General features: G+C 35.3%; 2 protein-coding genes across 2 annotated transcripts in view; one reads left to right on the plus strand and one right to left on the minus strand.

The window, feature by feature from the left end:
- The window catches only part of LOC145239887 (transmembrane protein 50A-like), a 42,901-nt gene extending 36,481 nt beyond the window's left edge, over positions 1 to 6,420 (minus strand). Inside the window, exon 1 of the mRNA XM_080103504.1 lies at positions 6,101 to 6,420. Coding sequence (XP_079959630.1) covers positions 6,101 to 6,202 — 102 coding nt within the window. The 5' untranslated portion in view covers positions 6,203 to 6,420. The remainder of the gene's footprint in view (positions 1 to 6,100) is intronic.
- Positions 6,421 to 14,827: 8,407 nt separating this feature from the next.
- Positions 14,828 to 43,152, plus strand: LOC145239888 (uncharacterized). Its single transcript, XM_080103505.1, has 2 exons — positions 14,828 to 15,425; positions 41,091 to 43,152. Exons 1-2 carry the CDS (start codon positions 15,240 to 15,242, stop codon positions 42,072 to 42,074), a joined length of 1,170 nt encoding a protein of 389 aa, XP_079959631.1. The 5' UTR covers positions 14,828 to 15,239; the 3' UTR covers positions 42,075 to 43,152.
- The last annotated feature ends 28,937 nt before the right edge of the window (positions 43,153 to 72,089 follow it).

Raw genomic sequence — 72,089 nt, forward strand, 5'->3', positions numbered from 1 at the left:
GCACTTAGGTTGGAACTACCATCACAGAGGAAGAGTGAATTTGGCCTTACAAGAAATTACTTTGACAGGCGCATACATCACATTAAGATACTTTGCCTGTCGATTACATGACAGTACTTTTAATAGGTAGTTTTGAGATGAGAGTCATCGACACTGAAATTGGATGGTTAAAATGGTTAATGTCAATTGTGACAAGTCTGTTATGCACTCGTGCTTGGAAGAGGAGATTTGTATTTCTACTGACGCAGACAGACGGACCTTGCAAGATAAAAAGTGCCTGGTTTGGTCCTGATCTCCAGGTAAAGAAAAATTGGTCAAAAGAAGTAGTAAAAACAATCATGGCCACAATGGGATTGGGGTCGCAAAGGAATCTCGTTAAAGAGGAGGGCAAAGGTTTGTATTTCACATGTCAATTCGTTCATCCTAGATTGCCTTTTGATGCTAAAACTCCCATCTGTCACTCTACTTATGTTAGAATGGGTCCTTTTCCAGCTCTTGTAACTTGGCAAGGAATCAAAGATACATTGCAAGGTGGTCTGGGAATACCAAGCACTGAGATTTATCAATATGTGTTGCACTTATATTACTGTGGCCAAATGAGCACACCTTTTGAGAGACATGGTGAATTTAGGAAAAAAGACACTAAGAATTACCTTTTGTTAAAAAAAATTAAAAAAAAAAAGTATTCAAATGAAGGGAAGGCATGTTGAATGCTCCTTTTACTGTGAGAGTAGATGAGCTTTGAATTTCTTTTCATGCAGTTGAAGGAAAACGTGACATCCAACTGAAGGGCATTATCAATAATATAAATCTCACCTGTCTGTTTAAATGTATGTATGTATGTATGTATGCATGCATGTATGTCTGCCTAAAACTTTCGATAGAGGCGACGGATTTTCACGAGATCGGTATCATTTTGAAGCTCGACTCTTCGAACGACAAATATTGAAAAATTAGCATTAATTCCTTCACCCCCAGCTGGGCACTTTTCTACAGGGAGGGGTCACTTTTATTCAATGATATTTTCGAAAGTTACTCCCTCTTTTCGATTGTCTAGCCTTAAATTAAACCTACATCACTTTCGGTTTGGCAATGGACACAACAGCAAAGACGTCACAATTTTTTTCAGGTTCTTTTCCTCTTTCGCAATACAGGTTCCAGGCTGCCTGCCTGCTACCACTTTTTTTTTGCTCAACAACACACGCCTTCAAAACGACGAGCACCCAGACTAGTATCAGGTAAATGGTAAATGTAAACCAATCAAGATGATAAAGATCAACAAGTGCAGTTTAAAGAAAGAGGGGAGAGGGTGCTATGCTTAATTTGATTTTGAACGTCAAGGTTGAAATGTTTTGATAACAATGAAGTATCAATCACATAGATGATATGACCCTACCCTCGCCCTAGGTCAGCATCAACCTCTACGCAGCTAAAAATGTTATGACATCTAATTGTGTTCAGTGTGATAAATGAGAACAGACTATTGACCACAACTTCTTTCACTGCAATATTATTCAATCATTGTGAAAGCTAGTTGAAGGATACATGGAAAGTTTTATCTTGGAAACAGTATTCATTTGTAAGCAATTAGGCTCTGGCATTGGATAATCATAGTCATAGTAGTTGTGGCATGGTTTGCTGGAGCCAGCTCTTTCCAACAAGTTCACCACGTCCTGAATACTGGCTGACCAAATACAGTGACCAAAGTCGTTTCTGTTATGAGTGCAAGTCATTTGCGGTTCTAGCAATGGGCCCTGTAAAGGTGAGGGTCCAGAATCAGTTCAACACCGTTTCACCGTCCCAAGCCAGATTTGGAGTTTTTGTGGTGGTGTGGAGTTGATGATAGATGAAGTCACCTGGGTGTCATCAAAGAGCGTGACCAAACCAACAAAGGAGATATTTTCGGAGGGAGCAGATCTTGTAGAGAGCCTGTTAGAGAGAAACTGTTGCCAGCAGACATGGAGGATGCAGTGCAAACAGTGATGGTCGAATACCTCCAGTTCGCAGAGAACACTTGCCTGCATATGCCAAATCTCTCAGCCATAAAGTAGAATGGTGCAGATCTGTTGCCTACAGATTATTTCATGGTTCTTGCTCCACCGCAATGCTTAAATATCGGCCTGTGCTATGGCTGAACCGATCAAACCTGAGAGAATATACATTCACGTTAGACCCTCTACATAATCACATTAGTGTTTTCTGAGCGATGTACTGTCAATCTCTTTTTTTTTATTGTGTTACTTCAGAATTATGTTAATGGACATGCATCAGTGTCAAATTTTCAAAGTTCTGTATTGTCTATTGTTATGTTCCTAAGTTTTATGCATTCCCTAATTAGTTAAGTAGCCTCTATCTATTGATAAGCGTTTTTTTGTTTTTGTTTTTTTTTTACATGGGAGTCACCACTTATCAAGGCCCGAAGGCCACTCGGGGATAAGGGTTATTGTGTGTACAGTAATCAATGATATTGTGTGTACAGTAATCAATGAGATAGTATTGTAGTAATCATTAGTATTGGGAGTTTTGATAGAGTGTCTTACTTAAGGGGGCGGTTTGTTAGGAGTTTGTTTATGTTGGACTTGAAGACGTCCAAGTTGTAGTCAGGTGGGAAACAGGCAAGCGGCAGAGAGTTCCACTGGCGTGCAGTTCTAAGAAAGAAGCTTTGCTCATGGAATCTACATTTGGATTTAGGCTCAGATAAAGAGTGGGGAAAATTATTGACAGTAGTTTCAGCCAGACGGGTGTTTCTCGTGAAAGATTGGCCAGGGGGGGACGAGGGATTGGAGCTCAGACTAGCACCTGCCATGGAAATAGCGATAAAACAAAGACAGGCTTGCAACGTCTCTTCTGTGGGAGAGAGGTTGCAGGGAAGAGAAAAGGGCATCCCCCACTAAACCACAAAGTCTATTTTGTATTCTGTCAAGGCAGGATAGGCTGTTTTTAGCAGCTCCTGCCCAGATGTGGCAGCAGTTTTATGACCATGGCTTAATAAAGGAAAAAAAAACAAAAATTCTAGTAGATCCTGATTTTGTGGTATTCAGACTTATTTCTTCTTAGTCTATTTCTTATATGTTGGATAAGGAGAAACACCCTTCTTACTAGTGATTGAGAGTCATATGATCAACATAATAGGAGTTTTAAAGAGATGAAACTTTTTCTTCAGTTTCCGACATTGAAAAATAAAAATTATATCATTTTTATAAAGGAAAGCATTTTTAAGCAAATTCGAGTTTTTCTAATGCCTCACTCATTAAGAATGACTTTCTAAAATTTTGAAAGTTTGAATTATTTGGATTTATCTCCCTTGTTCCTTCAAATTGTTTTCAAGATGGCGTTGTGAAATCGCTCATAGTTCAGCCATAAAATTTAATTTTTTATTTAAAACTAAAATTACTTGATAAATATGTGATTTTTGATGTACAATATTTTCTTTTGGTGTTTGTGCATCTATGTTACCACGCTATTTTAAAAAAAAAATAGTATTTTCAAGTTAAATTCAATTTTTACAATATTTTTGTTTTATAAGATTGTTAGGTGAAAGTACAGAATAGTTACAAAGCACCCTCCCTTACCCATTTTAAGAATGGATGGCAGACCTGTATGAGAGTGCTCTCTCAAAAAATGCGCTTCCCCCCCCTACCTTTTTTCCAACGATTATCATAGATTACAGACTTAATAATCATATTAACAGAAAATAATTTTGATAAAATATAAGTTTAATGACTTTTAAGAAGGGGGTTCACTTTTCCATTATAACGTTCTATGTACTTGCTCCCTGACTTACTGTACATCGCTTTGCTGACGTGTCACGTGACCGGTGAGATTTTCTATGTGTACATAGTTCTCGTGTCTATATAACTTTGATAATTAATAAAAAATAAAAAAATAAATTTAAAAAAAGACGAACTACTGGTCCCATGTTAAAAGACGCTTAGGTAGTTTAATCAAGATATTAAAAAATGAAAATATTGAAAAAAAAAAAAAAAAAAAAGTTATATTATATGTACCCGTTATGGAATGAAGCTCTCTGAAAAAAATTTCACATAATTTGATTAAGTAGTTTTTTTTTTGGTTTTGGTTTTTAGGTTTTTTTACAGCGTAAAAACGATTTTTTATGACACCAAGCTGAAGGTAGACAGGTTTAAATTTTTAGACCACGAGGAAAGGAGACCATGGGGAGATAACTCATTCTAAAATGCCGACAAACCCTCCCCATGTTAAATAATGGCTTCTCTTCCTTCCTTGTGGTCTAAAAATCGAAACATGGTCTTTTGCTCGGTGGCATAAGTTGTTTTTCTGCTGTAAAAAAAACAAAAAACAAAAAAACAAACTATTTGATCAAATTAAGTGAATTTTTTTTTTTCAATATTTTCATTTTTTAATGTCTTGATTTAACTACAAGTACCGGCACTTAAATATATTTCGGGATCAGTTGGGGACATTTTTCTTTTGATAAATGCTACCTTAATGCTACAACAGCAACAGCACTCCAACCACTCTAATTTGGCTTTTTAGGTCGCTGATAACGAATCTGATAATCAAACTCGCCACAAATTTACCGTTTGCATGGTATGAACCCCTGAACCTTGGGACTATTTTTTGCCATTTCACCGCCTTCGGTAGTGTTTTTCTTACATGACACGTTCGCGTGCGAACGGGAATAGTGGGGTGTCCTATCACATCGCGTAGGAATCTTGGCATGCCGGAATCTTTAAGCGGTCATTTCAAAGAAAGTTAAAAAAAAAAAAAGAAAAAAAAAAAAGTGGTTTGTTTATTTATTTTTTTTTTTGACTTATGGAGTTTTAATGCTTTTTAATTGATCTAAAAAAAAGTTTTCACGAGTGGTTTATAAAATTATAATCACCAAACACATTTTTATGCTTTTTGTTCTTTTTTTGGGGAGGGGAGTATTCCATTAACAGGTGCTTCTGCAGTTTAATTAACCGTTTTTCCGTGGACATTTACCATTTCACAAAAATTCTGTTTACATTGGGGCGGGGCGGCGGCGGCGGTGGTGGTGCCGGGGAACCATCATCTGATCTTTCCATCATATAAGAGGGGAGATTCCCTTGTCTTTATGCCTTTCTCTTTCTTTCACCACAAGTTGATTCGGTTGCCGGCGATTGAACGTAAATCTTTCACTTTCGTCTGACGAAGATACTACAAGACGGTTAGGTCGCGGAAGGGGGCAATTCTTTCGCAACCAATTCATTGCTCCTTCTCGATCTGAGAGCGGTCATTGATTCTTTTCTGGAAATTAATTTTTTCACACATCGTAACTAATCACGTCAGGAGCAAGCGTGAACCCGAACCCCCTTTCTTAAAAGTCATTAAATTTATCATTTTTTTTTTCCTGCTGATGATAGTTAAGTCTGCAATCTATGATAATTGTCGGAAATAAATAAATAAATAAAATAAAATAAAATAAATAGGGGTGTGGGGGGTGGGGTCAATCTCATACAGGTCCGCTGAATGGCTTCTTAAATAATAACGTTATTATTTCAGCGCGGTAACACTGATGCAGACGTACCTTTCTTTCCGTCACCGGTACGTATCTCAGACAGATTTTTGTTTTTGTCTTTTTTTATGAAGGGGAGGGAGAGATTCTGGATAAGCGCCGTCAGTTTTTACTAAGTTTAAAAGTAACGTCGAAAACCATTTCCTTCCAAATAATTTACGCGACTAATATAGGAATTAAGTATACATTTATTTACACTCTCTTCAGCGGATTAGATACCGACTTGAAAAACCAGCGCACTAAATGAAGTACATTCTGGCCTTCAAGAATGCCCGAGCAGCCCCGGTGGCATTCGCTGACAGAGTCATCAACTAATCCCTTCTCAGAAAATAAAAATCTGGGAGGGTAGATCTCATAAGACTCAACAGAATCATATTACAGCTCCAAAACCACGTTTGTTTGTTTTTTTGAGAACTTTTTCGAATATATGTGTAGTAATACAAACCCAAGATTTATAAGGAAAATAATAAAAAACTGAAAATTACGGTTGATTATTTTCCCGTAAACTAGTACTTTTGTATCATGTCAATATACACTATTGGAGTTTTCATGGTATACAAGAAAAAAAAAAAATACACTTACCAATATTCCTGCTACGATAGAAGCAACTACGTTTCTTCTTTCTCCGAGTTCACAGGACTCACAGCATCTTGGCCATTGACAATTATCCAAAATGCCCGACATGTTGAAAAAAAAGTATCTTATCTATTCGTAACTTCTACGTTCAAACTTTAAGATATATGGCTGTCACTTGTTGACTGTCGACGCAGTTTGAATTTCGTTAGGTTAGCCTAGAAACGTGAAATTATATGTCAAAAGTGCACGAAACTATTAACACGGAAAAAAAACACACTGAGTTAGTAGTATGTTATGACGTCACTTCCTGCTTTTTTTTTTTTTTTTGTTCAATTAAGAATACAGGGGAGATAACTCTAAAAGCGAATGTTGTGTTCCTTGACTACAAAAAACGAATTACTCGTATTTTTTCTGTCCGTCACATAAATTAGAAAATATGTTCTCTTTTTGCTCTTATGGCATTTCATGACTTAACAATCGAAACAAGATAATTTAAATAAGATTCTAATTTTATATCAAGTATCATTCCACGTTTCCGTGAAAATTTAATTTGTTTTTTTGTTTTTTATTTAAGACTAACATGGATACCTGGCGTTGCCTGGGTGGACATGAAGTTTGGTTTGAAAACAGCTGCTGTACTAAGGATATTGAGCCCCCCCCCCCAAACAAAAAAAACGGAAGAATTTGTTGGCAGCCCGTATGCTGGAACCCTCCCTAAAAAAAAAAAAAAAAAAATGTATCAAAAAAACTTTTATTTCAATCAAAATAGCAGCGATGATGCGGCGCATCATCGCTGCTATTTTGATTGAATCATCATTGATGCGGTGCATCGCTGCTATTTTGCATTGCATCTCCGGTGCGGCATGCGCACTAGCTGTCGCGGCTACGACGACTTATGACTTCATGATGTGGCAAAATAACATCTTTTAAACATACATTCAGTTTGCTAGGCATGCGTGATTTGTGAAAATCTCGACTCAAAAAGTGATCCCTCCTTGCAAGAGAGATGGTCCAGTTGACCACCACAAAATTAATCTTTTTTTTTTTTTTTCTAATTTTCAGATATTATGCATCTATGGCCTCGGTTGGTTATAAAAGGGTTAGGGGTAGGAAGGATGCCATAGAGGTCACAACAAAGAATACATGAAATGAACAACGTTGGAAGTGTGTAGATTCTGACTCCATATAATTAAAGACAGACGAATATTGAAGGTTGAGAACCGATTTTATTTACTACCAACAATTTGTATTAGGAGAGGCAAAGTGTTCGTAGAATGGAATGTGATTTAATGAAGAATGGATTGTCTGATGGAGATATTTGACAGTTTGCGTTACGGTGAAATGTTCGTAGAATGTTTGCGGGTATGTATGATTTAACAAGGAATGAATGTTCATAAAATGTTTGTAGGTATGTATGAATTGACAAGGAATGAAGGTTCATAAAATGTTTGTAGGTATGTATGAATTGACAAGGAATGAATGTTCGTAAACGTAATTTATCTTTTGGACGATGGATGTGGTAGGGGTTGGCCGGTCATCCTGCTGTTGGTGATGCGTGTCCTGGCTTGTAACTGGAAAGCGAGTGACTTCTTTCATCAGCAGCTAGCAGCCCGGCGTCTTCGTCTTCTTTTTCCTCCTCTCTCCTCTCTCTCCCTAAAATCTCTCGTTTTATAGTGGCAAACTGCCTCCCAGTGACTGTGATATTTGAGGTGTTTATTTTAGGCGCGGAGCTCTGCCATTAGTCAATAACTATTTTGTGGTTATCTTATTTTTTTCTTCCCAAGCGGAAGCGATGCGTGGAGCCATGTGCAAAAGACGATTTTTCATTTTGTCTCTCATGGTGGATACGTTAACATTCGGTTTGCTGCTAATTCTCATTATGCTCCCACACATCCGAGGTGGTATCAGTCGATACACGGTCTGATGCGTCTGACGAAAGTTTTAGTGAGACATACAAACATACATACATTCACATACACTAGCAGACAGGTGAGATTTATATTATAGATTTTCAAATTTGATCATGTTGTGAAAACTAGTTATTAAAATGAAAATGGCTATCATTTTAATATTATTATGATCTTAACGTGAATTTAGTGTCTTGACCGATATCTGAAATATGTGGAAAGGCTGAATTTAGACTCTCGCTTGACATCCACAACTTAGTGTGAGGTTGATGTGAAAAACATGTTTTCGGAAATTAATTCTAGTGTAATTGTTGTTCCTATTTACTTACTTCTCCACGAGGGCAGAGTTAGACACAAGGTCGATTTTTAATTCAGGGAAAATCCAGCTCCCCAAAAAGGGCGCTCTGGATAGGAACAAAAATAAAAATTGCCTCAGTCTAGAAGGATTTCTCCTCCACTGATCGAGGGCAGGCACAAGTTATCTCCCCTTATCAATTAATCATATTATTTCTTATTTATTTGCTTTTCCACAAGGGCAGAGTTAGACACATTATCTGTTTCAAATGTGGGTAAAATCAAGCTTTCCAAAATGGGACACTTCGGTCTGGAATAAAAATGAAAATTGTTTCAGTCTCGAGGGATTTCTTCTTCACTAACAAAGGACAGAAAAGATTAAGTGTATTATAAAAACAGATACTACACTTTTCTTCTAGTAAAAATATCAAGAAACAGTAAAATTGATGAAAGTTTAAAAAAAATATGTTCATATTAAAAGAATTAAAAAATTTGAAACAAAAAGATAAACTATGTTTTCACTAAAACTTTAAATGGTCATTGTGCATTATAGTTAACTAGAAAAGAAAAAAAGGGCCGTAAATAAAAAAAATCACAACAAATAACAAACGCCAGAAAATTTAATTCTTTATTGACTTACAGTTTTGAAACTTATTTTTTTTTTTTTTTTTTTTCAGATTTTGTACCATTGTTTTGAGGCTCATAAGAACGGAACTAAGATGGCTATTTTACTTGATGTGAAGGTTGGATGTTGTATATTTTAACAACAGAAAAAGTGAAAATCAAACAAAAATCAAAGTAACAACTTTCACTAATCGTCGAAAATACAAAATCTAAAAAAAAAAAAAAAACAGACCTGAAAGAATATGCGAGAGACTAGAAAATTAAATTTTCTTGCATTTGTTACAAGTTATCTTTTTTCATTTTCTTACACTAAACCATTCCATTTAGGGTTATGTGGCAGTGCCTTATATGGTTTACATCCTATTTTTCTAACCGTAAACTATAATCTTGATCACAAAACTCTTATGCAATGTGAGGTACAAGGGTTTCAGTATGCCATTTCTGGAAAATATGACCTTCAAAATTTGTTTTATCATAGATAAAACTTCTTTCCTTTGGCACCCGGATTATTTCAAGCCAGTCTTAAAAAAAGCCAATTTTCATTCTTTTTTTTTTGGGGGGGGGGGGGGTATTTTGTTTGGGATGAATGGGGCAATTTTTTTTTTTTTTTTAGATTGGATGTGGTTTTCTGATCTTAACACCTGGATTTAGATTTAGTGGTTAAAAAATTTGGTTAATTGTTCTAAAAAAATAGCATGACTTGAAATGGGATCATTTTAATGTTGAATTTATATATGAAACTAATCCTCTACTTTATAGTGATCCTTACTATGGCCAAAACAAACCCCTGGCTGGAACATTATCACCGCAATCATCGTTCTCAATGCCCATGCGTTTGAGGAATATGCAAACATACAATGACATGATGCAACCACCGCACACATAAAACAAAGGAACTATGTTACGTTTCCTCATGTAGAGATACAGCAAACTGGCTGGAACATTCAAGAACATCTCTATATAAAGATTTGCCATGAAAAATCAAATCAGTTTTTTTCTTGTTTTACTAACAACTGGATGTCCAGATTAACTCTGTCACAAGGGAGACGTTAAAATCCCCCATCTTGAATTTACGTGCCAAACATTATGTGTCAAATTGCTCCAGGAAATAGCATTTCAACAAGGCCTGCAGTAACACAATGGAATAGCAGAGATGCTGCTCAAGCTGTCCCCCATGACAGCAAGTCTCCATCCCCAGATCTTTCAGGGGTCCAAATAGTGCCAATTACCAATTCTCTAGCAGCAGATCCAATATCCGAGATGTTTGCTTCCTCTTCAGATGCTGACACAGATACTGTTAACAGTCATACAGAGTCAAGCGAAGACGAATAGACACCATCCAAACATGCTAAACCAAAACACAAAGAGAACATTTTCGAACTTTTAGAGTGAAAAATGGCTGGTACCGTATCAGCATATGCCACATGTCAAATTTGTGCAGATTCAATAAAGCTTGTGGTTTATAAATAAATATCAAGTAATGGAGTGTTCGGTCACTTCAAAATCTATACTAAAATCAATGTGTACATTCTTGTTTTAATGTTGGATAGGCCATGCCGGGGTGACTTTGGTCACCTAGAATATCTGCTAACAATGTTACTAAGCATGTAATATTTTACAAAATGTCCTTTGTTCTATGTGTTCCTGTCTACTTCATTTATAATTCAATACCAGCAAAAATTTTGTGTGTACCTTATTTAAAAAGATTATAAGCATATTGTGCCTAATTTGGATCAAAGTCACCCCAGATTGTGGTATCTATATATCTATATCTATATCTATCTATCTATCTATCTATCTATCTATCTATCTATATATATATATATATATATATATATATATATATAGATATAGATATATATATCTATATCTATATATCTATCTATATATATATATGTAGATATATATATATATATATATATATATATATATATATATATATATATATATATATATATATATATATATATATATATAAAATAAAAATCTTGTTATTGAAAATTTATTCAAATTTAAAAAACAAACATTATAAACCTGTAAGGAAGGTATACAAAATTTTAATTATCCGACAAGAAGTACAAATAATGAAGAAAAACCTTATTCCATGGAGTTTCGAAAAATGCAATTCTTCTCATCAGAGGAAAGAGGTTTGCAAAATATGCAATAAATTTTGCTGGTTAATGCATTAAAGGAAACTACAAATATGGAATTAATCATTCTTGCATCAAAAAAGTTATTTAACAGTTAGTGGCAGTTTATAAGGATTCAATGAGATTAAGAAAGCAAAAAAAGGAAAAAGGGGGAAAAAGGAAGAATAAATAAGGATAAATTCGAAATGAATCCATTGAAAACCCCATTGGGAATCCATAAGAAAACAGAATTGTAAATGTCCAGGGTAAATTACAGCTGCCAGAAAAACACATCAGATTATGAAGAAGTTCCAGTTTTTTTTTATATAAGACAAATGGAAGTGTTAAAGTGGAGAGTCAAATTAAAATTGAAAAATGGCGTGGTAAGAAAAGAGAGGAAGAATGAAAAAGAAAGATAAGAAAACAGAAGAGGAAGAAAGAATATTAAGAAATCGAAAAAAGAGGGGAGAAAGAGAGATAGTTGAGAGAGGAGGAAAGTAAGAAAGGGGGAAAAGAGGCAGATAAATTTAATTAACCACAGACAAATGTTTTATCATTTACTACTGATCAGTATGGCTGGTCATAGCGAGATTGAAAACCATGATCCAAAGTCAATAACTTGAAGCTCTACCTCTGATTCCTGTTAGTGCTGAAACATCACATTTTATAGATGTCAGTTATTGGTTTATTTTTGTTTAGGATACTTTTGAGTGCATCCAACAATTTTTACAAAAGAGCATTTTTACCTTAAAAGTGATTTGGGAATAGATGGGGAGCGACATATCTTGTTTTCTTAATCTTCCATGGGCATGTGTTTACGACTCATCTGTATGGTTGAACCATGTGAGATTCAAAACCAGGATCCTAGAATCTGAAGTGTGAAGCTCTACCATTGAGTCAATTCCCACTAATGCTGTAATATATATATATATATATATATATATATATATATATATATATATATATATATATGCTTGACAACTTGTAATGCATTGGATCGGTATTTGTTATGCATATATATTATTAAAAAGATTTAAAAAATTATCATTAAATACAGTATAAGAAATGTGCTATCGTCCGAATTATCTGGTTGCTGTACGTAAAATGCTAGAAGGTGTCGAATTAAAATGTTCTTTTTGTTTTTTGTTTTTTTTTTGCATAAATGCTGCATAAATATTTCAACAAAAAACATTTCTATCAGTACGAAATCAATTCAATGAAAAATTGAAAAATAAAAACAATAATCTTGAATAATTATTGGAAAGTTTTTATGAAACTTTTAGAAAATTAAAATTTAAATAAAAAAATAAATTCATTGTAAGGTAAGTTTGATGGATAGATATCTATATTTTTTTTTTTAATAAAACAAACAACTGATAGCAAACAAAAAATTTAACGCTCCTACACTATCAGAACAGAATTTTGTAGACAATAAATGGAGTTATCAGATAAAAAACAATGGTTTCTACTGATTTTTTTTGTTAATTCTAATAAATTACAATGTTTGCTTCCAAATAATGTAATCGAAATTACCTGAATATTGCTGAATTATTAAAAACAACAATCTTAATCGTGTTAGCAGGTGAAAAACGGAAGATTATCTCCCTTTTGAATTCTCCTATGTCTTACATAAGTAAATACGGTCGTTTTCTTCAAATTCGATTTTCTATTTTCTTAAATAATTTTCTACCTGCTCGATTTTCGTAATTTTTTGATATAATCATCTTAAAAATATGAGGGATATGTAGATACCATTGTTTTCATGTAAAATTCAGTTTTACGATTTGTGAAATTTCGTTCTGATAGTGTAGAAGCGCCAAAAATTCTTTTTTTTGATTTTTTATATGATTACTTCTTCTTTTTTATGATTTTTTAATGATGTTTTGTTTAAATTAAAATAAATATTTAGTTGTTTTTTATATAATAAACCAATCATAGTAAACAAACGTTTTCTTGATGATTTCGATACCAGTTGTTGTGAACACGAATGACACCAGTTATTATATTTGTGTTATAAGATATTGTATCTTAACACCTGATAACGACTGTCACAATAACAAAAATAGCAAGAAAAACAGATTAAATATTTATTGAAGAAATGTAACAAATGAAATTTTCTTTTGTTGATAAGAAAATTCCAAGAAAAAAAAAATAGCAAAGTCCTGGAACACAAAGGTTAGTTAGATTGAAATTAATTAGAACTAGCAGTTCAGCCCGGCTTTGCTTGGGCCTTATGTACTGTTCATAACTTTATGTGCATATGCATATATATATCAGAAAGTTTGACTTATGTCCAGGTAACCTACATCTAAAATTTCAAGTGTTTAGACCCAGAATTGGCGGATGAGTTTGGTAGAGTCTGCAAAGGTCAACTCTTTCAACTTTGACCTCTTGCCAGACAAATTTTCGCCCCCAAACTAATTAAAATGCTTGTTGCATGTCTGAATACCCTTTATGTAAAATTTCAAATGTTTAGACCAAAAATTGGCTGAATAGTTTGCTAGAGACCGCAAACATCAAATCTTCAGAACTTTGACTACTTGGCAGCCAAATTTTCGGCCAAAAACGATTAAAAATCTTGCCCTATGTCTGAATACACTTTATGTAGAATTTCAAATGTTTAGACTAAAAATTGGCTGAGTAATTTGGCAGAGACCGTAGAGGTCAAATTCTTTTTAACTTTGACCCCAGTTTTAACTCTTTTATTGTTTTGGGCGCAAATCAAATTAAAAAGTTTGATCCATGTCCAAGTAACCTACATCTAAAATTTCAAGTGTCTTGATCCAAAATTGGCGGAGGAGTTTGGTAGAGTTTTCAAAGGTCAAATCGTTGAACTTTGACCCCTTGACAGCCAAATTTCTGTCCAAAAACCGATTAAAAAGATTTTTCCATATTTCCATACCCCTTATGTGAAATATCGAGTCTGTAGACTAAAAATGAGTTATTTGGTAGGGAAATGTACACACACAGACACACAGAGACAAGTTCACGTTTAGATATATAGATTATCTCTTGTTGATAAAAAGTTCTGAGAAGAGAAATAGTCTTGTGGTTGAAATGTTGAGCAAATGGCTTCTACTGCTATGAGAAAGAAAGGGTGAAGACTTTTGTGTTAGTTGTTGGTGCCACTGCCAGAGAAGGAAAGGTTTAAGATGTTCATGTAAGCTGCTGCTGTTGCTAGGAAAGAAAGAAATCCATGCAAAACGTTTGGACGACCTCCACTAATAACTGCTGGTGAAAAACTGATGACACAAACCTTTAAATATCACACACATGGATATAGTTTGGAGCTGAGGCATTTTGGAGGAGGCATTTTGTTTGTCATTATGTTTTAATGTCTTCATTATCTTTCATTGTTAGAGGATGCTCGCTCCCCGGAATCCGTGTTTGTTTGTTTGTTTCCATTTAACTTAGTGTGACTGTAAATGAAGTTTAGTTAAAGTGTGTCACTTTTAGACCTTTCGTAGATATTTTATCACACATTTTCATATCTGATGTGTCGTATTTGTTTTTACCTCCTCTCTCTTAGTGTAGATATTTCCTTGGGCAATGTGCTTTGCCCAATAATTCTTTGCTATAATGAACTGTGTATCGTAGTGGAAGGATGGGTACAAAAAGCGTAGTTTCTGACAACTTAATGTGTTTGTAGCAGTCGATTGAATGTCGAAATAAAACACAGGTTGGCGCCATTTTCACCTTGGTGTTTGGGTGCCTTCGCTCCTGCTGATGCAAATTGTGTTTTGTTTACATGTTGTTATAGGTTTGATGAAGATCTTGTATTTCATGACATTACAGGGTTAAGGCGCTCATTTGGTACTTTCCAGCCTTTTCCGTAAACTGTCCGGACGATACCAACGATAGCACAGTTCTTACACTGCATAAGTATTATTAAATATTTTGAAATTTCTAAATTTTTTCATAAATACCAAGTTACGACTGCTGCTACTGCTGCTGCTGCTGCTTTCAGAAACTATACACGTTAGTAATATATAGATCAGCAGCAGACAGCAGTTATAAACAAACATTGTGGCTGCTGCTGCTGGTTTTCAAAGAAACAAACAGATTTTTGCGACTACCGTTCATCCTTTATGATGTCATCCAATTTTCAAGCACATTCTCACACAGTTTTTTGTAGCATACACAGTTGCAACTTTTAGTTGACGTCCACATTTATAGTAAAAAAAGAAAAAGATGTTAACACGCTCACGTGCGGCTCAGCTAAGAAGAGAGGCACTCGCGGAGACCCCTGTCGTGAGTACCAGTAATCCAAAAAGAAGAGAGAGACTCACAGTGACACCTGCTCCAAGTACCAGAAATCGAAAAAGAAGAGAAAAACTCGCAGAGGTTCCTGCTCAAAGCACCAGTAATGGAGTAACGGTAAATTTATCATTGCTATCATTTTATACATTTTTTTTTTTGACACAGTTTGATTTGTTTCAACACATTAAGAGAACAACTTTTAAGTTAATATTTTCGTGAGAACTGCCAAATTTAGGTGACCTTTTAGTCTCCACTTGACACATTCGATCAGGTGTTGGTTCTTTATAAAATATGGAGACCAAACTGTATTGTAGAACCCCAAGAGGCGTCTAAGATGGTTTTCCATAGAACCTAAATAACAGCATGCCTCTTCAAAGTTTTAATACTTTATTTCATCATTATGGTAACCTTGTGTTCTCACATCAGCTGTTTACTAGTGATTTTTATCCCTCTCATGGAGTGAACTATTCCTAAGCTGTAATCATCAAGTTACAGTCTATGTAAAAAAGAAAAAAAAAACATTAAAGAGATCCGGGTTTGTGCAGATTTCTTTACAGGACTGAATCATGCACTAATGAATTACTAGTACTTTGTGGCTAGTCTAGAGGAAATTTTTGCCAAATTCAACAGAGGAAATTTCTTTTCAAAATTTGATTTAAATGATGCTTATCTACAAATACATGTGGATGATAATTGCTGAAAGCTACTTTGTATAAATATCCAGAGGAGTTTGTACAAATTTAAACGATTACCATTTGGGGATAACGTCGCACCACCTATTTTTCACACATTGCTTAGTAGACTCTAATTTGCAATATCCTACCGAGATACCTTTCTAATGATCAATAAAAACATCAAGCAACAACAAATCACATGTGCACAAAGTATTTAAGTGAATCCAAGACTATAGGTTTAAATCGAAAGAGGGAAAGTGTGATTTTTTCATAGGAAAAATAAAACATCATAGTCAACTTATAGACATTATTGATGGTAGAAACCAGCCCAGTTTTTTGGGGGGTTTCACAAATTGTTATAATGTTTTTATTCCAAACATGTATAATTTTGCAAGTTCCTCTGAATAAGCTATTAAAAAAAGATTGCATCTGGATGATAGAATGCCAGGAGTCATTTGAAAAAAAAAAAATGTCCTCACATATGATTGTATTGATATCCAGCCATCTAAAAAAATAACCAGGGACACAGCCTAGTCTGAAAAAGAATGGATAACTTTGCAATGTTTTGTCATGCCTTTTAAAGACAATTTTTTATTTAAAGTAGCTAGGCTAATTTGTTAGCTCTGAACTTCTAAATTAGGCAAATTTAGCTCCTCCTTAAAGCTATCTTCCTTTAGGTCACGTGAAACTATGAGAAGGAGATATCTAAAGTTTTCTTTAAAATAATGTGAACTTATACTAAATAAAATAATACTTAGTTGTCGTTTTTCTTTTTAAAGGAAAGTAAAAAAGGTATTATAGATGCATCTCACATCCGCTGTTTTGTCTCTCAGTTCTAGTCCTCAAGAAATGAATGGTGAGTGTTGTATACTCAGTCGATAATTTTTTGCAAGCATTAGCAAGAAATGACTAAATTCTCTTTTCATTCTCTTTCTATCCTTGTTGCAATGTCACTAATAAGGATGCTGGAGATAAATGTCTCTTGGACGGATATCCACCTGAAAGTCAGGGACCCGAACTTTGGAGTAACTCCCAAGGAGGCCGATCTATCAGCAGGTGCAAAATACTGGGGCTGTTGTATAGCCATTTAGTGAATGGAGTCTGGACCATGCAGCAGTTTCTGGTGGGTCTCTCAATGCCATATGAGTGGGAACTGCTACATCTTTTCCTTTTCTTTCTTCCAATATAGGTCTCCTTCTCTAACATCAAGGGTTACATTCCAACCTTACAGAGGTTGATATTCAATTACCGGAGACCAAACCTGACCTGTTGTTTTTATGTGAAACTGGCATTAACTCCACTGCTTCCTAAGCTGATTTCTCCACCAAAGGCTCTCCTCATTCAAACCTAACCCTCAAGATCAGCATAGACATGAAATTGTGTCTACATTAGAGATAGCTTCCCCATGTGGCAGGGAAATTTTCATAGAAGACCCCAAACATCTCTACATGTGCTTTAGAATAGCACTTACTCACAGCACAGCATTTATATTTGCCCTCTACACTCCCCACAATGATGGAGTAACTATCATTGAAAGTAATGTAAAGCCCTGTCTGCTCACCCCTCAGTCAGCATTCACATCTGTGGAGATTTCAGTGTTCACAATTAGTCCACTCAAACAAAACATGACAGAAGAAGATTTTGTTATGATTTGTCCCTTATGACCTAGCACAGATTGTTAACAACCCACTCAGGTACTCGAAGTTGATGAACAATTTGCAAGTCTTCCTGACCTTTTTCTAACAACATGCTCTGAACTCTGCTCATCCTCAGTTCTGTTTCTGCTAGGATCTTCTGATCGCTTGGTTGTTGCAATAAAGATAAAATCAAAGTAAAGCACCCCCCCCATCCCTTTCCATCGAATCATGTATCGATACTCGATGGCTGACTGGAAAAGTTTCTGAACATTCATATGTTTAAAAAGAATGCGTCCTGTATAGCATCTGATTTAATAGATAGTTATATACCGTTCAAGAAATTCCAACAGAACCTAAACTATTCTGACCAAATTCATATCAGAGCTACCCCTACGCTGTTTAAAAAGAATGCGTCGGGTATAGCATCTGATTTAACCGATTTAACATCAGCATCGATACCTATATACTCTTCAAGAAACAGAACCCAAACAGCCAGCCATAATACACCCCTGAATGTGCTGCCGCCATTGCACATAGAAACCACTACTTCAGTTGCTTTAAACGTAATAAATGTTGATACTTATATATTTTTGGTGCCGCACTGAAATAATACTATTTCGAAAGCCATTTATAACATGAGGAAGGGGAGGGGGAAGGTGTTTTGTAACTATTTTTGTGCTTCCACCTAGCAATTTGATAAAAACAAAAACGATATGGTGAAACTTGAATTTAACCCACCCCCAAAAAAAACTATTTAAAAATAGCGTTGTACCAAAAATACATAAGCACCTAAATGTTTTGAAACTAAAGTCGTCTTTAGAACTGCTATTAATTAATGCAAAAGGGTTATAGCAAACACGAGAGAATCATATGCCTAATTCACAAAGTCGAAAGGAGAAGAACAGAGGCTTGATTCTCATGAGTTTTGACGAATAACAAACAAGGTCCTGAACAGATGTGTGTGCTCTATCCTGACCAGCATGAACTGGTAGTGAAAAGGTTGTTCAAAAAATAAAAACAATGGCAAACTACTTGAAAAAAAAAAGAATTTTTGATTATTATTGAAACAGTTACATTTTTTTATTCTGGTAGAGTCAACTTCTTTCAGAAATTGAACATAATCATAAGTGGATTTTTCTTTTCTTAACTTTTTAAATTAAAGAAATGTAAAATGTGTTTTAAAAAAACAAATGAAAGATTAAATACTGGAACTAGACGTCCTTTTTGCAAATAGCAAAACTTTGTTTTTTTTATTGAACTGTTTATTTGAATTTTGAATGAGAATCTTTGATCACATATCCATGTGTACATTCCACATTGCTGTTTGAAACCCTATTTGCCACCTCATGCCCCGTTCGTGCATACACCTTTTTTGGACACACCCTGTTCTTTTTTCACCTAGAGATTGGAATTCACTATGCCTTTAATAAGTTGAATCACTACTTGCATAGTGCAAAGTTCACCATCTATACCAATCACAGACCCCTGGAATATTTATTAAACCCGCCTATACAGAATAGGAAAATACAGACGTAGGCTTTGAGTATGGCTGGCTATAACTGCACCAGTGCACCATTTAGTACCTGAAGGGGAAGGACAATGTTTGTGCAGATCTCTTGTCACATACGGTGGATTCAAGCCGAGTCAATGATAATCCCCTGGTAGAAATAGATGGTAAGAATTACTTGGTAAATGCAATAAATTGAAATCATTTTGAGCTGAAAGAGTTTGTGTCATATAAGAAGGTTGAGGGCTCACAGGTATCACATGAACATTCTACATTAGGTTTTGTTAAGTTTTGAGACATTGTGTTGAACAAAGATGGCGGCGTAGTTCAGATCAGTAACCAAGATGGCGGCCAAGAATCAAATGCGGCCCATGGCGTAGTTAACGGCGAACTGATTGAATCCAAAATTCAACAATTTTTATAATAATTTTGAAACGATTTCATTGGTTGTTTAGCACAGCCGGTGCTTATAAAAATGATTGGCGAATCCATTCGTCTCATGCCCTCATTAGGAGTCAAAAACATTTTACAGGTTTAGATTTAATTAGGAAACAAGAGGTAGATAAGGAAATTTCAGATTTAAAGATGAAGAACAGTAAATCGTCCAAAATGAAACAAAAATGTTCATAGAGATAGAGGAGATAGTGTATTACCTGTTGCCATCCAATGACAAACCATTGATTAGGTTATATGTACTTAGAAAAAGAGTGTTAGTGCAGTATCATGGCGATAATGATGACATGGGCACGGAAAAGACGTTTCATGGCATTAAGCAAAAATTTTTCTGGTCGTTTTTATTTAAGGACGTGAATGAATATGCAGGTAAATGTATTCCATGCCAAGCCAGAAATCTGAGAAAATATCAGCCTCAGATGCAGGAGTGCGATTTGACTCTTTTTCCTTTTGCGAAACTGACGTTGGATATTTCCAGGCCATACCAAGAGACAATTTCCGATAACATAGTGACGTTCATCGATATGTATAGTGGTTATCCGGAGACTTTTGTGGTCTCTAATAAGAAGGCCGAAACGGTGGTGTGTCTGTTCTTGGATTAAATTATCCCTAGATTTGGAGCACCACTCCGGCTGCTAACGGACAATGAGCCTGAAAATGTAAAAAAAGTGATGAAGAAGGCATCAGAAGACCTCAACATACATCATGTCACCACATCATTTTATCACCCGCAAAGTAATGGCAAAGTAGAAAGATTTCATAGGATGATGCATGATGTTTTAGTGAAAAAGATCGGGAACAATGAACGGTCGTTATACATTAACCAAATGTTGGTGGCTGTCAGGTTCCATGTGAACGAAATGATGGAATTCTCACCATACTATTTACTTTACATCAGAGACATGATCCTGCCATTAGATAATATATTAATGCCTCATAGAATATACTATGATGATGAGCAACACAAGATCACTCTACAAGAGATGCAGCGATCTTTTACTTTAATTAGGGAGAACATTTGGAAAGCTAGGAAAAAAAAAATGATAAAAGACTTGGATAGGAAAACAAAGTCCGTAAATTTTAAGATTGGAGATCTGGTTTATTATAAGAACCACCAGAGGTGGGGGAAGCTAGATGTACATTAGAAACCATATTATGTGGTTATAGATAAAACAGGCCCCGTTCCATATAGAATTAAGGATCAGTTGATGGGCTCTATGATGAAAGTGCACATGGAACATCTTCAGGCAGCATCGAGCAAGTAATGGAAAATTCCCAGCACTGGAAGACCATTAAGAAAGACTGCATTGGCTGCTTCGGGAGAGTCCGATGAGTCAGATAGTGATTCAGCCATGGAAGAAGCTAATATCCCAATACGGAAGAATCTACATCAATGACAAAGGCCAAAAGAGCAGTCTAATGTACTATTGATGGAGAGTAGAGTCATGACACGTAGCATGACGTTGAAACATGCAAATTGCTTGGATGCGAGTTATCTCCCATTTGTATCACTTGTAGATATCGAAGACGATAATAGGATCCATTCGGAAAGGCCAAGAGTAGGTTCGGAGTTTGGAAGTGGGGAAGAGGAACAAGTGAGAGAGAATTGTTTAGGTTGGATAAGATCTATGTTCTGTTTTTAGCCATTCAGTAAAATACCTTAGAAAAGAATATTTTTTCTTGGAGTTTGTTAAATGCGTGAAACTTTGGAAGATAAAAAACCATTTCAGCAGAGTATGTGGGCATTGAGAATGAGTAATGAAAAAAAAATATGAGAAAGACAAAAGAGATTATTGTTTTTTTTTATTAACTTGAGCAATAAGCACAGACGGGGATCATCAAATGTCATCTACCGATGTTAATTTTTTAATTACGACTTGGTTACCGTCGAATGGTTTTCACCATTCGTTGGGTGTTCCCTATATTCAGATATTTAACAAAATAAAACAAAAACTTATTCTTGTAGTGAAAAAAAAAAAAAAGATAATGAAACTGTAATGAATTAATAAGACGGTTACAAGGTAAAGATGTGTAAATACGATTGAAATTCGTACAGGGGAAAAAAAAGAGAGAAATTTTTTAAGCAAAAATGTACGAATATAATGATATGTTTATATATCCATGAAAAAAAAAGTAAATGAAAACATTAATAATATGCACATATCATACTGAAAGGGGTAATGACCCATGGAATGCATTCAGCGTTGATTTTAAATGTTGTACAATGTTCGTTGTTGATTATTTTGTGTTATAGTTGTGTTTTGTCGATTTGTGAAAACAAATAATTAACAAAGGAACTATGGATTCGTAAAATGCATTTTATACTGAGTTAGTGAGTTGATTGTTGGAGAGTTTCATTATTGCACTTATTCTTATATCATAATTGTTTTTCTGTTTGGATTGCGAAAATGGAGAGGGGAGGGATGTCGCATGGTGAGACTGTGTGCACACATGCACACACATGCATGAGAGTCGATAGCCAAAATGCAGTGAGCAATGGCGGTGAAGCTGTCAAAACTGATGTTGCTGGAGGTGAATAGGTCAAGTAATTGACCCCTACAGCTGTCGGGTCAAAACATGTGCTAGGAAATAGGCCATACAGGTAAGGAAGCACAAGCCAACAGTCAGAAAGAAACATTAGCATGCGCCGGCTGTTTAATCCGCCCTCTCCTGCTTCCTCTCTCCGACTACAGCCTGGGAGTGTACACATGAGGCAAAAACTCGAATATTTTCGGCACTTCTACACTATCAGAACGAAATTTTATAGTCAATAAATGGAGTTTTCAGATAAAAACACTGGTTTCTACTGATTGTTTTTTTGTCAATTCTAATAAATTACAATGTTAGCTTCCAAATTAGGCAGTCGAAATTACCTGAATATTACTGAATTATTAAAAAAAAAAAAAAACTTTATTTGTGTTATCTGGTGAAAAATTACGACCATCCTGCTTTTTATTAAACAAATCGAAATGAAAACATAAGCAAGGGAAGTAACTCTAAATGTTTAATGTGACTAATGCAAAACAAATAACAAACATAACATATACAGTGTTTCCGAGTCTGGTTTACATTTAAGATTTTTTCACAATTGTTTAATATAAAAATGACTGTTTGCCTAAAAATTTAATAACATAAAAATAACATATATACAAGTTTTTGCCTGAGTTTTCCAAGAATTATCAAGAGGAAATACCCCTCCCCTTTTTGAGCTCTTCTGTGTCTTAAAAAATACGATCGTTTTTTTTTTTTTTTTTCAAATTCTATTTTCTTTAATAAATAACTTTCTACCTTATCAATTTTCGTACTTTTTGGATATAATCATCTTAAAAATAAGAGGAACACGTAGATACCATTATTTTCATGTGAAATTCAGTATTACGATTTCCGAAATTTCGTTCTGATAGTCTAGAAGCGTCATATTTTTATATTTTCTAACAAACGAATTTGCGTTGTGAGTTGTTTTCTGGCTGACAAGAAATTACCAACATTCAACCCAGCTACATTACAAATATAGGATACTCTCTGGTGTGAGTAATTTTCTATCATGGTAGATGGAGGCCACCTTTTTTACAGCAACCTTGGCAATGTCTTCAATTTATTTATTCCAATTCATGTTGCCTGTGAATGTTAAGTCAAGAAGTTTGAAGGGTGAGCTCCCAGGTGAGGTGTTATTTATCATGGCAATTGGTGATTGAGAAGGTTTTGTTTTGTAGTTGTTAAAGGAAAGAAGTTTAGTCTTAGTAGCATTAAATGTTAGCATCTATTCACGGCCTCATTCCACTACAGACTGAAGGACTTTTCGTAAGGTTTCTGTGTATGTGCACATTCGTTTTTTCCTTATGTTTTGTTATAGAGCATGATGTCCTCAGCAAATATACCTATATCAGGAACCATTTTATCAAAGAAGTCGTTTATGAATATCAGGAATATTAAAGGTCTAAAGATCGACTACTGCATTAATATCATGTTGTTTAGATGTACAGCCATCGAGCACAACCTAGATTTATTTCTTGTCTAAGAAGGATCTGCTGATGTTAAGTACTCATTCAGAAATGCCACATGTCATGAGAAGCCCTTCATGCCAGACCTGAGGCAGGTATATTTACTCATGACACCATATTCTACTCTTAACATGTAGGTTAAACGAATGTGCACATATTGAAAACAAATAGTTGAATATAGGAACATACATGGATAGTAACATTTAATTGCCGTGGAAAATAGCACTTTACTCAAGAGTCCAACATTCAAAATCCTTGGCCTAACATTTTCAGGTAACATTAATGGAAACAAATGCATAAAAGATACTGTCAAGGCTGCTGCTGTTCTACTGTGTTAGAAAACTTCTCACACTTGCGAGTATCATATATCGCTACAAGGCCACCATTTTCTCATGCATGGAGCATCGGTATCACAGCTACTAGTCTCTCCCTCTTATACTCGGTTTACAAAAAGTGTCTGTAATCTAATAGATCCCTCATTGTTTACCAAGCTCAAACCCCTACCCAATCGCTGCAATATTGCACCCTTGTGCTTGTTTTACAAGAACTACAATGGAATGTGCTCCAATGAACTTGCTGCTCCAGTGTCCTTTTGATGTAAATACATGTAGTTTAAAATGATACCAAAGGCAAAATAAGCTGCTCTTTTGTAATAAAGAACTTAAAAAATTAGTACAAATCTATTTGTATGCAGTCTGTAGACAAAAATAATGAAAAACAAAATGGCCGCTTTTTCTCTTTATATGCTTGCAATATTGTCACCCTAACATGCAAATGAGATGCTTCTGGTTGCATATAAAAAGCCTGAATTGTCTACAGACAGCATTGATTTTGGATTTGGATGTCAGAGTAGCAAGTGTTGTCAGCAGTGTATCGTGTTCTAGAGTTGAGTTTTGATAGTAGCATGTTGAGATTTGAAGTTGAGTTTTGACAGCAGAGCGTCAAAATTTGGAGTAGCACGTTTTTGGCAGCAGTGTGCCGAAATTAATATTTTTTAACCACAATACACCCGACCAGCCTGGCGGCCAGGTAAATTCTATCCATTCACTGTGGAGATCTCCAAATGCTGGAGGACTTACGACTCTAATAGCTCCTTTTCTTGAACAGCTAACCTTTGGAATTCCCTTTGCATCCCTGTTTCTCTAACTGTACCAATATGCTGAAATTTAAATTTAATGTGAACAAGCACCTCACTGTACAACACAGCATTTAGAACGACTCCGATGAATCTGTAGACCCTTTACTTCACACTGGCAATATGCATAAAAGAATAATGTTACCAATGCATATTGCAAACAGACTACAGTCATGCAATGGGGATGTATAGATAAAAGAGTGATCTGCTCCTGATAACAGGAACCGCCTATGGAGTTATCTCCCCTGACACAGAAAGTAATTTGAATAATAATAAGTATTAAACATTAATCTGAAAGTAATTATGTAAATGTTAATATAAAACAAGTGAAACCAAATCTTGTTTTTCAAACCAAAAACGTATAATTCAAATTATTAAAAAAATGTGAAATTAAATTAATTGGCTATACAAACAAATATAATAATACATTTAAATGAAAACATTTGGACACCTGAAAATGTTAAAAAATGATAAAATCATTTTTATTTACTTTTTTTTGTTGTTGTTAAAGTCTGAATTTTCGTCAAATAACATGACTTTATCAAAGAGAGGATAGTCCGATATAGTTTTCTTTTCTTTTTCTTCATAATGTTAAAATTAAGAGGTCGAGCCTCTCGAAGAAAAAAAAAACGTCTTGTATCGGTGCCTTTTGACATCCTTGTGTGTAATCGCTTGGTTTAAGCGCAAAATTTAAGAAATAAAAAGTTACGCATTTTAGAAAAACTTTCTTTTTTTTTTACAAATTTAAATGAAAATATTGAAATTTGAATATATAAATTGAAATGAGAACATTTGAAAACATGAAATGGTTAAGAAATAATAAAATAATTTTTATTTACTTTTTTATTGTTGTTATTTTCGAATTTTCACACAAAAACATGGCTGTATCAAGGAGAAGTTACTCCGATGTAGTTTTCTTTTCTTTTTCTTCATAATTTTATTAAGAAGTCGAGCCTCCATCAAGTCGGTTGAAAATTTACAAACATACTTTTTCGCACTTTTTTTCAGCAAAGTTATCAATAACTCTATCAAAATTCACTATCGAAAAAGTTCCCTTTCTATGGAGAGGATTGTGAAGTCTGTAAGCCTTGTCTGGCTCATTTTTGATCGAAGGTAGTTTTTTATGAGCTTCAGTTTCGAGAAAGAGTGCTCACAACTGGCAACACTAATAGCTCGGGTAAGGAAAATGCACAGCAAGATCACAATATTAGAGACGAAATTCCCAAGGTGTTATCTCTGTATAAAGTTCAAAAGTTCAAGAGGTCCATTGATTTTATCTTTTCCTGAAGCTTTCACAAATACTGTAATCTCTTCTTTCCAGCAAAGAATTTATCTTTATCTGTATCTTCGTCAACTTCACCAAGCTGACAATCATAATTATCATCAAGCAGATTTGACGGTGTAAGAAAAGCATATTTACTTGCAGGATTGTGAACTTGTTGAAATCTGCAAGATATTTCTTCAATCAACCTATCTATATTAGACAGTATTTCCCATCTCAACTCAGTGTCAAACCCCACCACTGCATCAGTCAATCGTTTACCACCCATTCGTTTCTTTTTGCATATACGATGCTCCATGCTTATCCCCATTTCAGAGCAGAGTTTTTTGACTCATCTATTGCAGTGTCCACCATCTTTTCTCTATTCTGAAGAAGGCAATCTCTCAACGCCGTCAGCCTGTCAAAACTTTGTTGCAGATCCAGCCCCTTTTCTTGAAAATACTTCTGGGCATCATTGATTTCTGGGAGAATAGTTTTCCAAAAGCTCAGAAATAAAAGAAATGGAAACGACAATACCGAGTTGAGAATAAAAGACGCATCTAATCTTGTGGTTGAATTTTCTCCTTCTTCTGTGAGCTGTTCCAGGACAATGACGACTTCCAATAATTTTTTTTACCACAACATTTACAGCATCTGCTCGACTACTTCATCTGTTTTCCATGGTCCGCTTGATACTTAGACCGATCAACTGAATCAAGACGTCCCGGCAATGTGTAGATTCAAAAAAGAACAAGAATAATCGGTCCAGTATGCCAAAAAATGTTACAGAGTGAACCACTACAGAAGTGGCATGTACACAAGCCAGATTTAATGAATGGTTAGTGCATGGCACAAATAGAGCTTTTAGGTTGATTTCGGAGATTCGTTTCTGCCCACCCGATAGGTGGTCTGATTGTAAAATTAAGCTTGGTGAGGTATAGAAGCAATAACATCGAGACTACAAGTACATTCTTGAAACCTTTGGGTGGTTTGTTTTCCACTGAAAGACATGGACATTTTGCCAATATTAAAATGTAAGCGTCTTTCTAAAAATCTATTCTAAATACATTTAAACTGTTTTATAGATTAAAAAAAATAATTACTATTTTTATAACTTTTTATTATTTTTTCATATTTAAACTTATAATATATAAGAACTTACGAGTAGTAGTAGTAGTAGTAGTAGTAGTAGTAGTAGTATATTGAGTCTCTCGGTTAGGTTACTCTTTTAAAACAAAACAAGATCCTATTTTTTAGGCAATTACGTGTTAACGCCTTAAAAAACTTAGCGGCAAGATAAACAAACAAAACAATTATTTAAGAATTTAGGGTGGAGATCTGCTATTGATTGGACATAAGCTTTTTTTGGAGGGGGGAGTCTAAGTGATTACGCATAGTTTTACAACATTGCCAGTCAGACTTCGGGTTAGTGAACATTTCTATAATGTTAGAGTAGCCTGGAAGTCATGATTAATCATCAATTAATGTACGAAAGTTTAAATTTAAAAATAATTGTTGGTGCCTTTTTTCTGCAAGATTTTCAAGGTGTCCCTATGCAATCATATAAAACAAAGTGAAAGTCGAATAAAACAAAAGGAAAATATCATTCTTAGCCAAGGGTGTTAGTCTAAAATTCTCACAATATTAGTAAAAAGTATTTCTATTATAATTATCTGTATCTTGTTTTTTGTTTTGTTTTTTTTTTTTGCATTAAAACAAATCAATCTACTACATATCTATAACATTGTCAGTAGTAATAATTAGTAATAACCTGAGAAATATTTATGATTAGGGTAAACATATGAACATTCTTTGGTAGAGAGAACGTATAGTATATGTTGCAATATTTTGGGCTTATAATGGGGTAGTTATTTAAATGCTGCCCACCTCAGCATTATGTGGCACAAGGCCGGAAAGTGGGAACCCCGCAGGCTCCCCTAAAGGAGGGGCACTCCAGCAATTTTAAAAATTGCCTGAGTAACCCCGTCGTCATTCCCCGGTCGGGGCGCCTCAGGCAGCAAGCAATAAACTTGCCCCACCGGAAAGCCCGGTGGCAAGGCCTGGGAGGGTGGACCTTCTAGGTATTACCCAGGCGGCGTACCTCAGTCCAACAGGTGCTGGGCCGGTTCCCGGCCCCTCACCTGTCGGGCTGAGTGTTAAGTGACGAATCCTTGACGTGTACTACCCTGTCTCCCTGCAGCCAAGGCCGCTAGGAGACACATCCCATCATAAAAGGTTTATAATGGGGTACGATCCCACACAGTCGGACGATTCTATTTATAAACGATGCTGCTGAGAACTGACGAATCAAATTAATTCACGTTCTGCTACCAAACAATCAGGAACCAGAATTGCTTCATAAATATTAAACCTTTTCTGGAGCAATTTCGCATGTTCTTTTCCCGGGTTTCGACACGGTAAGAATATTTTGTTCTGTGGAACTGTCTTCTACAAACAAGTCACCTCCCAGGACTTGTGTTGTAACAGCGAACCATCTGAAACTGTTCTGAAACTCAAAATGGCTTACACTTCTAGAGTATAGTTAAGAATACATTCACATTCGTTCTTAAGTTAAGAATTGTTTTCTATATAGTAACTATGTTATTGAGAAACTCATGTTTAAAATGGAGGGGGGGGACTTTGTTAACTATACAGTTCATATACCGTTTTATTTTGCATAACAATCGTTAATCATTTTCAATTGTTTATGAAATATGCAAATACCATTTTGCCAACTAATGACAAATGCAAATCGGGTTTGTTTTAAAAGAGAAATGCACCTTTAGTTGTTTCATTATTTTCAATTAATTAAAAGGAAAACATTCGAGAAAAATATTTAGAACCCCCATATGTCCCTCCCACACACACACACTAAGTGCGATTTTGTTTGCGAAAATGTATGCAGACATAAGATTTCTTTTCTTTTTTTTTTACATGAAGGTCACCACTTATCAAGGCCCAGAAGCCACTCGGGGATAAGGGTTATTTTGTGTACAGTAATCAATGGGATAGTGTTGCAGTATTCATTAGTATTGGAGATTTGATAAAGTGTCATTACTTAGGGGGGGGGGCGGTTCATCAGGAATTTGTTTATGTTGGACTTGAAGACAGGAGGGAAACAGGCAAGCGGTAGAGAGTTCCACAGGCGTGCAGTTCTAAGAGAGAAGCTTTGTTCATAGAATCTACGTTTTGATTTAGGCACAGATAAAGAGTGGGGAAAACTTTTGACTGTGGTTTCAGCTAGACGTGTGTTTATCATGAAAGATTGGCGAGGGGCGACAAGAGATTGGAGCTCAGACGAGCACCTTCCATGGTAATAGCGATAAAACAAAGATAGGCTTGCAACATCTGTTCTGTGGGGGAGAGGTTGCAGGGAAGAGAAAAGGACACCTTCCACTAAGCCACAACGTCTATTTTGTACTCTGTCAAGGCAGGATAGGCTGTTTTTAGCAGCTCCTGCCCAGATGTGGCAGCAGTATTCCATCCTTGGACGTACTTGGCTTTTATATAGATAGAGAATTGCATCAGAAGTGAGATCTTCTGGAGCAGTAGAAGGATCCCACCATCTTTCCAACGACCTTGGCAACATACTTGATGTACGTGTTCCATTTCAGATCAGGAGTAAAGGACAAACCCAGAAGCTTGTCAAAACATGGAGCCTCCCCAAGACGAGAGACATCCATTTCAATTGATGCCAGATGGGGATCAGAGCATTGATGATGTAAAGACAGGAGCTTGGTTTTAGATGCATTAAAGGTAACCAGCCACCTCTTCCCCCACTGTACCATGCGCTCAAGATCAGAGGAGAGAGAATCAGAGAGAGTTTTGTCATTTACAGCCTTTGATGTGTTGCTGTAGATGGTCGTGTCATCAGCATAGATGTCAACGAATGATTGAAGTATGTGTTTTGGGAGATCATTGATGTAGATCAGGAAGAGAGTTGGGCCCAGGATGGACCCCTGAGGGACTCCAGCATTAATACTGTGGGCTTCTGATTTTTATCCATCAACCACTACTCTTATGAGCCTGTCAGAGAGAACTGATTTAATGATAGAGAAGACATTTCCAGTTATACCGTAGCTGGAAATCTTGTGAAGTAGGCCTTTTATGCCAAACCTTGTCGAAGGCCTTTGATATGTTAAGAGCAATTGCCTTAGAAAGGAAGCCTTTGTCAAGAGATTCGCTAAACCTATGAGATGTAACCGCTGGCACATCTACAGTAGATCTTGCAAAACGGAAACCATATTGCATGTCACTATGAAGGTTATTTCTGCTGAGGTAGTTGACTATTTCTCTATTTAATATGGATTCCAGCAACTTACTCATGACACACAGGAGACTTATTGGTCTGTACTGAGAGGGAGATGACTTATCACCTGAATTCTTAAATACAGGGCATACTGATGAGGTTTTCCAGGGTGTTGGAAAGCACTTCTCCTTAAGGCAGCGCTTAAACAGTTTCGTAAGTATGGGAGCAAGTTCTGGTTGAAGCTTTTTTAACACTATAACTGGAATGCCGTCAGGGCCAGTTGCTTTACTGGAATCAAGGTTCTTGATGAGCTTGGCGACCTCATGCACAGATATTTGTATATTACCTAGCGTGTTGTGTGTTATAGGAGAAAATACGGGGAGTTGATGGCCTTCGTCGCATAGGGTAGAATTTGCTGCAAAGTTCTTGGCAAATAGTTTTGCCTTGTCTGATGCTGACGAGATGATCTCTGGTCCATTGATAATGGTTGGGATAGAACGCACACTTCTGTTCAGGATCCTATTTGTTATTTGCCAAAACTGGTGGGAACCAAGCCGCTGATCAATTACTTTGGATTTAACGGACTGAGCATATAGCTCTCTTGCATTTTTTATTACTCTTTTACTGTGGTTGCCGGTAGTCCTGAAAGCAGCTTTAGTCTCGGTGCATCTATTACGTTGGCAGCTATGGAAAAAGTGATTTCTGTGCGCGATGACAGCAGCACATTCTAGGGAGGACAATGGCTGGCTGTTAGGTTTTTGTTGGAATTTTTAGATGGTATGAATCAGTCTATGCCTACAATTAACCATTCGGTCAGGTCTGATACTATAGAGGACACATCCTTTTTAAACATGGAATGCAGAGGTAGATCAGATATGAATGTACGGAAGCTATCCCAGTCAGCCATAGAGTATCAGTATACAGTACAATGGAGGGGTACGTCTGTAGACTTATTGCAATGGCAAAATCATGACAAAACCTCCCCTCATCATCAGTTTTATTTGAGTGGGTCAGCGATTCCATGTTATGGACATTGAAGTCACCACAGATGTGAATGTTAGCCGCGCAGACAGGATGTGGTCTATTTTCTCAGATATACTCTTAAAGATAGTAACTCCGCTGTTGTGGGGGTGATAGAGGGCAAATATAAATGCAGTGGTGTAAGCAAGTGCAACCCGAAAGCACATATAAGGTAAATTAGGGTCTTCTGTGGAGATATCTCTGCCACACGGGAAGCCATCTTTAATGTAGGCACATATTCCATGCCCTTGGCAATCTTGGGGGTCAGATTTAGATGTAAAGTTGGAGTATCCATTAATTATGAACTCATCTAGGGAAGTGGTCGGCCCTATTCCAGTTTCGCTTAGAAAGAATATGTTCGGTTTTGTCTCCTGTAATTGGGTTTCAACCTCTGGAAGGTTGGAACGTAGACCCCTGATGTTGGAGAAGGAGACATGGTAGTAGGGGTCTACATTGGAGGATGGGGTTCTAGGTTTATTCGATTTTTTGTTCTGGAGATATTTCATGTTGAGGTTTTGGGATTTGTGGAACAGGTCTGCATACTTGGTTAGAGCAGGATAGAAAGGGAAAGTAATAGAGAAAAGGAGAGGAAATTTTTTTTTTTTTTGTAGCACATGATAAGATAAAGCCGTAACAATTACCCACTAGTATGGCATCGAGAGGCCCCACCAGAGACTACTGCATGATCCAGAATCCATTCACCAAATGGCAATACAGCAGCCGCAGTACTTTGCACCCGCTGATAAGACAGCCTCCTTAGTGGTTAATCCAAGGTTCGAGTCCCTGACTATCAGGCGGATAACGTCAGCCCAGACGAAACGTTTACCTCCAGCACCCTTACTAGTGACATGACCGCCAGGATAGACATAGAGACAGAAAAATTTTCGACATCTCAGACTACTGTTCACAAAGTACTACCGACCTGGAAAGCAGCTTTTTCTTCACCCTTTGCAAGAAAATCACTCATTTGAATGAGTACTGAGGGACAAAAAAAGAGAAGCGAGAGTTACTGGAGCTGCTGATAACACATCCACTGCAGTATCTACTCTCCATTAAAAAGAAATGGAATAGGTACGAGGGACTTATTAATATCTACTTAGTATAAGTCCGGTGCTCAATTATCAATTTAGGACACTGTTTGAAGATATTCTCCCCTTCCATATTAATGTGGGGATGTTTTTGGCATGATCTATCTCGAGTTTGAATCTTCGAGCTTCACCTTATAATTAAAATCCAATAATGAACTTTTATCAATTTGTGAAGTCGGCTTAATTTTGTATTAATTTACATTTTCTTTTGAGTTTAGATAATAGTTCAAGGTTTTAATTTGGAAGGTTCTCGCTTTCATGGGGGACTTTTTTTTTCGTTTTAGATGTAAGGAGGCAGTATTGGTTAATAGTATATTTGACAAGAAAGACTTCAGAACAAAAAAGAAAACGCAAGACAAGATGGTAAAGTTAAGTTCCGAGTTTTAAGTCAAAGCTGCAATAAGAAAAGAAAACAGGAAAAAATATTTGCAATACAAACATGTTAGCGGTAATAATACAAAATAGATTTCAAAAAGTTATAGATAGAAACATTTTTTAACCTTAGTTTGGGGTCTGGAAACTGCGACCTATCCTTCTTCAGGTCATATCGAAAAAGAAGGAAAGCTAGCAGACCTAGCTGATTTTAATTCTAGGTACATATGGTAGAGGTTGTGTGTATATTGGAGGAGGGTAATCCTTTTATTTTTTATTTATTTGTTTATCTATAGAGTAATTCGAAAAAAAGTAAAAAAAAAAATCACTAATATTTAGAAATTTATAAAGAATCCGAATCGGAATAGGGAGTCGTATTGGATCGTGAATTTAAGACAGAATCGATAATTGAATCGGAATCGGGAAAAAAATTTGGAATCGTCCCATCACTAGTATATACACACATATATACATATATATATATATACATACATACATACATACATGTATACACATATGTATACATATATATATATATATATATATATATATATATATATATATATATATATATATATATAAACATATGCATGTATGCATATATACATATATACACCCGGGGGATCGGACAAAATAGCATCGAACAAACCCACCAGCTAATTAAAGCAAAAACAGATAAATCCCAAATGAATCAAAAACATTAAAAATCACTTTTTATATTTTTATTTTAATTTAATTAAATTTAGGAAAATTAGACACCGGAGAACTAATTTTGGCAAGGTATGAAAATTAAGCATCTATGGAATAAATATCAATTGAAGATAGAGTTTAAGAGCATTCTTAAAGACGATATAGTTTTAAATAGGATTCAAGTACCTCTCACAGAAATATACATATTTTTAAATGTTTACTTTTGTTTGAAAGCAAGTAAGTTGATTTTTCTAAGTAAGTACGCGTTCTAAGGAGATTTTTCTTGTATTATCTTTTACAATTATTATATTAATAAAATAAAGTTAAAAATTAAAATCCTATTACCAGAATTAATTCATCATAACAAATCTCGGTTTAATTATGAATACGTCAGTGATTATAACATTTTGTTAATAGTTTGAAAAAAAATCAACTACTCCGTGATTGTTCGAAACTTATACTATCAAATAGAAAGCCGCTTAAATAGTATTTGAGGTGTAGCGCTTAATTCCCATTTAAAATTATTTTCCCTGACATGACGATCATAAATTCTATTTACAATCGATTTTTATTCCGTACTTGCTTAATATTTCTACAATTCCAAAATTACGTAATTTTTTGTTGCTAATTTTTCATTATATCATTTAATTATCAGCGATGCTTGAAAGTATTTTTCTTGACAAAAATGTTTTGTTTAATTTTTCAACATTTTTTTTGGAATATGTAAATAAACTGCTTTCTTTGAAATGTTACCTAGAGAATTTATGCAACTTTTTAAAACTTTGTTTTATAAATAAACTAAATTTTCATCGTATTTTTATATAATTATCATTTTAGATCAAGCGATAATTTAAAAACAATAAATATTTATCATTAGTACCAATAATGAAAAAATAAATAAAAAATTTAAAACGATTGGTTTTGGAATGGTAAATTAGGGACACATTTTTCCGATTCTGATACCCCCAAAAGTTCCGATTTTTTACAACATTTTCGATATAAAATTTCAGATTTTTTGTTAGCTTTTATTTATTTATTTTTTTTATTTTCTATTTTTATCCTCACAAAATGCCACCCCTGGTATGTGTCACTCGTAAAGTAGGAACACATTTTTTCCGATTCTAACACCTCCAAAGTTTCGATTTTTTAAAACCTTTTCGGTATAAAATTTAAGATACTTTGTTAGCTTGTATTTATTTTTTATTTATTTTTTTCTATTTCCTATTTTTACTCTCTCAAAATGCCGCCCCCCGGACATGGGCCGCTCAAAAAATAAGGACACATTTTTCTGATTCCGATACCTTCAAAAGTTCCGATTTTTTACAACCCTTTCGGTATAAAATTTCAAATTTTTGTTAGCTTTTATTTATTATAATTTTTTTTCTATTTTTAATCTCTTAGAATGCCACCCCCTAGCATGTGCCGATCGTCAAATAGGGACACATTTTCCGATTCCAATACCCCCAAAAGTTCCGTAAGAAAATCCGATTTTTAATTAGCTTTTATTTATTTTTTCTATTTTCTATTTTTGCCCTCCCCAAAATGTCGCCCCTTACGTGTGCCGTTCATAAAATAGGGACACATTTTTCTGATTCCGATATCTCTAAAAGTCCCGGCATAAAATTTCAGATTTTTTGTTAGCTTTCATTTATTTTTATTTATTTTTTTATCCTCTCAAAATGCCGCTTACTGATACGTGCCACCCGGGCGGACCGCCCCCCCCAACTACCCCGTCCTTGCTACGCCACTAAGGATATTTAATCTACTTTCCAGCCCAAAATGCCATAAAAGGGTTAGATGTGTAAAATTCAATAATACATTAAATTTAAAAAATTGCGATCCAGTGGATGAAAAATTGATCACGATGAAAATATTAATAATGACGTCTGAGAATAATATAGCCGATATTTTCACTAAACCTATAAAAAGAATAAAATTAAGACATTTTATAACCGAACTTTTTGGAATCTAATCTATATGTATAAAAGCGAAAATGTATGTATGTATGTATGTATGTATGTTTGTGTGTCTGCTAAAAACTTTCAACAGACACAACAAAAATTCACAAACTCGGTATCATATCGAAGCTCCATCCTTCGCTCGAAAAATATCAAAAAATTGGCCAAAAACGTTAATTTTTTCACCCCGAAATCGACAATTTTCGACAGGGGTGGGGGGATTAACAAAAACGGTCCTCTCGTGACGACGACCGGTTCTACGCATGCGTCAGATGACGTCATGACCGTATTTACTTTAAATAGTTGAAAAACTGACTAAATTTCATGTACGTCGCGTTAAGTCAGTTAGTTAACGCGTTGGTTCATTATCTAGAAGTTTTGGGTTCGAATCGTGGTGTGAGATGTCTTTTTTTTTCGATTTTTAAAATTTAAATATTGAACCAATGTTATTTAAGCCATTTTTCACGTAACGATCGTTTTTCTGTTTTTTTTGTTTTTTTTTTTACTTCGCTTACCCCCCCCCCCCGACCACACACCCAAAAACACCCGGGTACCCACCGATTTTTTAAATTTTAATATCGAAACAGGCTTATTTAAACCATTTTTCACGTGTTCGTTTTTCTGTTTTATTTTTTACGTAAGTTTTTTTTTGTGTTTTTTTTTCCGATGTTTTGATTACCCCCCCCCCCCCGCTTAAGTTTTAACGTTCGTTTTTATGTTTTCTTTTTTACTTCGCTTATAACAAACAAACCTGGTCATTGGCCTCATTTGCTGAATAGCTTCCATCGTCGTTGTCGTTGTTGTCGTCGTTGTCGTCGTCGTCATCGTAACGCTCGACGAATTCCATGCGCTCACCTGTCAATTTGGTTCTTACTTAAATAAATTCAAACATCTTTCAGTAACTTATTCTGGGTGGCCGATTTTATTTTCAAACTTCGCCTCATGGCTTCGGGTTCGACCCTTCCCCCCTTCCCCCGATTTCTTTTTTATTTAACACCACACACACCTCCAAACACCCGGGCAACACCGTTATGAATAAATCTCTTTTCAGAAACCCAAAAAGAGAAGCATGAACAGTCGAAATCACACACAAAAAATAAAAAAATAAAAAATAAAATGAATAAAAATAAATAAATAAATAAAAATTGTAAATTTTCCCGGGCAAGACGTTAAACTGCGACCATTTCTATCTACTAACCAAATTAACCAACTAATACCTAACATAATGTTTCCAGTTTTTGTTAAAAAAAATGTATATTTGTGAATTTTTTTGCATATATGTTTATATGTATTTGAATAGGATTCTATTTGCATGTTTATATATATGAGGTGTGTGCAATAAGTAATGCTGCTGACCCACTTCCCATAGCAGTAGAGCAACGAAACTTGGCACAGTTATTAGTCTTTCTCTACATAGGAACCACCCAGAGTTATGCATTTCTCCCATCGTTTGATGCAGCTCTGGAGACCGTTTTTGTAGAACACCCCAGGTTGGTCTTCCAATCACAAAGTGACTTCAGAAATCAAGGCTGCATCATCTGGGAAACGCTTTCCTTTCAAAAACAACTTCATGGCTGGGAAGAGGTGAAAGTCAGAGGGTGCAAGGTCAGGAGAGTAGGGAGGATGAGGGAGGATTTCATAACCACATGCCCGTGCTTCTGATTTGGCGACATGCGAGTTGTGGACCAGAGCGTTTTCCTGCAGGAGGAGGGTACCTTTGTTGATCTTACCCCGCCTCTTGATTTTGATAGCTTCCCTTAATTTCCTCAAAAGTGAAGCATAATAGGCTCCTGTAATTGTGGTACACTTTGCCAGGAAATCTGTCATCACTACTCCATCCTGATTCCAGAAGACTGTGAGCATGACCTTGCCAGCAGAGGGCTGCACCCTTGTCTTCTTTAAAAGTGGTGAGTCTAAGTGCTTCCACTGCATTGACTGGGTTTTGATCTCTGGATCATAGTGATGGACTTTTGAAAAACTTTGACTTATTGACTTATCTTCTTGGCACATCTCCAAATTCATCCTCGAGCACTTGACGCGTTCTTGCTTCTGGAATGGTGTGAACAACCTGGGAATCCATCTGGCAGACACCTTATGTATATGCAAATGGTCATGAATGATAGTTTCCACAGACCCTGTACTAATCTTGACATCTTGGGCTATTTGGCGAATAGTAATGCTCCGATCTTCCAAAATGGAAGCCTCAACTTGACGGACAGATGCTTCATCAATGGCAGAAGGGGGGGGCGACCAGGTCTGGGAGCTGTTTCTACAGACTTCTGGCCATGTTTGAATTCACGATGCCAGCGTTTTACAAGGTCATATGATGGGGCATTATCACCATAAGTTTCTTTCAGGTGCTGTCAAGAATTGTACATATCAAACATACTTGCAGGAATAAATGGTAAGATTATCAACATGTTAACCTCCCTAGAAAGTAAGATAGATAGTTTCTATTACTTAATAGTGGGGGACAGTTTCTTAAAATGGTTCGAAATATGCAAATGTAAAAACAACCACGGGAGTAACAATTCGCTTCTTTTTTTTTTGAGTCATTGATTTTATTGTTTGGAGTTATTGATTTTATTGTATGGAGTTATTGATTTTATTGTTTGAAGTTATTGATTTTATTGTTTGGAGTTATTGACTTTATTGTTTGGAGTTATTGATTTTATTGTATGGAGTTATTGATTTTATTGTTTGGAGTTATTGATTTTATTGTTTGGAGTTATTGACTTTATTGTTTGGAGTTATTGATTTTATTGTTTGGAGTTATTGATTTTATTGTTTGGAGTTATTGATTTTATTGTTTGGAGTTATTGACTTTATTGTTTGGAGTTATTGATTTTATTGTTTGGAGTTATTGATTTTATTGTTTGGAGTAATTGATTTTATTGTTTGGGGTCATTTATTGTGTTGTTTGGAGTCATTAATTGTGTTATTTGGAGTCATTAATTGTGTTGTTTGGAGTTATTGATTATGTGGTTTGGAGTAATAGATTGTGTTGTTTGGAGTAATTGATTTTATTGTTTGAAATCATTGATTGTGTTGTTTGGAAACATTGATTGTGTTGTTTGTAGTCATTGATTTTATTGTTTGAGGTCATCAATTGTCTTGTTTGGAGTAATTGCTTGTGTTGTTTCGAGTCATTAATTGTGTTGTTTGGAGTCAATGATTTATTTGTTACGTGTCATGGATTGTGTGGTTTTCAGTTGCAGATTTTATTGTTTGGTGTCATCGATTGTGTTATTTGGATTCATTTATTTCAATGTTTGGTGTCATCGGTTTTAATGTTTGGAGTTATTGACTTTATTGTTTGTTGTCATTGATTATGTTGTTTGGAGTCATTGATTTCAATGTTTGGCGTAATTGATTGTAGTGTTTGGTTTTATTAATTTTATTGTTTAGAGGCATCGATTGTTTTTGGAATCATTGATTGTGTTATTTGAAGTCATTGATATATTGTTTGTAGTCATTGATTTTATTGTTTGGGGTCATCAGTTGTGTTGTTTGGAGTCATTAATTGTGTTGTTTGGAGTCATTAATTGTGTTGTTTGGAGTCAATGATTTATTTGTTACGAGTCATGGAGTGTGTGGTTTTCAGTTACAGATTTTATTGTTTGGTGTCATTGATTGTGTTGTTAGGGTCATTGATTTTATTGTTTGGTGTCATTGATTGTGTTGTTAGGGTCATTGATTTTATTGTTTGCCGTCATTGATTTTATTGTTTTGAGTCATTGATTGTCTTGTTTGAAGTAATTGATTTCATTGTTTTGAGTCATTGATTTTATTGTTTGGAGTTATTGATTTTATTGTTTGGAGTCATTGATTTTCTTGTTTGGTGTAATTGATTTTATTGTTTGGAGTAATAGATTGTGTTGTTTTGAGCCATTGATTTTATTGTTTGGAATCATCAATTGTGTTGTTTGTAGTAATTGATTGTGTTATTTGGAGTCACTGATTTCAATGTTTGGTGTCAGGGATTTTATTGTTTGGAGTAATTGATTGTGTTGTTTTGAGTCATTAATTCTTTTGTTTGGAATCATTGATTGTATTGTTTGGAGTCATTGATTGTGTTGTTTGGAGTCATTGATTGTACTGTTTTTAGGCATTGATTTTATTGTTTGGAGTCATTGATTGTGTTTGGAGCAATTAATTGTGTAGTTTGGAGTCATTAATTGTGTTGTTTGGAGTAATTGATTGTGTTATTTGGAGTCATTGAACCGAGAATAGTAACTGAGGTAGATGCTAATAAAATCGAAAGAAATAAAGAAGAGGGAGGAAGGTTAATCCATATACGAAGTAACGAGAAAATTGACTTACCCCAACCATTGTTAAAAGCTGAATTAGAACTAGATACCCCACCGACAAAGTTAAAAGAAGGTAATAAGCATAGTGAAAACTAAGTCATTGATTGTGTTGTGTGGAGACAATGAAATGCAATTCATATCAAGTGAATTTTAAACTATTTTGTCAAACATTTGTACTGGATCATATCACAATCACGCTGACAAAGTGAGAATGTGTGTGTTTGTGCGAGCACAGTTCTCAACCTATATACTCAACGAATTTTTTATCTAAAAACTTGAAATTTGGTATGTAAGGTAATCAGGCACATGTCAAATTTTTTTTATCGGTTTTCATCCGGAAAAATGGTTGATAAGGGGTCAAAATTGAAAAATTAGTATGCAGAAGTCATCGGATTATTATTTTTCATCTGTTTGTCAACTGTTTCAGGACTGTGCATGCGTGGTCGTGAAACATGACAACTTCCTTAAGTTAAGAATAAGTAGGTTTGAAAACACCTTTTAAAGATTGCGGCAAACTGGTCCAATAGTTATCGTACTTGACTCATTTTCTCTAGGTTTTGGTCTCGATCTCAACTCGAGTATTTATTTTTTTTACTTATAAATAGCTTTTTACTTATAAATAGTTTTTTTACTTATAAATAGTTTTTTTACTTATAAATAGTTTTTTTACTTATAAATAGTTTTTTTTACTTATAGATAGTTTTTTTTACTTATAAATAGTTTTTTACTTATAAATAGTTTTTTTACTTATAAATAGTTTTTTTTACTTATAGATAGTTTTTTTACTTATAAATAGTTTTTTTACTTATAAATAGTTTTTTTTACTTATAAATAGTTTTTTTTACTTATAAATAGTTTTTTTTTACTTATAAATAGTTTTTTTACTTATAAATAGTTTTTTTACTTATAAATAGTTTTTTTACTTATAAATAGTTTTTTTTTACTTATAAATAGTTTTTTTACTTATAAATAGTTTTTTTACTTATAAATAGTTAACTGCTTAGAAAAAAAAACATAATACTCGCATGCACATGTCTCAGTTTCTTTCTGCTATTTTTTTTTTTTACTTTATTTTTCTTAAAGGCATTTAACGTTACATCTAATACCTATGGTATTTCTGTTTATAATAAACTTACGCATTAAAATATAATATTTATGCGTAGTTTGTGGCCTGCAGTAATACAAAAAAAAAAAAACGCACAAGGCATGGAATTAAACTTGGAGTAAGGCAAGCAGACTTCGGACAGAAAAGTTAAAATCCATTACCTTTTACATTGATAGAATCTTTAACATAAACGAGTCAACCAAATATCAATGGTTGACAGTTTAATTGCTTTGATCTAATACATATGTGCAGCATCTTTGTGTATAACTTGATATGTTGGATTTTCTTTGTTTTTAAATGTATCATTTTGTTTATATTTCAGAGAGTTTTGAGGCAAACTCCATACAGATTGGCAAAACAGAAAGCATCGGCCAAACTTACCACAAAGAAGAAAATTAACCATAGCCAGATAGTGATTGACCAACTATACCCGAATCTCCGGATCTCAACGAGATGCAAAATTTTTAACAATAGAACTACATCACCAAATAACACACGTTGGGTCCAGCAACTGTTTGATATATCTCCGAACAAAACGCCACTCATTTCATCCAACATTTTCAGCAAGGCTAATCTGTTCATAGCAAAAATGAAAATAAAACCAAAATTATTGCTGATTCTATCTGCTGTGTTGGCCACCCTGGTCTTCACGGTGAGTCATAACTCTACTGATGATCGTACGGAATTCGAGATATGGGATCGTTACAAAAAATTTAGTCACAACATGCTTGAACTCCAGAAAGAATACATACATCAGTCAGCCTGGTTTTGGCACTGTCTAAGAGTAACAGGCTGGCGAGCATTGACAGAGCCTTTATACTCGATGCCTCTTGGTCTATTGATAGTAATACCGTCTAGACAGGAGCATGTTGGCCGTTGTCTAGCAACTAAAATAGTCGAATCATTCAATCAAATCCACAATCAGAAAACCATGAAACAAAGTGATATTCTACTGTTTTACAGGCAGACAGACACAACCCTCACAATCAAAGAGCTTAGCTTGGCTATCCAATCTGCCAGAGATGCTCATATGAACGCTGTTCTTATAGACCAACTTGAAAAGCTGCCTAGAGCAATTGTACCTATTCTTGATAATTTCATCCATCCGTACGGGTATAACGCAGAAAACAAATTTCTGGTCTTTACTCTTTACCTGCCCAGTATGCACTGCAACTCTGAATTCGTGTGGGACTATCTATCAGATGTCTGGTTAAAGAAAGTCATTAATCAGCCCTCACTCGTGCGAAACCTAATGTACAACACTGTATTTCTACATCCGGGTGATGATCATGTTGAATGTAAGTGATTCCTTTTAAGTTGCCACTTTAAGAGGAAAACCTAAGACTACGATCCAAGGGGGAAAAAGAGGAGCAATATTTTTTTTTTTACTTGTACTGCAGAAGATGTATGAGAATCTCCCACAAGTGAAATGCAAAAAACTTTATGTGCAGCTTGTTAAAAGCAACTCGTAGACCATCACCATTTAACTTTGGCATTGGTTGATAAAGCAGCAAGAGCTATGGCTGCTCTCAGACCAACAAACATATTACAACTGTTACTGCTGCTGCTGCTTCCAAACAAACATACAGGTTGTCAGCTTTTGCCAACTTACTATTCCTCCTTCATGACGTCACGCTGCTGTTGGACAGTACTATTTGTAGTTTGTCCAAAATGAAAGTGCTTAAAATCATTTCTGCACACATGACCCCACGCATGCATTCGCTTGAATTAATAAAAGCAAATAAAAACATTTTGAGTCAAATCAGAGAATTCTCTGAATTTTTCAAACTTGCGCTTTTGATCCATTTCTAATCATAATCCTAACTTTATCATTCGTCGGTTTATTGCAAGAATGAAAAGAACAGTAATTCCTGCTTCTATCTGTCATGTTAGGAAAAAACAAACAAAAAACAAACACACTAAAGTAATACAATAACATAAAATACAACATTAATTACCTTAATATGTATTGAATAAAAAAAAAAAAGTGAAGAAAATTCTGAAATTACCTTTCCAATAATTACTGCTCTAAACTATTTATAAATTTTAAAAGTCATACATTTTCATATAATACAAGCTTTCCCAAGAACTTATGCATAGAATGAAAACTGGACTCATGAAAAAGAATTTTAAAAACCTGTGGACCAAGTGCAAGAGAGATATAAGCAATTGCACTTAAAGGGACGGTCAAAATCCTAAAAAGATCTCTCGGCTGGAATATTATGATATGAGACAACGGGTGAATGTTTGGCGTTCGGGTAGGATGCCCCATCTCCAGCTTGAACTAACTGATAAGAAAAAAAAGGGAGGGGCAACTTTCATTCATTTCCGATTTTCTTAATTTTGTTTTAATTCAATAAATGTTTTATTTTTGTGTGATTCTATTACTGTATTTATTTTGTTTTTTTTTAACTAGAAGTTACATGAAAGTTTGACATTTTCAGAGAGGGTTTTCTTGATTTATCCCCCTTGTTCTGAAAACTTCTTCAAAAATGAAAACAAAAATAAATTATACAAAAAAAAATCAAAAGGCACAAGTGTCTTTTTCTTTAATAATTACTATCAAATAATTGAAAAATGGATAAAAAGCAAAAATTTAAAAATAAATACCAATTCAATCTTTGAAATTCAAACTGCTTAAAATATTATAAAGTTTTCTTTAATATTTGTGTAAAACAGTAGAGAAAGGGTAAAAAAACCCCAAAAAAAAAACAATGTAATTTTTGAAATTCAAACTGTTTTTAAAGTACTGAATTATGTTTTCTTTAAAAACTACTGTTAATTAGACATTTATATAAAACTAGCAAGCCGCCCAATCATAAAATATGCTTGAATATGACATTTTGATTTATGCAAATTTTGTATTTATTATTACAAAGGCTAGTTCTCTATCAATTATTATATTGTAACCAATATATAATACTGATTTAAAAAGTAATATATATATATATATATATATATATATATATATATATATATATATATATATATATATATATATACATACATATATATATATATATATATATATATATATATATATATATGTATATATATATATATATATATATATATATGACTTTGCTACCATTAGCTAGAATCAAAACCAAAACATATAGCTCTCTAACCTTATTCGTTACCATCTGAGCTTCGTCCATACACATATATAACATGGAAAAATAATGTTGTTTAACCTATAAATGTACACATTTGTGCATGTGTACTCTAAGTCGACTTACATCTGCCAAGTTCAATTTGTTTTTTAATAAAGTGTATTAAAAAAACGTCATTATATTTGAAAAACCACAAACAAAATGTAAATATGTTTGAAAAATATATTAACAAAAAATATTTTGCCCAAATATGGAAGTAAGCAGGTTTGAAGAATAGCGGAAGTATTGTATCCATTTTGTGCTTCCATACCTCAATTGACAGACGCAGGCGCCACCAGCCGGCGTGTTTGAAAGCTAGGGTTTGGTTTTATGCACAACTAGCAGTTCAGCCCGGCTTTTCTCGGGCCCTATGTACTGTTCATAACTTTATGTGCATATGTATATATATATATTAAAATGTTTGACTCATGTCAAGGTAACCTACATCTAAAATTTTAAGTGTTTAGACCCAAAATTGGCAGAGGAGTTTGGTAGAGTCTGAAAAGGTTAACTCTTTCAATTTTGACCTCTTGGCAGCCAAAATTTCGCCTAAAAACTGATTTAAAAGTTTGCTGCATGCTTGAATACCCTTTATGTAAAATTTCAAATGTTTAGACCCAAAATTGTCTGGATAGTTTGCTAGCGACCGCATGGGCAAATCTTATGAACTTTGATCCCTTGGCAGTCAAATGTTTTGCCAAAAACCGATTAAAAGCTTACTCTATATCTGAATACACTTTATGTAAAATTCCAAATGTTTAGAGCAAAATTTGGCTGAGTAATTTGGTAAAGTGCTCAGAGGTAAATTCTTTTTAAATTTGATCCTAATTTTTACCCCTTAACATTTATCGTTTTGGTCTCAAATCAAATTAAAAGTTTGATCCATGTCCAAGTAACCTACATCTAAAATTTCAAGTGTTTAGACCCAAAAGTTACCAAGAGAAAATATATGTAACCAACATGTAACAAATTGGATTCATATCAAGGAAAAAGTTCGTCTGCTAAGTTATATGAGAGAGATGCGAGAGAGATGAAAAGTTTTGGATTGATAGCTCACAGATTTCCTTTTAAAATATGTTCTTTCTTCTATTTTTAGATTTCTTCCTTTTAGTTTGTTTATATTTAATCGTTGTTTACAATTGTTATGTTGTTTACAATTGTTATGCGCACGCGGTTGGCTCCAAATTCTCGTTTCTGAAGCTCATATGAAATCACTGGCCTGTTGTTAGGATTTCCACATACTTTCGATTTTTCGTCCAACTAGATCATCGTTTGATTTATTCTTGTTCCGTCAGTCTTTTCGCTTTGGCCACCAGTAAAAATGACTTTTGCCGTCGTCGCTACCGTCGTCTTGCAGTAATGTCTCATTAATATTCTATCTATAGTCGCCTTTCGCTGCCTTTGCCACATCCGACCTTCGCGTCTCAGTTGTCAAAAGTTTTCAACTGCCATTGACAACTTTTGTCAATTCCCTCTCTATATATACGGTCTATCTCTCTTTATATACAGTTTATCTCTATATATACAGGGTGACTCCACCCCAAAACGGGCCCCAACTCTAATTAGGCCCCGTTTCTTGGTGTTTTGTCCGAATAAAATAAAAGTTTTATTCATAACTAGTTTATTATATTCAAAACATCACATCAAAACACTAGGGTCTTTGGCCTTTTTTTCTCCGTTCTACAGCATATGTTCTAGATGGCCTCCATTTAGCTTTTGTTTTTGTTTTTGGGTCACCCTGTATATGGTTTATTTCTCTCTATCTTTTCTCTCTCCGCTCTCTCGTCTATTAGCTTTCTTTTCTCTTTCCTTTTCGGTCCTTCGTTTATCTCTTTTTCTTCTTTCTCCTCCTGTTCACAGGTTTTCTCCTCTTTCCCTCTGTTTTGTTTACATAATGGAAACGAGCAGACGACAACCGCTTATTTTGAGTGCAAAATAATAAAATAAATGAAAGATAGGTAAAATATATTTTCTCTCGGTTTGGAAATCGATAAAAATTTTCCGAACAGACTTTTCTTTCCCCAACTTTACAATATGGCAAGGATAAAGAAAAGAAAAGAAAAAAAAAAGAAACAAAACAACACACATAAAATTTTATGTTTATTGACCAGAGAAATGTATAAAGGTTCATGTAAAAATAAATTTCATTCATTTTTATTCATTAGAACAAAAATGTTTTCCCAGTACGCCATATCAAAAAAAAAGCATTTTGTTTTAGAAGCAAAACATCGGCTGCAGTTCTGTTGTTGGATTTTAAAAAATAATAAACGGGGTTTTTCATACGTACTTTTATGTTTATTCGCTAGATAAAAATGTAAAAATATTTTTTTTCTGTAAGAGTTTGTTTTTATGACCGAATGAAATTTGGCGCACTGGCGTATTTTTTGGCGTACTCTACGGCGAACAAAAATGGAGGCTTGAAATCTGGCGAAAATACGAAAACACTGTAGGGAGAGAATAGTTAATAAAGCCCGTCCCATGTCAAGAATGCGTTTCTACATAATAACGTACTATTTAGAAAAACCATTCTTAACACTAGGAGGGATTTCTCTTAACTATTCTGTGCCTTTCTTCTACTAAAAACATGTTCATATTTTTTTTACGCATTTGGTCGATTATTAGATTGTTTTGTGTTACTGTAAAAGAAAAAAACAATTACAGATACTACTACTACTACTACTACTACTACTACTACTACTACTACTACTACTAATACTAATAATAATAATAATAATAATAATAAACAACAACATTAGCAGCAGAAAATATATTAATCCCTTTAGCTAAATCACTTCCCCAAAGTGAGATTCTACATTTTTAAATGATTATGTGGCGAAAAGCAAAAAAGCCAAAAAGCAAAAAACAAAACAATTATTTTAAAAATTCTCAAAATAGGAAAACTGTTTCGCACATAAAATTAACGTAAAAGTGTTTCTCATTTCTAGCCCATTCTTGTTTAATCGGTTAAAAACAACAACAAAAATTAAACAAAATATTCATACAGCATAACATTTTCGATCGCTTGTTAACATTTATTTAAGTGTTTCTACCAGCGTTTGTATAATTTTCAATTTTGAGCGGTTATCAGTGGTCCTTCTGTCGAGGTTATTGCGCAGCCCCTTTTTAAAATTTGTGCCATTTGGCACAGTTTAATATTCAAATTTAAAATCGTTAAATACAATTTAGGCGCGCAGTGCAATTGATTGTTTCGGCGCGTTAAAAAAATGAAAAATGACACCCACGCAAATTCCGGCGTGACCTTTATATACCAAAGGTGCGTACGTAGTTGAAAGCACCCCATGTAATGTTTTCCGTCCAATGGAATTCCTCCTAGGACACATTTTTAAACTGATTTTTTAGAGCTCGTTTGGAGCCAATCAAACCAAATATAAACATGCACAAACACAAAATCTACCTCTTTAGTCTCTTAGCCTTTCGAGCATTCTTTCGTCTCTTTAAACTCTTCCGACTCATTCAACACTTTCTCATTAGGACTTACCACGCGTGCAAACATCAATTATTTCATTTCCACTGCTCCGCGCATTAATACTCTCTTTTAACAGACAAACATTAATATTGTCTATGTTACATATTTGAACATTCAAAGAACACAAAAAAAGAGACTCTCCACCTTTCATATGAACTCAAAAAAAAAGAACTCTGAAATATTGAGAACTATGTTTTAACTTGTTATTATTTGTTATTTCTATTCCGGAAATAAACCTCCGTTTGTGTTGCACATAAGATTTCTTATTTTTATTTTTATTATTTGTGGAGGAAGTCAGTTCCCAAAAAAAGGCCAGGCGACCCCCACAAGTTGGTGACTCGACGCAGAAATCATATGCACAACGGAATCTTATAAACTATTAAACAACCATGACTCAGCGGAAAAAGCGACAATTTTTTTTCGACCACAATTTCAAGCTCCGCATCACCGGAAAAAGTCAGTTGACAGTTTAAAGGCTTTGAAATCACTTTCGAGCGAAGAAAACAAACATGGAACCTTCCTGTGTTGAAAAACCTCTTGCAACGTTAACGGTAAATATACCAGCATTTAATCCTACCAACATAAAGACCTGGTTTATCCAAATCCAGGCCATTTTCGACGCAAAGCGGATAACGTCTCAACGAACCAAATACTGTTACTTGGTGGAAAAACTCCCGGCAGACGTCGTCGAAGAGGTGGCGGATTTATTGGAGAATGTGCCTGAAGACAACCCATATGACGAACTTAAGAAGGCCATCTTACGACGGGCAGGCTTTTCAAACGAAACAAGGTTACGCAATCTTTTCACCCAAGTAGAATTGGGAGATCGCACCCCGTCACAACTTTTGCGATACATGCGTACATTGCTAGGGGACAACAAAATGTCCGAAAATATAATGAGAAGTCTGTGGCTGGATAAACTTCCAGACACAACAGTACAAATCCTAGCACCCACAACGGAAGAGACAAATATTGAAAAACTCGCCGATATGGCAGATCGAATCCATGAAAATCTGAGGCACCGCAAAGTAAACTCAGCACAAGCACAGAAGAAACAGACGTGCGACGACGATATATCGGGACTAAAAATGACGGTCGAAAATCTCACTCGACAAGTGCAGGAATTAATGCAAATAAACCATCGTTACTCATTTAATAAACGATCGGACTACCGAAAACGAAGTCTTAGTAGAGGTCGAAGCAACACACGGGAACGAGCGAACGAAATCTGTTTTTACCACAAAAAATTCGGCACACAAGCTCGGCGTTGCACTTACCCTTGTTCTTTTAAAAACAAGAATCAGGGAAACGAATATTCCGGCCAGTAGAGACGACGACTGTCGCTGGATTTTCCACTAAAGGTCGTTTATTTTTTATTCGTGATAATAATCACGGATATAATTTCTTAATAGACACTGGAGCTGAAATCAGCGTGATACCACCTCTACGTAAACAAAAAGCTATTCCACAGCCTTACCACCTCCAAGCAGCTAATGGCACACAAATACCGACATACGGTGAAAAATATTTAGACGTCAATCTCGGCCTGCGCCGCACATTTCCGTGGATTTTTACCATAGCCAACGTGACGACACCAATATTAGAAGCAGATTTCCTAGCACGGTTTAATCTATCGGTAGACATGACTAGTCGCACACTGACTGATAACCAAACAAAAATCGTAATTAAAGGTATCACCACAAGATACCAGTCTACTGGGATTAGTTCTGCCTTACCTGAAGAGACGTACATTCGTCGGCTGTTTCAAAAATACCCACAACTTACTCAGCCATTCAAAGTCACGGATAATATTAAACATAACGCAAAGCATTATATTAAAACGAATAGACAACCAGTCTACGCCACCCCCAGACGTCTGAAGCCGGATAAGTACAAGATCGCAAAAGACTAATTTCAACGCATGTTGCAACAAGGAATTATCCGACCTTCCAAAAGTGCGTGGTCATCTCCTCTACACATGGTACAGAAAGCAGACGCGACAACATGGCGTCCATGCGGCGATTTCAGGAGATTAAATGCACAAACTGTACCGGATAGATACCCTATCCCACATATTCACGATTTTGCAATCGGACTGCAAAATGCCACGGTATTTTCCAAACTGGATTTAGTCAAAGCGTATTACCAAATACCGGTGGCGGATGAAGATATCCACAAAACAGCACTGACCACACCATTTGGACTTTACGAATTCGTCAGAATGCCATTCGGACTTAGGAACGCTTGTCAAACCTTCCAAAGGTTAATAGACGAGGTTTTTAGGGACCTTCCATTCGTATTCGCTTACGTGGACGATGTCCTAATTGCTAGTAGAAACCTCGACGAACATAAACAACACTTGGAACAAGTTTTTCAAAAACTGTCCCATTACGGTTTAAAAATAAATTTGGACAAATGTATTTTCAGTCAGCAAGAAGTAAACTTCCTTGGACATTCAATTGATAAGGATGGTATATCACCATTACCCGAAAAAGTAAGCGCCATTACGGATTTTCCACAACCTACGTCTGTTAGACAAGTTCGTCGCTTCATAGGTATAATTAATTACTACAGACGATTTTTACCCAACTGTTCCACAATCCTTGCACCGTTAACGTCATTATTGAAGAACAAAACGAAAAACCAACAATTAAAACTGGACGGATCAGCTTTAAAAGCTTTCCATCAAGCTAAAACTGCCTTAGTCAATTTCACAAAATTGAATTATATTAAGGACAGCGAAGAATCGAAGCTTACACTTACAACAGACGCGTCAGACATAGCTGTAGGAGCAGTTATACATCAACTGACAGGGGATACAATGACCCCTATATCGTTTTTCTCAGCCAAACTGAGCAAGACACAGACAAAGTACAGTACCTTTTCAAGGGAACTATTAGCAATTTATTTGTCAATTAAACATTTTAGACATCTTTTAGAAGGAAGAAACTTCTGTATTTACACTGACCATAAACCGTTAACATATGCACTGCATACGCATGTAGATAAATATGGTCCAAGAGAAATCAGACACCTTGATTATATTGCCCAATATTCCACAGACATCAGATACGTCAAGGGGCAAGAAAACATCGTGGCGGACGCATTATCACGAGCTGCAATAACTTCACTAAATTCCACTTCGTTAACTATGGAATTAATTGCACAAGAACAGAAGACGGACAAGACACTCACTGACGTACAACAGAAAACGTCTTTGCAACTGAAGGAAATGCCCGTACCTTTTAGTGTAACAACACTTTATTGTGATACAGCAAAAGAACAACCGCGTCCATACATACCGCCAAGCATCAGACGACATGTTTTTCTACATTTTCACAATATGTCGCATCCAGGCAAACGAGCCACCGTAAAAATAATAACAGACCGCTTTGTTTGGCCGAATATGAATGCAGATATTCGAAATTGGACCAAGACGTGTGTATCTTGTCAGAAAAATAAAATACACAGGCACACGAAGTCACCGCTGGGCACTTTCAGTGCGCCTGATGCCAGGTTCACCAATATCCATGTTGACTTGGTGGGGCCATTACCGCCCTCAAAAGGACACACCCACATTCTCACCATAGTCGACAGGTTCAGCAGATGGCCAACAGCCATAACCGTGAAAGACACATCGGCAGCGACAGTAGCTGGAACAATACTAAAAGACTGGATAGCAATTTTTAGAGTACCGTCAATACTCACAACGGACAGAGGTTCGCAATTTCAATCGAAACTCTTCGCAGAGTTCAACCAATTGTTGGGAACAACCCACATAAAGACTACTGCTTATCACCCTTGCTCAAACGGCCTCGTCGAACGCTTTCACAGACAGCTAAAAACTTCTTTGGCCACGAGTCTTAACAACGCGGACTGGTCAGATAATTTACCATTAATCCTATTAATGATCCGAAACACAATAAAAGAAGACTTACAAAGCACACCAGCAGAGCTAGTTTTTGGATCCGTAGTCACACTACCTGGACAGTATTTTAATGCATACACAGATATTTCACCCACGGCTACATTTGTGACGGAATTAAAGAACAAAATGTCTTCTCTCAAATTTACCCCCACCAGGAGGGCTGACAAACAAACCTATATACCGAACGACCTTCACACATGCAAATTTGTGTTTATCAGGAATGATACGGTCAAAAAGCCATTTTGTCCAAATTACACTGGACCATACCAAGTTTTGGACAGAAGTGAAAAATATTTTACTGTCCAACGGAAAGACAGGAAAGACAACATCGCGATCGACCGAATTAAACCAGCATACATTGAGGAATACCCTCAGACAATTTCCCCACCAGAACAAATTCCCTTAGAACATGCGAGACCAGCAGAAAATGACGAGGACACCAAACCCACGACAAAAACGGGTAGGAAAGTCCACTGGCCGAAACATTTCAAGGAATACATTACATATTAAAAAAAAAAAAAAATTTTTTTCCCAATCTGGCGGGAGTATTTGTGCCAGTTGGCACAGTTTAATATTCAAATTTAAAATCGTTAAATACAATTTAGGCGCGCAGTGCAATTGATTGTTTCGGCGCGTTAAAAAAATGAAAAATGACACCCACGCAAATTCCGGCGTGACCTTTATATACCAAAGGTGCGTACGTAGTTGAAAGCACCCCATGTATGTCTTCCGTCCAATGGAATTCCTCCTAGGACACATTTTAAAACTGATTTTTTTAGAGCTCGTTTGGAGCCAATCAAACCAAATATAAACATGCACAAACACAAAATCTACCTCTTTAGTCTCTTAGCCTTTCGAGCATTCTTTCGTCTCTTTAAACTCTTCCGACTCATTCAACGCTTTCTCATTAGGACTTACCACGCGTGCAAACATCAATTATTTCATTTCCACTGCTCCGCGCATTAATACTCTCTTTTAACATACGAACATTAATATTGTCTATGTTACATATTTGAACATTCAAAGAACACAAAAAAAGAGACTCTCCACCTTTCATATGAACTCAAAAAAAAAGAACTCTGAAATATTGAGAACTATGTTTTAACTTGTTATTATTTGTTATTTCTATTCCGGAAATAAACCTCCGTTTGTGTTGCACATAAGATTTCTTATTTTTATTTTTATTATTTGTGGAGGAAGTCAGTTCCCAAAAAAAGGCCAGGCGACCCCCACAAATTCTAACTCAAAGAGAAGACTCGGAGGTTGTTTAAACCAAAACACTCACTTTAAAAAAGAAGTTTAAACATGAATCAATTTATTCAGGTACGTGGAAGAAGAGTCTTGCCTTTGGAAGTATTTGTTTGTTGCATATTTGTTTATCATTTCTTTTTTTCTGTTAATTGCAGTAATAAATTTTCCAATCCTATTCTTCTTTTTGTGGAAGTTTAAATGTAGATACAATTTCATTTTTAATTAAGAAAATCTTCAGAATGTTTTCTTTTATGCATTTTATCCAAGATTTTGATAAACTCATCGGAGATTTTCATCTATATTTTTCACTTACGTCCAAACTTTAATTATTTCAGAAGAAACCAATGTACACCTGGCGCCAACGAAAATTAAAAACCCCGTCCAGAACATTTAAAACCTTTTGATAATTAAGTGAACTCCCTCGGATGGGGCATATACGAATAGATGCGAAAAGTTTACAAAAGGGAATGGGCAAGTTATCTCTCGATAAATGACCAATAAAATAAATTAAACTCTGTGAATCAATGTTAAATCAGTAAATGAGATTTATAACTCATTCTGTGGCCCTTCTCAGTTTTATGTTGTAAATGAACAACTTCTAATAAAAATACAAAAACAATTTGTGCTTATTTAATTTTTTATTGTAAAAAAAAAAAATTAAAAATTAAAAGAAATAATCGAGTACACTATGATTTTTCCGATTCCGATACCGATTCCGATACCGATTCCGATACCGATTCCGATACTCCGAAAAGTTCTGATTTTTCCAATTCCCGATTCCGATTAATCGTCCCAACGCTATATTTTAAAATACTAATTTATGGTGGCTGCTGCTGCTCTGAAAAGAATTTAAACATTCATACTTCTAATAATATATAGATCAGCAGCCAACTGTTATGAATAAACGATTATACATAGATTTTGACAACTGCCGTTCATCCTTTATGACATTACACTCTTTTAGCTACTTTCTTTCATCCTTTATGATATCATACTTTTCTTTTTGGTAACTGTCATTCATCTTTTATGGCGTCATTCAATTTTCAAGCACATTCAGCATGCAGATGCGATTTTTAGTTGGCATCAACATTTCCAATTAAAAAGAAAAGGATGTTGCCATGTTTCCTGTTGTTTGGTGTGCAACACAGACGAGAATGTTTATATATCATTGTTAAAAACTGTCTCTAGAATGTTTGTTTTCTCTATTGCATGATTAAGAACAGCATATTGTCTATTTACTGTCTGTCTGTTTGTCTGTCTATATATCTGTCTCTTTGTCTCTGTCTGTATGTTTGTTTTGTTGACATTAATTTCCACCGGAAAAAAGTTCATTTCTAACACGTGAGAATGCAGTAACAAATTAAGGATAAGCTCTGAAACAGAAATATGGCGATGGTCGGTTTGCAAGAAATGACACAAGCGTGCACAATATTTGAAGCAATTTTACTAAGTGAACAAATTGATGATAAAAAAAGTTAATAGTAAAGAAAGGATCTGCGGAAAACTTGCTTCACGAGAACTTATCTGTGGATGGAAAGTTCAAGTAACAGCTTTCCCGTGTGCGTTCCTCAGTTCTCCCTCTTTTCCTATTAGACTTTGTTGCAACCCAAGCAGGAATTCGGCGATAAATGATGGCTAACTTGTAACTGCCGTTTCGGGCTTGTCACAAAATAGTCTTCAGTCCAAGTCGGTAACGATAGGAAGTGAATTGGTTTTCTGTGACTGCTGTCTTGGTCTTGTGTCACCAAGCTTCAACTGTTTCCTGCTTCTGAAATTAAAATAAAAAAAAGTGCGAAATATAGACAGGGCAATACTCATGCGAGGGTTTTTATAAGCTACCTTGCATGACCCTTAAAGCAGCACGGGCCTGAAATCCTGCCAGCCTAAAGGAACAAGGAGAAGAGAAAAGGGACATGAATTCAAATAGTTTTCTATCAGTCTCTTTCTCTTCCTCTATCTCATATTTCTATCTTCGTAAAGTTGGGTATTATATATATATATATATATATATATATATATATATATATATATATATATATATATATATATATATATATATATATATATTTGTATGTAAATAATTCACTCCTAAACTAATTAACAAATCAATATGAATTTTGGAACACAGTTGCTTGGCGTGAACAGTCCAAAGGTGGGCTATATTTAATTTAGTTTTATTCAACAGGAGTTAATCTGTGCGCATGCTCTAAACGTTAAAGTCTCCACGTTAAAAAACGACCCTGGTGTCTAACTCTGTCCCGTGGGGGGGCATAGTAAATAGGTACAATATGTATATTGCAAAGTTCATTAATTTGCACACACACACACACACACACACACACACACACACACACACACACACACACACACACACACACGGGGTGTCCAAAAAATTACTGAAGGATTTTGAACTCAAATAGATTCTTTATTTTTGATATCTTTCTGAAATTTTAACATAAATCTGACTAAGACATTGGAAATTTGTTTTTAGAAAAAGCAAAATTCAAACAATCTTTATTTATGAAAAATAATGTCTTTTAAATGTTGCCCATTTTCAGCTTCGCATATTTGTGCTCTTTCCAAAACAAAACTTAGAACTGCACGCCTGTGGAACTCTGTTCCGTCTGCCTGCTTCCCACCGGACTACAATTTGGATGTCTTCAAGTCCAATGTTAACAAATTCCTAATGAACCGGTGAACCGCCCCTTTAAGTAAACACTTCATCAAATCTCCACACTAACGTAATGTACTTGCAATAACCCTTATCCCTGAGTGGCTTCCGGGCCTTGATAAGTGGTGACTGGTGATCACTGTGTAAAAAAAAAAAAGAAGTACCTTATGTTCAATACGGTTTAATAACATCGCTAAAAATCGTAATTCAAACAATCTTTATTTATGAAAAATAATGTCTTTTAAATGTTGCCCATATTCAGCTTTGCATATTTGTGCCATTTCCAAAACATTATTCATGATAGATTGCAGAATCTCTGGATTGCGATTTAACTCCCTTATTTTGTTCCTGATGTTTTCCTTCAATTCTTGCAGGGTTTGGAGTTTGTTAACATATACTCTTTCTTTAAGAAAAATCGGGGCTAGTCAAGTCTGAGGAACGTGGTGGCTACTTGACATTGCCATAGCGACAGATAATATCATTAAAGTTAAAAATGGGTAACATTTAAAAAAAATTTTTTTTTATAAATAAAGATTTTGTGAATCTTTCATCTTTTAAAATTAATGTTTCCAATGTCTTAGTCAGATTTATGTTAAAATTACAGAAAGATATCAAAAATAAAGAATCTATTTAAGTTCAAAATCCTTCAGTGTATTATGTATATTAAAATTTTGATAAAAATCCATTACATGGTTTGGACTCTCGAAAATGTATAATATTTAAGGCTTAAACTTAAGGAATTTACAAAAGAAATTGAAATTCAGGGAATTTTACTTAATTAGTGTTAAATGACTATGGACAATATTTAATGCAGATCTGAAATATTCGAATTTTTAAATTTGAGATTGTGGCCTATCTGTTTGTTTGTTTGTCTGTCTGTCTGTCTGTCTGTCTGTCTGATCTATCTGTCTGTCTCTTGTTCTCTTTCTCACCCTCTATCTATCTTCATAAAGTTAAGTGTGTTTATATATTTTTACGTATAGGATTCATTCCTAAACTATTTAACTGAATCATTATAAGCACAGCATCTAAACATACTGGTGTCTAAATGTGAGCTATATTTAGTTTAACTTAGTGTCATTCAAAGAGTAAAAAGCAGATGGAAGCCCTATGTAAAAATTCAGATATCTTCGATTTTAAAAGATAATTACAGTAGGTATTATATATCAATTATGTGATCTCACCATTTCAGTGTGTTCGCAGTATGTTAAAAAAAATTTTAGATTGCATATTATTAGTATAAAAAATAGAAAATTCAAATAAATCAGATTTATATTGAATTTGGCCCAAAGTCAGTGAATAGTAAAAAAAAAAAAGTGAGTAATTGTAAAAATTGTATGTTTTTATGTATGCCAGTGATGTAAACAATATTTTTTCCTATTGTGTTCCATTAAATAATTGCTTCATTATTATTGTCTCTATTAAAGTTGTATTTAGTGTTGCACTCTATCTTTCGATTTGCTGTACAACTGTTGAATGTCTTCACAATACTCATGACGATACGTTTCAACTTCTAATTTGGTGTCAATTTCATTTGATGAGAAAGACCTAATATCAATAAAAAAAAAAAAAAAACCCATAACGTCTTGGAAACAAACGTGCACAAAATTGGAAACTCAACTCGAGGTATATATATATATATCACTGGTATACATAAAAACGTTTTAATCACTGGTATACATAAAAACGTTTACATCACTGGTATACATAAAAACGTTTCAACAATAACTCACTTTTTTTTCACTATTCACTATGGATCAAATTCAATACAAATCTGATTTATTTGACTGATATTTGATTTGATTATTTTATTTGACAAATTGAGCTTAGGTATTTGGACAATGTCAAAACATTGTTAATTCACTGCCCGCATAACAGCAGCCGAATAGTGCAACGGTTGGAAGCTCCGACTGTCATTTGGGCAGTCGGGCTTGTGGTAGTTGCTTGTCTAGCCGCACTGATGAGCTGTGAAACAGAGAAACAGTACTGTATATGGATGACTATATATATATATATATATATATATATATATATATATATATATATATATATATATATATATATACATCCAAACACCCGGTCAACGCCGGGCTGAAATGCTAGTATATATATATTTAACAGTGTAATATATATATATATATATATATATATATATATATATATATATATATATATATATATATATATATATATATATATATTTATATATATATAACAGTGTAGCTACATTTCAAGTTCAAAATATTAATCTTTTTACCAAATTCTTTAAGCATGTAAAAATTTTGGCACATTTTTACAGATCTGTTTTGTTATACAGACATATATAACAGCGTAATTTATATATCTATAACAGCGTAATTTATATATCTATAAAAGTGAACGCGTCTGTGTGTGTGTGTACATTTCCCTACGCAATAACTCTGCCAATTTTTAGTCTACAGACTAGGAATTTGATATACAGGGTACTAAGATTTGGGAAAATCTATGTGATCGGTTTTCGACCAGAAATTTTGCTGTTAAGGGGTCAAGGTTCAACGATTTGACCTTTGAGAACTCTACCACACTCCTCCGACAATTTTGGGTCTAAACACTTGAAATTTTAGATATAGGTTCCTTGGACATGGATCTAACTTAATAACCTGATTTGAGCCCAAAACAATAAATTTTAAGGGGTCATAATAGGGGTCAAAGTTTAAAAAATTGACCTCTGCGGTCTCTACCAAATTACTCAAACAATTTCTGGTCTAAACATTTGAAATTTTACATAAAGGGTATTCAGATATAGGGCAAGCTTTTTAATCGGTTTTGGTCGAAAAGTTTTAGTTACCAATATATAAATGTATGTATGTATGTCTGTTTGCATGTCTGCCTTAAACTTTTGACGGAGGCGACGGATTTTAACAAGATCAGTATCGTTTTGAAGTTCGACCTTTCATACGACAAATATCGAAAAATTGGCTAAAAACATTAACATCTTCACCTTCAACTAAGCACTTTTCAACAGAGAGGGGTGGCTTTTTTCGTCGATATTTTTGAAAGATATCCTCTCCTTTCGATTGTCTAGCCTTAATGTAAACATAAGTCACTTCATGTTTGGCGGTGGTCGTAACCGCAAAGACGTCAGGTTTTGTTCCCGTTCTTTTCCTCCTTCGCGGTACGGTTTCGAGCCTTCCTTCCTACTACCACTTTTTTTTTTTTTTTTTTGCTCAACATACACATCCAAACACCCGGTCAACGCCGGGCTGAAATGCTAGTATATATATATTTAACAGAAAATTCTTTAAGCATGTCAAAATTTTGGCATATTTTTACAGATCTGTTTTGTTATACAGACACAATCACATTGTTATTATTATGTCAATATCGAATCTTTTCATGCCCATAGTCTTCAGTAAAAATATAAGTTTCTATGGTTAAAAAGAATTATGCATGAAAATCTAATGCCGGAAAAATGGAATTCCATAGAAGATTCAGCATTACGTGTTTACCTCAGCCGCCATATTGGAATTCTCCCTCCCTTCTTCTTCTTCTTCTTCTTCTTCTTCTTCTTCTTCTTCTTCTTCTTCTTCTTCTCTCTCTCTCTCTCTCTCTCTCCCTCTCTCTTACACACACAAAAGTTATATCACGTTGACTTAGAATGAGTGCTTTATGCCAAATTGATGGTTGAAAATGGTTAAATGTGTGCTCATTTTTGCATTAAATACTATTTTCTATTAATCCCTATTAATCCCTAACTGTGCATCGAACAGATACCATAATACTTAGTTCGCTGCACATCATTATAACAAAGGTCAATACAGAATTCGATCAGATCGGCCCAATAGTTTCCAAGAAAAGTAGAATCGACAGACAACAGAAAATCAGACCGACAAACTAGGAGAAATATTTACATACATACATACATACATACATACATACATACATACATACACATGTATGTGTGTATGTGTATGTGTGTGTGAAAATAAGTCGAGGTATAGCAGTTCCACACGATCTACGAACAAGATGCCAGTTGTATTTATTTGCTTCCCCACTGAGCAAATTAGGCACAAGGCCGTTTTTTAATGTGGAGAGAGAGGGAGGGGGGAGGGAAAAGGGGACCAGCTCCGGAGAGGTGGGAAATGGGAGCTGGATAGTAACTCTTGGTCTGTAGGGTTATCCCTACATTGACCAAGGTCTAATATTTGGGGTTACCCCCACATATGGTCTTTGTTTGCAGTATCTGTCGGAACAGATGGTATTTATTTGCTCCCCCACTGAGCAAATTAGGCACAAGGCCGATTTGTAATGTGAGGAGTGAAGGGGAAATGGGGACCAACTCCCCGGGAAGTAGGGGAGCTAGATAGTGACAATTGGTATGAAGGGTTTCCCCTACATTAACCAAGGTCTTATATGTGGGGTTTCCCCCACATATGGTCTTTTCTCGCAGTATCTGCCGGAACAGATACTACACTTTGATCTTGTCACCCGGGCCGCACAGGGCGGGGGGGGGGCAGTTTGCATTTATTTGCTTCCCCACTGAGCAAATTAGACACAAGGCCGTTTTTAAATGTGGAGAGAGAGGGAGGGGGGGGAGGGAAAAGGGGGCTAGCTCCCGAGAGGTGGGAAATGGGAGCTGGATAGGAACTGTTGGTATGAAGGGTTGCCCCTACATTGACCAAGGTCAGATATGTGGGGTTACCCCCACATATGGTCTGTGCTGGTCTTTGCTTGCAGCATCTGTCGGAACAGATGGTATTTATTTGCTCCCCCACCGAGCAAATTAGGCACAAGGCCGATTTTTAATGTGAGGAGTGAAGGGGAAATGGGGACCAACTCCCCGGGGAGTAGGGGAGCTGGATAGTGACAATTGGTATGAAGGGTTGCCCCTACATTGACCAAGGTCTTATCTGTGGGGTCGCCCCCACATAGGGTCTTTGCTTGCAGTATCTGTCGGAACAGATACTACACTTTGATCTTGACGCACGGGCCGCACAGGGCGGGGGGCAGTACGAACAAGATGCCAGCGATCGGTTCTCATATCAATAAACTGATAATCCAAGTTTATGACCTTGCGAGTTGAATTGTCAGATCAAGTGAAACTTGTGTATTTACAATTACTTCACTTTGATTGGGCGGGAAATATAACATATGTAGCGTCAACGAAGGATGCGAGCGTTGTGTCCTCGTCCGATTACAAACACCATTGGGAAATATGCAATTATGTTATTGTCATCAACTTAACATCAGCTTAATATGGGACGCACACGTCGGTTCTGATTTCTTTTTACATCGCATTTTCTCCGGTTATCTTAATGCCAACGTCAATTATTTTGGCAAGAGTTTTTATGGTTTATATTTAGTTCTTACAATTTTGAAACATTACTAGGGGACTGCTTCCCTGCAGACTACAACATGGTCGTCTTGAAATACAATAGAAACAACTACTTGTCATAAACCATCCTTATAGGTGTTCAAATTTTGTTAATTTCATTCGTTTTTATTCATTTCCTAATATTCTTGATCATTCAACTAGGAATCCATCTATTCCTCAAATAGCTTTTGGCCTTAGATAAGTGCTGACTCATCAATAAATGGCAGAAAACAACAACAACAACAACATTACTTTATGGCGTTTTCCTTTAACTCGTTATTAACGAGATACATTTATGCGGTGAGCATTGTACAGTACGTAGTGTATGGCACAATTGACACACTGGTTCCCACTGGATCACCAAAGTTAAGCAACGTTGAACCTGGTCAGTACTAAATGGTGACCATTTGGGACTTCCAGGTGCTGTATGTGCTCTCCGCTTATCTCAGCACTGTTTCCAGTCATCCTGGACTTCTTGCCACTGGATTCAATCAGTGCCAATTCAGGGGAGATGTGGTCGGGATTGCGCAACACTTGCATCACAATTACATGCCCAGCTGCCCCTACAGGGGGTATCCTTTGTCTTTTGAAACTGAACGGAAGCATCGATTGTACGAATTTTCATGTCATACGCGGAACAGATTCAATTTCATCTAGTTGATCTGTAGATGGAACCCTGATAAGTACTACGACTTTGGCTCAGAGTTCGCGTGGAAGTCAAGGTCATTACTTCATGAGTTGCAGCCAGTGAAAATTTGGAAGAAAAATTTGTACATGATGAGAAATACCCAACATAAAAATATCTATATATTATTTCCCTTACACTGTTTGTCTGTCTGTCCATTCCAATTTATCTTAGAAACTACTGAGACGACCTAGCTGGAATTTTGTATTTGCTTGTTTCCTCATTTTCCAAGCAAGTAAGTTTTCACAGGAAAGTGTTAACTTAAAATATTTTCAGCCAATGAATATCATTCTAAACCCACAAACTAACACATCTATGTGAAAATACTAAGCTGACGCGAATTAGAAACTCCTATAAGACCAAAATTAATTTTAGCCAGACTTCATCAGCCGCACCTTGAACAGGACTCAAGAACGACTAAAGGCCAGAGGAGACAGAAAGAACCCAATGACTTATGTACCAACATTGCTCATCTCGCGCACACATTCTTACACACTAACAAGAGTCAGGCAAATAGAAACAGATTATTATTCACAGCTGTACACGCATTAACAAGAACACACATACACAATGCCACGCTGCCAAATACTCACAAGCGTATATATACACGCATATTCCCACTATAAATATATTGGCCTAAAACATTCAAAGATTTCTGACTACTAACCTAATTTTCTTCACCAAATACGTGTTTGTATAAATGAAACAAAAGTACCTTTTATATTCTTATTTCTTATTTAAAAATGTTTTGTTCCAAATTTTTACTTGGCTTAATTTTTGCATTTATAAAATTCGGTTCATGTTTTTTAGGTAGCGCTCAATACCTGGCGATCAATTCATAACGCTCACGTTTTTATCCATCTTTTCGTCCGCTATGCATATTAATTGTTAGCGTTGTTCTTGATACTTTTTTCAAAGACGTTACTATATCCAAAATATACTATCCGAAACCAAATAATGGAACGACAAACTGATGACCTTCGTCAACCCATTCCTTTTATACCCCAACCTATATATTAATACGATAGCGTGTGTGTTATTTTGTGTGTCACACTTACATCTTTTTTCTTCCGAGTGACTGCCGTTTAATTGTTATGACCTTCCATTTCTTGTAATAAATAACTTTACTAAGAATTCTTCATAAGTTTTGGTTTTGGTTTCAATTATAGCTGAAAGAACTCAAGTTATATACGCAGTAGAACCCCGGAATACGGTGACCCTAGGGGATACGTTTTTTTTTCAGATTACGTCGTGGAATACAATGTTTTCTGCACTCTGGTTACATTATTTGCCTCGCCTTACGGTGTTATTTATAATGGTATTTGATGATAATTAAATACATGTGTATTATATACTGTACTGTATTTTGTTACTAATTTTTAATGTCATGTCCAGGTGTTCTACTATATATATATATATATAAAGCTGAACGCCTGTGTGTGTATCTGGTCACGAGTATGGTTGACTATTATAAAAAACTGATCATGTATAATGATAGATGTATCGAGACACAGGAATGGGTATGTTTGATCTGGCATAATGATGATTCATTAAAATTGTGGGGTCTACGTAACGCGCCTGGTCCATAAAGTATGGAAATAAAAATAAAAAAAAAACGTTTACAAGTGTGTTTGATATAGATGTACATAATAATATTTTGATAAGTATGTTTTAACTTAAATAGGGATGGTATAATAAAATTGTGGGGTCTTCGTTCGCGCCTGGCCTCCATAGAATGGAAATAGGCACAAACTTTAATAAAGACTTTTCAAATTTATCTGCATAAGTATACTTTGATAATTATGTTTCAGTTTGAAGAAATATGGTATACTAAAATTATGGGGTGTTCGTTCGCGCCTGACCTCCACAGAATGGAAATATGTCACAAAGTTTGACAAGTTTTTTTTTAATAAAGATCCACAGAATATTGTGATAAGTGTTTCAGTGTGAACAGGTATGGTATAATAAATTATAGGATTTATCTATTTTATTTTTACTTTCCCCATATTTTGCTTTGGTTTTGACACCCCCAAACTCGACGCTATCTCTTTACAACCCTTCCTTTTCATAACCTATCATACTTTCATAAATCAGAGTCCATTTTCTGTAGGCTGTTTTTGAACCCAGTCAACGACGGGTACTTTTGCTAGCATATATATATATATATATATATATATAAATATATATATATATATGACTTTTGAAATTCATAATGGCGTAATGGAAACATATTAACGGTATTTGCAGCTTCTCTTCCAATTTTCAGATTTTAATCATGTCAAATCACACTTTATTTCCTTTTGACGGATTGATTGTTGCTATTCTAATGAGTTAAGGGCATAATAGATTCATTGATTGATGTAATAATGAAGTGATTGATTTTACGCTGCGAAACAGATACTGTTAAGAATTGTAAATGTCAACGGAATTAAAGGAATGCATTATAAAATGGTCAACATCATGAATTTTGAAATATAGTTGTTTGTCAATTATTCACTATATTGTTCTGTAATTACATTGAGCTTCTTAAATAAGGATTGGTATATATTATAAGAATATATATTTCTACAGAAATATATATATATATATATATATATATATATATATATATATATATATATATATATATAAAGTGAACGTGTCTGTGTGTCTGTGTGTGTACATTTCCCTACATAACAACTCTGACAATTTTTAGTCTACAGACTCGGAATTTGATATACAGGGTACTGAGATTTGGGAAAATCTATGTGATCAGTTTTCGGCCAGAAATTTGGCTGTTAATGGGCCAATGTTCAACGATTTGACCTTTGAGAACTCTACTAAACTCCTCCGAGAATTTGGGTATGGACACTTGAAATTTTAGATATAGGTTCCTTGGACATGGATCTAACTTAATAACCTGATTTGAGCCCCAAACAATAAGTGTACAGGGGTCATAGTAGGGGTCAAAGTTAAAAGAAAAATGACCCCTGCGGTCTCTACCAAATTACTCAGACAATTTCTGGTCTAAACATTTGAAATTTTACATAAAGGGTATTCAGATATAGGGCAAGTTTCTTTAATCGGTTTGGGTCGAAAATTTTTAGTTACCAATATATAAATCTATGTATGTATGTTTGCATGTCTGCCTAAAACTTTTGACAGAGGCGACGGATTTTAACAAGATCAGCATCGTTTTAAAGTCCGACCTTTCAGACGACAAATATCGAAAAATTGGCTAAAAACATTAACATCTTCATCTTCAACTGGGAACTTTTCTACAGGTGGGGGTCACTTTTTCACTGATACTTTTGAAAGTCATCCTCTCCTTTTGAAGGTCTAGCCTTAATTAAAAAAAATGTCACTTCTGGTTTGGCGGTGGTCGTAACAACATAGACGTCAAGTTTTTTCTCCGTTCTTTTCCTCCTTTACGGTACGGGTTCGAGCCTGCCTTCCTACTACCACTTTTTTTTTTTGCTCAACATACACATCCAAACACCCGGACAACGCCGGGCTGAAATGCTAGTATATATATAAAAATGAAAGTGTCTGTCTGCCTGTCTGCGTGTGTGTCTCTCTGTCAATTTTAAGTCTACAGATTCGAAATTTAATATACAGGGTATTGAGATTTAGGAAAATATTTGTAATCAGTTTTCGCCTAGAAATTTGGCTATTAAGGGGTCAAAGTTCAACGTCCTTTGAGAATTCTACCAAACTCCTCCGACAATTTTGAGTATAAACACTTGAAATTTTAGATATAGATTCCTTGGACATGGATCTAACTTAATAACTTGATTTGAGCCCCAAACAATAAATATTAAGGGGTCCAAAAACTTTGACCTCTGCTGTCTCTACCAAATTACTCAGACAATTTCTGATCTAAACATTTGAAATTTTATATAAAGGTCATTCAGAGATAGGGCAACCTTTTTACTCGGTTTGGGTCGAAAATTTGAGCTACCAATATATAGATGTATGTATGTATGTTTGCATGTCTTCCTAAAACTTTCGACAGAGGCGACGGATTTTCACAAGATCAGTGCCGTTTTGAAGCTTAACCCTTCAGACGACAAATACGGAAAAATTGGCTAAAAACATTAATTTCTTCACCCTCAACTGGGCACTTTTCTACAGGGAGGATCGCTTTTTTCACCTATATTTTCGAAAGTCATCCAGGTTAGACAAACTCAGATAGATGAAAAGTAAGGCTATATTCTGTCCCATATGAAAAGAAAAATAGAGAGTAATGGAGACGAAAGGAGTAATAATGTCTTACAGAAAAAGGGAGATAAGAAGGTTTGAAGACTAAAATAACAAGGGAGATAAGAAGGTTTGAAGACTAACAGAACAAGGGAGATAAGAAGGTTTGAAAACTAACAGAACAAGGGAGATAAGAAGGTTTGAAAACTAACAGAACAAGAGAGATAAGAAGGTTTGAAGACTAACAGAACAAGGGAGATAAGAAGGTTTGAAAACTAACAGAACAAGGGAGATAAGAAGGTTTGAAGACTAACAGAACAAGGGAGATAAGAAGGTTTGAAGACTAACAGAACAAGGGAGATAAGAAAGTTTGAAAACTAACAGAACAAGAGAGATAAGAAGGTTTGAAGATTAACAGAACAAGGGAGATGAGAAGTTTTGAAGACTAACAGAACAAGGGAGATAAGAAGGTTTGAAGACTAACGGAAAAAGGAAGATAAGAAGGTTTGAAGACTAACGGAAAAAGGGAGATAAGAAGGTTTGAAAACTAACAGAACAAGGGAGATAAGAAGGTTTGAAGACTAACAGAACAAGGGAGATAAGAAGGTTTGAAAACTAACAGAACAAGGGAGATAAGAAGGTTTGAAGACTAACAGAACAAGGGAGATAAGAAGGTTTGAAAACTAACAGAACAAGGGAGATAAGAAGGTTTGAAGACTAACAGAACAAGAGAGATAAGAAGGTTTGAAGACTAACAGAACAAGGGAGATGAGAAGTTTTGAAGACTAACAGAACAAGGGAGATAAGAAGGTTTGAAGACTAACGGAACAAGGGAGATGAGAAGTTTTGAAGACTAACAGAAAAAGGGAGATAAGAAGGTTTGAAAACTAACAGAACAAGGGAGATGAGAAGTTTTGAAGACTAACAGAACAAGGGAGATAAGAAGGTTTGAAGACTAACGGAAAAAGGGAGATAAGAAGGTTTGAAGACTAACAGAACAAGGGAGATGAGAAGTTTTGGAGACTAACAGAACAAGGGAGATAAGAAGGTTTGAAAACTAACAGAACAAGGGAGATAAGAAGGTTTGAAGAAAATAAAGTGAACACTCTTAAAAAACAATAAAATAGTTTTAAGGGAAACAATAGAAGGAATTAAATACTGATTGCAAGAAGGAAAAAAGTGAAAGACGGGCAAAAAATGGAAGTAAGACTGTTAAAAGATCCGAAGAAAGAAAGGGAGGGAGTAAAAACAATAGAAGAGAGGGAGAAAAAAAAGAATGATGTTAAACAAAATTAGGTGAATAACGAAAAGTAAAGCAATTATCATCACGTTAACACACCCGTTTGTACTAGGGCACCGACGTTTAGCGATTTTTAGCCTGATCCGTGCTAAATGGGTGATCATTTGAGAATACATGGTGCTGTATTGTTACATAGTGGGCACCCGTTATAAATGTATACATTGTATGTATTGTTGTCTAGCCAGGGGATATGATATCGACGTATAAACTGAGTCATGTTGTATCAGAGAGTTATCACACGGGTATATTTTACAATTCATATTTACATAAAGATATCATTTTTATAAGAATAATAATATATGCTTCATACCTTTTCTTACTTCAACAATTCTTCTATCTTCATTGCTGAGCTCCATGATGAAAGATGAAATGACCAACACGATAACCAATTAAGACTTCTGTTCTTCCTTCTTTTGTGAAACCACAGAACAACACTTTATATTTTTAAAATATAGATTTATTTCAGCTGTCTCAAATGGCATTCACAGAGTCTGCATTTTGTGTGTACATGTCCGTTCTTTAGAGCCTCACTTCCTCGCTAGAAGTACGTCTGTTCATTTCCGTGACTAAACTCAAACTCCTCGATTGACTAAACTTTTCGACCTCTTGACCTTAGTTCCGTTATGTCATTATTCAAAAAGCACACGCATCTCAACGTGCGACCTTTCCACGTATGCCTGGCCAATGTCATTTTGTTTATTTAACCTAGTTAATTTATGTAAACATCCTCAGCTAAAACCCATTGCTACACTTTATTCTATAAACAATAAATAACTCCCAATATAAACTATTTTAACAATATCACTGGACAGATAGATAGATAATTAGTTAGATAAACAGATAGATCGATAATAAGTAATTAAATTTTAACAATGTTATTATCTAACAGTGTGCGTGGGTTTCTTCCGCTCACCTCGGTATTGTTTCTAGTTCTCTTGACTCAAGCAATGCCAGTTCAGAAGAGATGTGGTTGAGATTACGCAACCTTTGCTTTGCAATAGACTCGGCACACATGCATACTTACAGGAGTTGTCCATTACTTCTCGAAACTAACCTACTACTATTTTGCCTTATACAGAGTGGCCCACTTAAAAATAGCCCAGAAAATGTAGTAGAGAGGAGAAACATGCTTTTATTGTTTAAATTATCTGTAGTGTTATAAAAGATGCTGGAAGTAGCCCCCCCCCATAGACACCTATGCATTTCTGGGTACGTTTAACAACGTTTGCAGATACTATCTGTAGATCTTCTCTCGTGATTCTCCTGATAGCGTTGGTATTATTCTCCTATAGCTGGTCTAGATTGTGAGGATTATTTGCATAAACTTTTTGTTTTAAAGTCCTCCAAAGATAAAAATCACATGATGACAAGTCCGGGGAACGTGGTGGCCATAACCATTTGTTTATTGTTCTCTCTTCCGTAAACATGTCATGAACTCGTGTCAGTGATCTGTGAGATGTGTGGCATGTAGCGCCATCTTGTTGGAAAAAGAATTGCATTTTGTCTTGTGGTGTCAGTTGGTCGTTAAGAGAAAGATTAGTGTAAGTTGGTTGTTAAGCGAAAGATTAGAAAGTCGGGCTACTTTTAAGTCTGAAAAAAAAAAATGATTAGAGAAAGATTAGATAGATCAGGCTACTTTTAAATGAGCCACCCTGTATAAAAAAAAAAAAAATCAAACGCTTCGAAACGTCGATATTCCATATGAAAACGTTTTGCCATTCCTTAAAAGTTTTTCATTCTGACGATGAGTGCTATTGCTTTTATTGTTCACGTTATTGACGCATCCGGTTATCGCCATTTTTGGCGGATCCTTTACATTTAATAATTAACTGTCAGCATTCTTCCGCATCCGGTTGCTTTTATGACGAAAACATCAAATGAATGGGAAGCTTGTAAAAGGGAGGGAATTAAAAAAGGGCGCAAATCAACGAGTAACGGTCACCATGAATTTTCTTTCTGAATGGCCTTTTCAATGTGCTTTCTTGTTTATTTGACGGTTCGAGCTAGTTCGCACAAAACATGGTGTCCTAGTCCTCCGGAATAATGGCATAAATGGACGATACTTCCTTTGTGGAGTTACGGAAATTGAAGATTGGTGTGTGTGTGTGTGTGTGTGTGTGTGTGTGTGTGTGTGTGTGCGCGCGCGCATGCGTAATGTATACATCTAAAGAGAGAAAGAGAGAGCATGAAGTGAGGAAAAGCGAATATATACTTTGAATGAGAGGGTTAGAGAGAAAGAAAGAGAGGTGGAAGAGGAGGCAAGCAAGAGAATCAAAGAGTCGGGGAAAGATATATATATATATATATATATATATATATATATATATATATATATATATATATATATAGTTTGTGTGTGTGAGAGAGAGTATGGTGTGCATGTATATGTTTGTGGAGAGAATTATATATACATATACGCGCGTGCGCGCGAGAGAGAGAGAGAGAGCAGAGAAAGATAGAGTATGAAGCATGGAACGGCAAAAATATACTTTGAATGAGAGAGATAGAAAGCCCGAGAGAGAGAGAGAGAGAGAGAGAGAGAGAGAGAGAGAGAAAGAAAGAGAGAGAGAAGGAGTGAGTGAGTGAGTGAGTGAGAGAGATATGTAAGCAAAGACGCAGATAAAATAGAAATAGAGAGGCGAAGAAGTCAAAGAAAAAAAAAAAGGAGAAAGGGTGCGAGCTATAAAGAGAGAATATGGCCGGGTAGGCAAATTAAATAATAGACATAAAATACAGATATAGAGAGAATGAGGCGCAGGTGCGGAATGGAGGTAAACCAACAAATAAAGAAATAGATATAAGAGAGTGAGAGAGAGAGAGAGAGAGAGAGAGAGGGGGGGGAGCAAAAGCAGGTGCTGACGAAGTCAACGTTTGACAATTAACAAGTGATGATTCGCGACTCGTGCTATTAAATTAAAAGACATTATATTTCAATCAAAAATTTCACCAACACAAATAACATCAATTGCCAGATGAAAATAAAAAAAAAATAAAAAACAGAAAAAAAAACAAATAAAAAAACAACCAATAACATTTGTCATTTTGTCAATCCGAGCCAGAAAAAAAAATGGCGACACAAAATCCATTTTCCTAAGTATCCGTCGGTAATGGAAACGTTTATTGTCTATTAATTATTATTTATGCAGCATTTTCATCCTCTCTCTCTCTTTCTCTCTTTCTCTCTTTATAGGCCGTTTATCATTAGTGTCACTTCGGGTGTTCCATGATAAATTTTTTTTTGCACTATTTTCTTCGGGTTATTTACTAAACGTAGCAATTTCAGAATTGTTGTCCTTATTTTAATGTTGTTTTATTTTATTGAAAGCGTACTAGTGACGAACTAAAAGCGTTTTAGCGCATTTCCTATATACGTCTGTTGCTGTGTGAGCTATAGGCGAAAGAGAGATAAGCAGACTGTACTATCATTTAACGTGGTATCTTGGGAGTCAATGATTGCAATCTTAGCCTTTTTCATCGATTGCGTCTTTGTTCACCTGCTTTTCTTTTACACATTCTTTGCTTCACCACGACAATACACCCGGTCGAGAATAAAATTGGTGCACTGAAACAACCGCCACATTAAACTGATCTTATGTCTTATTTCTTTCCGTCAAGCTAAAAAGTATCATGACTGAAAGCCCTTTTTGAGATCGAGGAGTCCGCCAAGAAGAACGTATATCTTTATCTGCTTTGCCGACAAAAAAAGAGTCGGAAATCTCAAATATCCCGCACACATACACGAAACTCATAGGCATCAGCCAACCATCAAAAACTCTACTAAGGCACAACTATCCAGACGTATAAACAGAGAGGATTTATATGCCTACTAGACACCACCCTCGGGTGCATTCGATCTCTCTGTACAAGGATTTGTCACAGATCCTGACATGAGGATACTTCGCATTTGCAGTAAACCCTGACCAAATGGGAAGAAAAACAACTACATGGAAGATTCATTAGGATGACAAAAGATGAGAATAACGAAAACAATTGGACATGGATGCGAAAAGGACACATAAGCCGAGAAACTGAATCCCTAATAAGGACAGCACAAGATAACCCAATAAGAACCAACCACAAAAAGCAAATATCGACAAAACACAAGGAAACAGTAAATGCAGAATCTGTGGACAAAGAAACGAAACGATAAACCATATAGTAAGTGAATGCAGCAAACTGGCCCAAAAGGAGTACAAGAACAGACACGACTGGGAATTATACAAACAACTGCATCTCGAATGCACAGACAAATGGTACAAACATAAGCCGGCAACAGTACTTGAAAACGAGAATCACAAAATCCTATGGGACATGGACATACAAAATGATAAACCCATTCAAGCAAGAAGATCGTAAAAATTAACAAGAAAGAAAAGTCCTGTCAAATCGTAGGCTTTGCTGTTCCAGCTGGCCGCAGGGTGAATAGCAAATATACAGAGCTAGCCAGAGAGCTGGAAGGAATATGGACGATGAAGAAAATCAAAATGATACCTATAATACTAGGAAGGATACCAAAAAACCTTTGAAAAAAGAATGGAAGAAATTGGAATCGAAGGAATGACTGGAAAAACACAACGAATAACAATCATGAAAACAGCTGAAATATTAAGGAAAACCTTTGAATGTGGAGACTAACAGCGTTGCCCGAGTGTTTGGAGGTGTGTGTTGAGCAAAATAAATAAATAAATAAATAAATAAAAGTGGTAGTAGGTACGTAGGCTCGAACCCGTACCGTAAAAAAAAAAAAAAACGAATTCAATAAGTTGGTAATTAACTTTTGCCCGAGTGGAGGATATTAGCACAGGGACGAAATAAAAAGAGAGAGAGAGAGGGGGATGGGATCGAATTTGAAAACGTAGAGTAATTAGTCTTCCTCGCTAATCATTAGACCAAAGAGGATAGTGAATTCAATGAGCTGATAATTAACTTTAGAATTATAGAAGTCGTCAGAATGAATGTTGCTTTTAAATCTGGCCGGGGGCCAGGTAAGGTTCCCGCTTTCTGTTGTAGTATTTATTTGTTTCCCCATGAAAGCAAATTAGACATGAGATCGTTTTTAATGTCGGGGAAAACCTGCTTCCTTAAAAAAGGAAATACATACACATTCATAAACCCTACACAAACATTCCAAATAAAAATAGACCTAAACTGCACCTCCAAAAATGTGGTCTTAGTAATAAAATGCGCAACATGCGAGAAATCCTACATAGACAGCTGCATGTTTCACAGCACATACATACATGCCGTGGAGGCAAATTTAAAATAATGTCCATTTTCCAAAGTGACAACTAATTTGACTAACTAACACAAAAAAC

The sequence above is a fragment of the Euprymna scolopes genome, chromosome 19 (genome assembly GCF_053919585.1).
Source record: "Euprymna scolopes isolate OS-2025 chromosome 19, ASM5391958v1, whole genome shotgun sequence".
Classification (NCBI taxonomy): domain Eukaryota; kingdom Metazoa; phylum Mollusca; class Cephalopoda; order Sepiida; family Sepiolidae; genus Euprymna; species Euprymna scolopes.

Excerpts from the sequence above, each read along its gene's own strand:
- LOC145239888 (XM_080103505.1), top strand. The coding sequence starts at position 15,240 with ATGTTAACACGCTCACGTGCGGCTCAGCTAAGAAGAGAGGCACTCGCG. Across the intron at positions 15,426-41,090 it reads GCACCAGTAATGGAGTAACG|AGAGTTTTGAGGCAAACTCC; the intron begins GTAAATTTATCA and ends TTTATATTTCAG.